The sequence below is a fragment of the Salarias fasciatus genome, chromosome 5 (assembly GCF_902148845.1).
Source record: "Salarias fasciatus chromosome 5, fSalaFa1.1, whole genome shotgun sequence".
NCBI lineage: Eukaryota > Metazoa > Chordata > Actinopteri > Blenniiformes > Blenniidae > Salarias > Salarias fasciatus.
Window position 1 is genome coordinate 34479307 of NC_043749.1, and position 70480 is coordinate 34549786.

Consider the following 70480-nt stretch of genomic DNA (forward strand, 5'->3'; position numbering starts at 1 on the left):
GGACCTCGGCACCTCCAGGAGTAGCTGATCAGCTGATCAGGCGGGGCGAGACCATTCAGGGATTTACAAACAAATAAAAGAACCTTAAAATGGGCTCTAAAATGCAGGCCCGGCCTTAACCAATCCGGCGCCCTAGGCAAGATTTTAGGTGGCGCCCCCTTTGCATTACCAGCATAACAAGACACTTGATTAGCTTTGTCTTTGACAATTTTTTTTTTTTATTTAAAGACAGAAAATTCCCAATCAGCATAGTCAACGAGATGATAAGTCATAAATAAATGTAAAATTAAATAATATATGAAATACAATATGAGTGCCTAACATGAATAGTACAGAAAATCAAACATCAAGCTTCTTTCAGCAGAAGCCGCTGTAACAGGAAAAGTGGTAGAGATTCTCAGTGCAGCCCACATGTTGGGGTAAAGTTCTGCCAGCTTCTTCTCATGAAGGTGTAGCTGAGGTGGAGGCACCAGGAGGAGTGCTTGATTCTGCTGCATTCCAGGTGGATTGTGTTGCTGAGGTGGAGGCAGCAGCAGCAGATGTGGTAGATCAGGGGTGTCAAACATACGGCCCGCGGGCCGGAACCGGCCCCCAAGAAGGTTTGATCAGGCCCGCAGGATAATTTGAAAGAGAAAAAAATGCATAAAAGACATGGATTTATTTTTTTTATTTAGCTGCAATTCATGGACTATCTGCTAGGGGGCGCACTGTTTTGATCAGACCGAACACAGCATTGAAGTGGGGAAGAGATGGAGGATATTTGAGTACATTCCTAAGGGAGGTAACGATCAGCAGATGGCAGTAGTGCAACTGCAGGGGATGCAAGCTGCCATAAAACAGCAAAGAAGAAGAAGACCGAACACAGCAGGCGGTCCCTGCTCATTTCCCCTGACTGAGAGATGTGTGTGTGACCAGACCTGATGCGGACGTGAAACGGTGCAGAGACAAGATTGCAGGACTGTGGGAGTTTAAGAAACGTTTTCAGGTATTTGGTGAACTTGAGGCAGAATTTTCAGTTTTTCGCTCACCTTTCACAGTTAAAGCTTCTGACCTGCCGGTTGACATCCAGCTAGAAACAATTGATTTGCAATGTGATGCTGATTTGAAAGACAAATTTGGCTCTGTAGGTCTGGACAAATTCTATCATTATCTACTACCAGGGTACCCCAGATTAACAGCCCTGGCTGCTAAAATTTAGTGCATGTTTGGGACAACCAACCTTTGTGAACAAATTTTCTCAGTAATGAATATCAATTAAACAAAAATGTGTTCAAGGCTCACAAACAAGCACTTGAATGACATTCTGAAAGTGACAGCTAGAAAGTGACACCTGGTGTTGATGCACTTGTACAGGCCAAAAGATGCCAAGTTTCAGGAACAAAAACCAGTCCAGACTAGAATAACTCCTTTAAAATGCTGCCTTAAATACTGTTTGCAGTGAAAGAATACAGCTCTGTGAAGATGAAACCTTCCTGTGGTGATTAAAAGATGTGCAATTTAATGTTAGTCAGCAGCTTCACTACAAAAGAGTTTGGTGGAATTCTAAGTGTTCATGCAACTCCATCAATTTTCAGTATGTATTGTATGTGTATGTTTCATGTATGAAGTTCACACATTTACAGAACAGGTGAATACTTTCTTCTTTACACATTTAATAGCACTCTCCTTAGTTTTTTAAGGTGTAGGCAGGGATTCAATTTTATATGTTTAAATTGGTTTAAATATTCCTTTCTTTATAAGTGTCATTTAATCTTAAAGTGCGTTACTATATTTTTCAAGACCAATTACTTCTTAAAGTTTTGTGCCCTTGTACAATCAGTGGGATCAGTTGCAATGCAGATATGTGAATGATAAAAGTAAATTGCACATTTGTCTGAGGAAATATGAGGTGTTTCGTGAAATGTTTTGTAAAAGGATTGTTCATTAATTTTCAAGATTTTCCAAATGTTCTTGTCCTTCTTTACACCAAAACAAAGGAAAGACATGATATTTTGGTTATTTATAGCAGAGTATGGTATAATTTTAATGGTCCGGCCCACTTGACATCTACCTAGGCCATATGTGGCCCACGATGTGAAATGAGTTTGACACCCCTATGGTAGATGGTCCAGGGGGGGATTTAGAAACTTCAACAGCACATCTGAAGAGTATGTGACTCCACTGAGTATCTAATAATAAAAACATATGATTCCAAGAATAAAATGAAATTAAATCATTAAAAAACTTGAAAGAGAAACATGGATGACGTTCACTATGGAGTGCATGTATAATATACAATGCAACTGATTCTGCTTTGCAAATTAGATGTTCAGCTTATTGTCAATACAGTGGAAAGCTGAACAGCACAGTGTAAAGCAGCAGTAAACTGCAGGAGGCTACTGATGTTTATCAAACTGAATCACAGTGCTGATATTCACAGCAGCATTCCCTCTCGTGTGATGCTGCTTAATAAACATTAATGATGAGCCTTAACAACTCGGCTCACATCTATAAGATCTGGGTGGAAAAGTGACTATTAGCAGCAGGGCCGTCAGCCAACCAGAAGGCAGTAACAACGTTAAAAAAAAAAAGACGAGAGAAAATGTAAACACCTGCTGAAACGATCTAATCTAAATTTCCTAGAGTAATGTAAGGTGGGAGAACCAGTAGTTATCTACATGATATACATTATTTTCCATAACAAGTCCCTCCACATTATTGACTGGTATCAAAACAGTTAGCTAGCGCTATTTGTGATTAGCAGCCGTGTAGCTTCATCCAGGTTACTGTAACGTTCTGCAACAGAGAATTAATTCCATGTAACATTACCTCTGTCCTTTTATCGTTTCTCCTCCTCTTGTGTTTCTTCCCGGGACACCAGAAAGTTCTGGTCGCCTTGACATCTGTCGATAATCTGATGGGGGACGTCCAGGAAGGAGAGGGGGAGGAGGGGGGCGTGGGGCGGGCAGCTGGGGGGCGTGGATAGCTCGGTAAATAAGTTACCGAGTTACGATTAAACAATTACAGCTGTAATTGTTTAATCGTCTTTGCAAAGACTACAACTGTACAACTACTACTAACTAATAAATACTACTAACAAGTAAAACTAATTAGAAAGTTGCACCTCTTCTTCTTTCCCATTTGCGCTGCAAGCGCGCCGACGCTGGCGCCCCCTGATGGACGGCGCCCTTAGCATCTGCCTATACTGCCTATGCCACGGGCCGGCTCTGCTGAAATGCACAGGTAGCCAGTGGAGGGAGGCCAGGATGTGACTGATGTGGTCCCTCTTACGTACTCCAGTTAGTAGCCGCACTGCAGCATTTTGGACCAACTGGAGACGTGCGAGGGACAACTGGCTGACTCTAACATAAAGTGCATTACAGTAATCCAGCCCAGATGTAATAAAGGCATGGATTACTGTCTCAAAGTGCTCACGTGCAAGAATACTTTTCACTCTGGCCAACTTCCTGAGGTGGAAGAAGCTGGACTGAACCACTGCGCTGATCTGTGAATCTAGTTTAAAACCACTGCCCATTTTAAAACCCAGATTTAAAACAGTCGCCTTCACATGTGGAGTCAAGAGGCCCAGATCAGCAGGTGGAGGTTCACAGGAGTCACTGGGACCAAACACAATCGCCTCTGTCTTTTTCTCATTAAACTTCAGAAAGTTTAGGGCCATCCAGGCTTTAATGTCCTCCAGGCACCGTAGTAGAGGTGTTAGTGAGAAAGCTTCTTTCTTTTTTAATGGGACATAGATCTGGCTGTTGTCCGCATAGCAATGAAAGGAGATGCCGTGCCTTCTCAGGATGGACCCTATTGGCAATAAATAGAGAGAGAAAAGCAGTGGACCCAGGATTGAGCCTTGTGGAACCCCATAAGACAGAGGAGTGGAAGAGGATTCAGAGCTGGCCAGACAGACACACATAGCTCTGTCTGTCAGGCAGGACCTGAACCACTGCAGTACAGGACCACTGAGGCCGACCAGGTGCTGCAGTCGGAATATCAAGATATTGTGGTCCACAGTATCAAATGCAGCAGTCAGGTCCAGCAGAACCAGAATCGCATAGTCACCAGAGTCATTTACAAGGAGGATGTCATTAAAAACCCTGAGTAGAGCTGACTCGGTGCTGTGCAGGGGTTTAAAGGGGAACGGTCGTTTTTACAATCTGGACCTTATTTCACATTCGTCAAAACAACATTTACTCACCCGTTTGACTTTCGTGTGATTTGCAGTTGGTTCGGAGATAATTAGATACTCCCATATCCATATAACGGCAGCGGGCGGGGCACCGACATGCAGCCATTACAGACGCTCTTTTCTCTTATGTTTGTTGTGGGGTGGTAGATACATGTAAATTTAGTAAGTCAGCATCACTTAGCGCTATTGGGAAGTCTGTAAACCGGCTAGATTGAGCAACTCTCCGGGAACTCTGAAGCGATGATGTCATCACACTGCGCCGTGGCACACATTCATTATTTGTTTACATGGAAGTAGCGTCTCTGCTCTGCAGTCAGACCACGGCATCTCGATTGGCTTATTTAGTCAGTCAGAGTTTATTTTCAGCTGGTTGTAACTTTGGTACAATGGTTCCAGTGTGCATATATCCTGGCTGTGAAAGTGAAATGACCAGCTGGACGTCACTGAGCTCACAGGCTCCCACTTCGTGACGGGATTTATTGAAGCTATGGCTAATAGCGCTCAACACGGACCCCAGCATCAAAGTTCCAACTTTACCACATTTGGATTATCGGGTGTGGAGTGCCCACTTCACATCGGAGGACTTCTTCCCAGTTCAGGAATGAAATGAAGGCCAGAAGATCCAGAGAATGAACCTCAAAAAGAATGCCATTCCAGCGGCTGCAGGAGGAGAACAGGTCGAGGTAACAAGACGCTAACGCTATTCATTTTTTTCAGAGTCAGAGGGATCATGGTCAGGGGTCAAAATCAGGGCCCTGGTGGAAACAACCTTATCAATGAAAAACTGAAGGAAGTTCTCACAGGTTTCAGAGGATGGTTCTATAGAGACAGGCTGTGGGGCATTGAGAACAGAGTCTATGGTTCTGTACAGCACATGTGGGTCATGGTGGTTCTCCAGAATAATGTTTGACAAATACTCTGTCTTAGCACCTTTAACAGTGTTCTGATATCTGTGCCAGCACTCTTCTAAAATTTGGAAAGAAATGTGCAGCTTGTCCTTCTTCCACCTGGGCTCAGCTCTGCGACACTCCCTCCGAGCTGTCCGAGTTGTCTCATTGAACCAGGGCTCAGGTTTAGCTTTGCGCTGCCTGGTTTTTAATGGAGCCACTGAGTCCAGAATTGTTTGGGAGGAGGAGTGGAACCATGAGCTGAGCTCCTCTGAACCCGTTAGTTCAGGGGGAACACTGAGCTGGTTGAATACAGCAGAGAAGAGAACAGCGGTGGAAGAGTTAAAGGTCCGACAGCTCCGAGCAGGAACGCAGCTTTTAACTGGTGCACAGAACAACCCGACTTCAAATACCACAGGCAGATGGTCAGAGAACACATTGTCGCATATCTCCAGATTTGTAGCAGAAAAACCATGGCAGAGAACAAGATCTAGTGTGTGTCCCCGTTCGTGTGTAGGACCAGACACACACTGAACCAGACTGAGAGTCAGTGAGTGTTAAAAAGTCCTTAACTAGAGGTTTATCAGGGCAGCAGACATGGATGTTGAAGTCCCCAAGAATAAGGACGCGATCATATCTGGGCATGATCCCCGCCAGGAAGTCAGTGAATTCACTGATGAAGTCCTTGTTGTATTTGGGCCGTCTGTATATGACAGCGACCGGCACCGGGTCGGAGCACCGGGTCGGCGCGACCCACCTCAAATGAAGTTAGTTCGAAGGTGGAGAAGGAGGACGAAGGAGCGCACTGTTTACAGTGAAAGTCATTCTTAAAACAGTCGCCATCCCACCTCCACGGCCCGATGTCCTGGGGGAGCTGAAGAAGGCGCAGCCGGCTGGTACAAGTTCGTTAAACGCACCGCGCTCACCCGCGCCGATCCAGATCTCCGTCAGGCCGAGGAAATCCAGAGCATGGGCGCTGAAGAAATCCCTCAGGATGAAGGTTTTGTTGTTCAGGGACCTGGCGTTCACCAGGCCGATCCTGACAGGATACAGTGCCTGTGGTCCGGTTGGAGCCCGGTGCAGCGTCCTCAGGTGCCGGAGATTCACTCCGCGCCGGCGGAGCCGGGGAGAGGAGGGGCGGCGGGGCCGGAGTCCGTCATCCAGACCGGCAACAGGGACCAAGCAGGCATCGATGGGGTCCAGGAAGTGCTGCGGCATGACAAAGGAGCGGGGTAATCTATGTCCTGTCCGGGAGATGGACAAATGCCGTGCCAGGCAGACCTTTAGCTTCACCAGCCGACCGCCACGGTAAACGCTTTCACCGAGGAGGAAGAGTCAAGACCGGGAACAGGTGAGCCGGGATGCCCGAGAGGTCTGGAGGTAAGGTTTAATGTCCACCGTAGTCGCATGCAGCGAGATCTCTCACTTTATACCGGAGATCTAGGAGAAACTGGCGATCATACACCAGCAGAGACTCGCTGTGTAAATACCCAAGCAATAAAAACACTAAAAACAAAAACAACACTGAGAGCGGCAGACGGCAAGCCACAAACACCGAAGCCATCTTGGTTGCCAGACAATCATCGCTTCTCCAACACACAACACATCCGCAGGATTATTATTGCAGCAACACATCATCAGTAGAGTAAAACTAACCTGTCTCACGACTTTCTAAACCCAGCTCACGTTCCCTATTAGTGGGTGAACAATCCAATGCTCGGTGAATTCTGCTTCACAATGGTTGGAAGAGCCGACATCGAAGCCAACATATTCCATTCAGTCCAAATGATGAACAAGCAAAAACATTTCATTGCGTGAAGTTTTAGCTAAATCCACAGGACTCATTTCTACCACAAAGTTTGTTTGTTTGTTTGTTTTGTGTCGAGCTGAATTTCATTCTCAGTGCTCAGCAGTAAACAAAAACTGCATTACAGTAAACAAAAATCATTACAATCAACACAACACAATACAATAACAAAACACATTTATATTAGCTCGAAAAGGAGTGGGATGAAGTAACACTTATGATCTCCCACCCCTCTTAAAGTCTTTAACTAAAGATATTACAACCTTCATTATCACACAGGTATGTTCACAGTACAGTTAATAACACTTCCTTTTTTATAAACAAAAATCATTCTCCTTAATGTATTTTTCAAAAGTCATTTCTTTAAGTTGCTTTTTAAATAATTTCCTATTTGGACATTCCTTGAACTGTCTTCCCAATTTGTTCCACAGTTTTACCCCTTGAACTGAAGGACAAAGTCTTTTCAGTTTATTATTCGCCCATCTAGCTTTAAAGTTATGTGTATGTCGTAAATTATGCTGTACGCCTACTGTTTTAGAAAATAAAAGTTGGATTTTTTTTGGAAGATTGTCCTTACTTGCCCTAAATACAATTTGTACAGTCAATAAATCAACAATATCTTGAAATTTTGATAATTTAGAATTTGCAAAAAGTATGTTTGTGTGTTCCCTGTAACCGACACCATGTATTATTCTTTTTGCTTTCTTCTGAACAATGACAAGAGGGTGTAATGCTATTTTATAGTTATTTCCCCACACTTCTGCACAGTAAGTAAAATATGGCAAAACTAATGAACAATAAAGTATACGCAATTAATTTTTTATTAGATCATGTTTTGCCTTATTTATTACTGAAAAACTTCTTGAAACTTTTCTTTGAACATGGCTTATATGTGATTTCCAATTAATTTTATCATCTATTAATACTCCTAAGAATTTTATTTCATTTACTTTTTCAATAATTTTATCATCCAACTTGATTTCAACATCATTTGTTCCCATGTTTCCAAACACCATTAACTTGGTTTTCCCCAAGTTTAATGACAATTTGTTTCTGTCTAACCACAATTTAATTTTATTCAACTCTGTATTCATTTCCTGCTCTAATGCCTGGAGGTCATCCCCAGTACAGAGAATAGTTGTGTCATCAGCAAACAAAACTAACTTAAGAACATCTGAAACTTTACATATATCATTTATATAAAGAATAAATAAAATGGGGCCCAATACTGCCCCCTGTGGGACACCACAAGAAACATCCAACAGAACAGAACAAAAATCTCCAAGTTGTACAAATTGTTGACGGGCAGTCAGATAGCTCTTTACCCAGTCCAACACTCTCCCTCGGATCCCATATCTCTCTAACTTATCTATTAAAATGTCATGGTTAATAGTGTCGAAAGCCTCCTGGAGGTCAAGGAATATTCCGATTGTATACATTTTTTTCTCCAACGAATTTGCTATTTTCTCAACAGAATCTAAAAGTGCTAATGCAGTTGACCTATTTGACCTGAATCCGTACTGACTTTCACTAAGTATTTTATTTTTTTCCAGAAATGTATTCAAACGAGCAACAAAAAGCTTTTCTAATATTTTGGAGAATTGAGAAAGTACTGAGACTGGTCTATAATTTGTAAAATAATGTTTGTCCCCAGCTTTATACAGTGGAATGACTTTGGCTACTTTCATTTGATTTGGAAATATACCTGTTTGAAAAGATAAATTACAGATGTAGGTAAGTGGCTTTGAAATACATTCAATAACATTTTTGACAAGAGTCAATATCATTGCAATCACGTGATGTTTTGTTTTTGCATGCAGAAACTACCTGAATTACTTCTTTTTCTTCAACACTGCTCAGGAACATTGAACTTAGATTTCGATTAATAAATTTATGATTGCCTGTGTGTCTCCCCACATCTGGAATCTTTTCAGCTCGGTCACTTCCAATATTAACCAAAAAACTTATTAAAACAATTGGCCACATCCATCATATTATCATTTTCTTTTCCTTCCACAGTGAAATGCTTGGGGTAACATACCTTTGCTTTGGATTTATGTGTTACATTGTTCAGTATTTTCCATATTTCTCTTATATTATCTTTATTGTTATCCAATAATTTACATAAATAATCTTTCTTTGCAGTTCTGATAATATTTGTTAGTTTATTTTTATATGTTTTGTATTTATTTTCAGTTGCCTTAGTTCTTGATTTGATTAATTTTTTATATAGCAAATTCTTCTTCCTACAGGCATTCTGCAGTCCCTTAGTCATCCAGGGATTACCTTTTCGTTGAAAAACTTTGTTTCTTTTCTTTAAGGGACAATTTTTATCATACAACATTTGAAATATTTTAATAAACACATCATATGCATCATGCACAATTCTTTTACAGTTTTTCACAATTGCTAGAACACTTTTCTTGAAACCTCCATCCATTTTCTCAAAACCTTAAAAAACAAATCCAAAAATCCACACTACATTCACACAACCTCAGACTTTTCTGTCAAAATCAAACTATCACCTCAAAACCAGTTCTCCTGTGTTCAAAACCACACTCTGCGTTCAGATCTCACACACAGCAAGTAATAACATGTTCACCTCAGATCATTCATTAGACTCTACATGAAATCACTGAGGACACAGCAGCAGTCCACACTCTGAAACCTGCTGGGTTATTTTCCCAACACATTTCCTGGGTAGCCCTGGATTTGGTGCAGATTGGGTCAATTCTATCCAAAATGAGGTGAATTGTGTCGACCCAGCAGAGTGAGTTGATGATTTTGTGGCTGAAGGGAAGAGAAGAATCACCATTTTGAACTCCTTGTCTTTCTTGCATCTTGAGACTTCTAACAACAAAAGCAACAGAAAACTGGAGTCCTGTGTTCTCACAGAGGATTACTGAAATGGCTCAGAAGGAAAACACATATGAGACATCCCTCTCCCTATGGATGTGTGGCTGTGGCTGAGTATTTAGTGTGGCTGTCCAGCAGCTGTGAGGTTGCTAGTTCAAATCTTTTCCTCTCCCTGTCAATGAACTGCCCTGAGCCCCAGCTGGCTTCCAGTGGAGGGTTTGACAGCCTTGCATGGCAGAGGGCACTTGTGTCTGAATTCTAAGGGATTACATTTTTACTATAAAGTAACCTTCCCAGACCCGCTGATAAATCTTGACCCAGCATCAGGGTCGACTCTTCAACCAAAACGGCTGCTGGGTAGAAATAACCCAGCTTTGGCTCGGTCCCTTTTGGACCCAGCGCTGGGTCAGCAATTCCACCCAATGTGGGTTATTTTTACAGTAACCCAGCAGTTTTAAGAGTGTGTAGTGCACAGAAAATGTTTATTTTACGTACTGTAAAATGCCTTTAGCAAAAAAAAAAAAAAAAAAAAAGCATCGAAGTCAAAGTGATATCCAAATTCACTGTCATAACAAAAAATAAATACAAAACAAACAAAACCAAAGCAGACTACTGCATGGTCACGGTCAGGGAGATTCAGTCTCCAGCATCTTGTCTCTGTGCACACTTGGTCTGATCACATCATTAGAAACATGTGTGTTCAGTTTTGAGTTGTTGTGTGTAAAAGATGACAGCTGTGTTGGAGTTGTGTTCACATTTTGCTGCCAGTGAGTACAATTTTGCCAAAATGTTGTGAAATGTGTTTAGTGACTGAGAATGTGTCTGAGGTTTTGCAAAAAAGAGCAGATGGGTTTTGCAAATTGAGCATAGGACCTGAACAGTGATGAAGTTTTTGCCAAAAGAGTGTTTGATTCGAAAAATGAGTTTAGTCCCCTGAGAGTTTGGTTCAGGCAGTGGGGTTTATTGTTTTAGCAATTGTGAAAAACTGTATTATACACCTCTTCCCAGTTATGTGTTGTTAAGTCACTTTTGAAAGCATTTATTGACTCCTCTGTTCTCATTCATTCAAAGACTGTAAATACTGGTAGATGGTCACTTATGTCACATACTAACAGTCCACTTGTTGAGTCATTAAGAATATCATTGGTCAAAATACTGTCAATTAATGTAGAACTGCGAGATGTTATTCGACTGCGTCGAATTGTAAAATAATGTTTTATCAAATTTATCAAATGAAATTGTTTTACTGAGTATTTACATCTCTTTTACAATTTTGTACAAAAATGCCAGGAGTTGCTTGATCTGGCGCAGCGAAGCTATAGGAATGTAAGGAAATGTTAATTATACGCTTTCTTTCTCATCAGCGTCTTTCTTGGTCATTTTTATTCGCTTTATGTGTGCAGCAGAAACACAACACCACACTGTCATTTCAGTATTTTATTTTATTTATCAAACATGTGTTGTCCGCAGTCTTTTGTCAAGTGAATTCTGGGAAATGCAGAACACATTTTTAAGAATATTTACACAGAAAGGAGATAGTCTCAAACTGCTACCCAGGCAGAAGCTACCATAGATGAAAAACAAAAAAAAAAAATGGAAGAAACACTGAACAGAAATGTCCCTTGACTTACATACAACAAATAACAATTGATATTTTACATTTTTAAGATTTGCTCCAACACACACTGTGCAATATAAAGCTAGACAGTGAAGAGGTGGACTCCACGGATTGCTCTGCCTGGCCTGCAGTGGTTTGTATCATCAAGAGCATAAGTTTTAAAAGAGTACCTGCCTTCATTATAACATAAAACTTTCAAACTAAAGCGAGAGCTCAGCAGAAGCCATTTCATCGCAATACTGTATGAAGTGAAATTCACGAGTGGCGCTGTCCTTTGAGTCTGTTTCAGAGGTCCAGAGAGACCCGGAAGTGCTGCGCCCGCTGGGCCAGCTCCTTGGCAAAGTCCTGCACCTCGTGGAGCGCCTGTCTGTCGGGGAAGTGCAGCGCCGCCTTCTTGGTGCCCATCGCCAGCTGCTTGAGCAGAGCGCACAGCTGATTGCTCTTACAGAGCAGGGCCCTGCTGGATCCCCGCCGCTGAGCCTCCCTGCACAGCGTGTCCACCAGCCGCTGGCCCACCATGATCACCAGCTTGCTCTGGGAGATGAACTTCTCGGGCGGCTGGCTGTCCTGCAGGCTGCACACCAAGCCGCCGATGGCCTTCTGCAGGGCGCCGAAGTACAGCCGGCAGTGCTCTGACAGCGGGGATGGCCGATTCTCCTCGGGACCACTGTTCGAGTCCAAAGAACCGCACGTGCTTTCAGCCTGGAGGACGGGACAGGACACGTCAGGTCTGGATTCTGCTTTCTCACTGACATTTTCACTTTCTTTGATTATTATTGTACGGCTTTGGCTTGAGATCATTTTTTTACTTAAAACGTTCAGCTGTAAAACAGAATGCTTGATTATTAATTCACCGTGAATCAAAACTGAAGACGCCGCACTGAAACGTATGTTATAGTTATAAATGCATAGGCTACACATATTTACACCATATTTACTAGATAAACAAACGAAGGCTGGGAATTGAGAAATGGATCCAATTTATAACCAGTTCTTATTGTTATCCATCGGAACCAAACATCTCTGAAGTTTATTAACTTATCTAAATGTTCTTGATACTCATTCAGAACAATACGCTTCATGACATGGAAGAAACATGGAGGGAAAATGGAGAAAATATGAAGGAAACGCTGAGGAAACTTGAAGGGAACATACAATCAACAATGTGGACATCATAAATATATCTCCTCTGCCAGGGAAGCTCAAGCTATGGTGTCTGCAACAGGGACTTCTCCCTCTGGTGTAAAGTGACCCCTCAGTCTACCAGGTCCCAATAACTACTGTAGAGGAAATGGAGTGAACCAGGACTTCTTATGTGAAGACATGTCTCAAGGTCCCACACTGTCTCTCTGGTAAAGGGGTTTTTGAAGTGCCTCTAACAAGTCTCACCAAAGAGCGCAGGTGTTTCAAAGTGAGACTCCAGATGACTCTATAAGACTCCAGAGACCAGATCATCAGCAATGCTGCACCTCCCCTGCTAACTGGACAGAAATGGACACCATCTGAGGTGGTGTAGCAGGCTACGTCAGCCCTGAGGCACAGTAACATTGTGGTTCTGGTCCAGGGCGAGGAGGCTTTGGTCTTGAAGCATGTAAACCAACCTGGTGTATGGCCTCAACTTCAAAGAGGAGGAACATGGTGGGAGAGGAGGTACAACATCAGGAGGAGGCCGAAAGAAGTACAAAGGCTCTTTCTCTTCCCAAGCAGGGACAATGGACGAGGTAGGAGGGCCTGGAGAGGAGGAGGCTCAGCTGGAGGAGATGGAGGCAACTTAACCTTCATCATCAGAGCCACTTAAGATGAGCTTCATCTCCAAAAACCCTCCACCAATGACAGGGTGAGGACCCAACCTGTGCTCTCTGTCCAACTCCAGTGACTCTCACATTCTGAGTGGTTCTAAGACCAGCCTTACACAAGTCGTGGAGGTAGAACCAGGTCCTCAAGAGTCTGGAAAGAGGACTGCCATCAACTCCCTGCCCCAGAGAGAAACCAATCCAACCATAACACCATCATTCATCCGAGAGGAACAGAAAAAACTCTGACTAACCCCCTACCAAAGCAGGAGCTGGACAGCTAGCTACTCCTCCAGATTGGAAGGTTCTGGTCGATATCAGCCAGCAACTGATTTTTCCACCAGAGACTGCAGCCACTACCCTTAAACCAGACTTGGTTCTCTGGTCCCCTTCACTGAGGTCCATTTACATCACAGAGCTCACAGTTCCATGGGAGGAATCAATGGAGGAGGCCCAAGAGTCTAAGAGATTCAGAGAGTCAAGGGTGCATTACTGAAGATGTACTGTGGGGATTTACATCCTTCCCATAACTGGGAATCAAGGAGAACCTCATGGGAAGAAAGTCTGTTGGCACAAAGGACGATTTTCCATCATTTCCCCTTTTAATTAATTCATTGAAACATGAAGAAACACTGAGGCAACATGGAGGAAACATTGGTGGAACAATAAGGCTACATGGAGGAGGCATGGAGAAAACATGGAAGAAACATGGAGGGAACATGGAGGGAGCACGAGGAGAAGACAAACTAAGGAAAACATTTTCACGCTCTGCCAGAGCAGAAGAGTTATGGAGGAGCCAAAGTTAGCAAATCCGTGGTACTCTGTAGAGCTGATGCAAAGCAGTGCAAGTTGTGTTTCAAATGACAATTTGAATAAATTTAACTGTTATATAATTTCATGCTCTGTCTTCTCAAGAAAGAAAAGTAAGAAATATAAGCCATTATCAGATCAATTATGTGCTCTTTTGTTTAAATTTCATTGACATTGGGGTATATTTTTGATGAAGTGCATTAATTGTTTACTAATGTCTGATTTATTGTCCTGCAAAACTGGAATGTGACATTAATCAGGAGTTGAGAAGAAACTTGATGAAGAATTGGATTAATAAGAAGACTGGTCCTCGAGAGCCCCAATCCAGCATGTCTTAGCTCATGATTCTATCCTCACCAAGCACCTAGCAACGCCCAGTAATGAGCTGTTCATTGCAAGCAGGTGTGTTGGGGCTGATGAACAAAATCCTGTTTTTTAATTTACCAAAAGGTGTTGTTTTTAATTTTTCACAAGAAGCACTAACCTGTGGTGAGCTAGAAACCGGAGTGACAGCATCTTTTGGTTTCTTCTGCTCCTCTTCCTTAGTCTGAGGAAAAGCAGTGATTGAAAGATGATTATGTTTGCTTGGATTGTCTTTCACCAAAATCAAATATGAGGTTGATATAGTCGATATATACCTGCAGCTCTACATAATCGTTGTCGTCCTCCACCAAGTCCACCTCTTCTCCGGTTTCCTGTGGGGCTTTCGGCGTCTCTGGGGTCGCTGGATCTCTCTGAGGGGCTCTGAACAGAAGCTTTCCGTTGGCGTTGACGATGGACACCAGGCGCTTGATGTCCTCTGGAATGGTCCGGGCCACCATGACGAAGCGCTCCAGCTGGTCGGGCACGTGGACCTGCCCAGGGTCCTGATAGAGCGTGTGAAGAGGCCACTGTGCCACGTTCAGATCGCTCACCGTTTGCTGCAGGATCACACCGGAGTCCTCCACGATGGACAGCTGTTTGTAGAGCCGGGTCTGCAGGTTTGAATCGGTCAGACGTCGAGTGTTTCCTTTAATGTCCAGAGCAAAGTTGAGGAAGCAGGTGACGGAGCAGGCGATGCCCTCGGCCGCTTCTCTGATCTCCTTCAGGTGTTTCTCCAGATGTTCTCTGCACCTCCAGTTGCTGCTGACGAACTCCATGAGCTGAGGCACGGCCCTGCCGACGCGCTCCTGCAGCTCCAGCAGCTTTCGGCAGGCGTCCTCCTGACTGAGGTTCACTTCTCGCGGAGGCTCCGGAGATGAGGAGCTGAAGGCCAGGGAGTCGCAGGAGCTGGTGGATGAACTGGACGCCGTGCTGATCCTCTGGCTTTCCGCTGCTGAGAGGCGGGTAGCCCGACCTCCTCCGTCCTCCTGACCCACTGAGTCTTCACCTCCTGCCAGGTCGTGGAAAGTTGTACAGGCCAAAAAGTTTCTCATCCTTTTCAAGCGCACCCTTTTCAGATTGTAGTTTTTACTGGAGTCCCCCTTCCAGTCCAGGAGGTTATGATCACAAGGGGGACAGGTCTCCTCCATGGGTGGGACAGCATACACCGACTCCTTCTTTTGTGTCTGAGTTGAGGGTCTGTTGTGAAGTGGGATCCTCGGCAGCACCTTGGGTGGACTGGAGACGTCCAGAGAACCCTGCTTTGGTGTATCATAAAGGGAAGAAGTTGGGCTTTCCTGTTTGTGGTGAGGTGTGTGTGCTGGGAGGCTGTCGTACAGCTGCTCGCAGACCGCTTTGGACCGGAGGGAATCATCAGAGCCCTGGAGGGGACCCTGCTTATCAGGGCCCACGGGAACGTCGTAGATCCACTCCGTTTTGCGAGGATTGGGAAGAGTTTGGAATCCTTCCATTACTTTGTGATGGGATTCTGTTCCCGAGGGAACTGGGATGTCATAGTTTGGATCTTGAGGAAGAGACGGTGGAACAGCATAAACCTGTGAAGAGGATCAAGACGTGGGCAGCATTAGCCTCAAAAATCAGTCGAAACAATATTGTTTTCTTTTTGGAATCCCATTAAAGCACCATTTATTATGACGTTTTGTCTGAACCAGCAGACCACTCAGATCACACCATAACTGTTACCTGTTCATCTCTCGATGGATTTTTACACACTGTAGACTTTTAGCATGCTAAAAGAGCTGAAGTTCTGAGCTAAAAAAATCTCAACTCCTTTTGCTTTCAAATTTTTATGGTTCTGAACACAAACATTCAGAGCCAACAGCTTGGTGGGTCATCATTTAGTAGGTATGCTTCAGTCAAACTAAAACCTGATGGTGCTCAAGCAGATAGACAGAATGACTCCAAACCAACTCTGTGGCTTGACTAAAACAGGAACTCAGCCTAACAGGAACGCCCCCCCCCCCCCCCATCCCCGGTCCCATAGTTAGGACAGGGCCCATCTAACATTATCTTGCCCCGGGCCCAGGCAAACCTGTCAGCTGGCCTGGGTGTCTGAACAAATGTCTTTGTGATGGTGAAATTCCGAAATTGATTTCCGTCATCACCCTAATGAGAATTTAAATATCTATGCATTGGTACTGATTTCAGGAGATTAAACGTTGACATGGACCTGGTCTTGTAGAACAGGTGTTCATATAGTTTTCTGCCTTCAGAAGTGTGGGGATAATAAATATTAAAAGGTCATTTGAAGCTTTTTGTTGTCTAAACTGAGTGAGAACATCATCCGGTGGACCATTCAGTCCCTGAAGTCCCTAACTCCGCTGCAGGACTGATTCGCTTTACCATTTCAGGAGGGTCATATCTCTTCTCCAGCTCCCCCACTGGAATCAGAGAATATTTCCGTGAGGTTTGTCTTGGAATTGTTGATCCCTGCAGAAAACAGCAAACACACTGGAAATCAGATGAATTCCCACTGAGGTTCTTCTGAATCTTCACGTTTTCACACACTCTTACAGTGAAAAGAGACTTTCGCCTGGCTTGGCTGGGGATGTCGTAGAGCTCGCCCTTTGGGCTGGACGCCATGTTGATGGTGGGAGGCTGCAGATGGGACAGACTGGGTTTTAACACTGGCCTTCACTGGAAACACTGATCAAAGCAACATGCACCTGAGTGACCTTCACATTAGAACGTTTATGAGGACTGTGTTTGCTCTGAAGCCCGTTGAGACCGCCGCAGAACCCCATTATGCCTCCACTTGGCCAATTAACGCAGCTCCCTAATAGAGACCATGCTGCCCAGTGGATATTAGATGACTCCTGCAGGAGGGAGCAGGAGAGGAAATGCTGAACACATGCGCTTAGTCCTCTCCAGCTCAGGTAGCCCGTACAGACGCTCCTGTCTTTCTGGGGCTCCTGGCTCCGTGGCTGCTGTTTGCTGTTAAAAGTGTCTGAAGTCTGTGTCTGTGTCTTTTATAGGCTCATAAATACCCCGGAGCTGCATGCCTGTCCCCATGGAGAGGCCCCTGGTCCCCATCTGTAAGCCTTTTTGCCAGCAGGAGTTTCACAGCATTGCATTTCTGCAAGCATCGACCTCTCTAATCATGAGAGTTAACACTTTACAAGAAGGCGGACTGAGTTTGACCTCAGAGCAACAGATCCCAACCAACACCTATAAAGTCGTTCTTTTCGAGCGAACCGGGAATACCTTGGTTCCTTCTGAGCTGAGCGAGACGGGACTTTTCAGAGCCGATGATGGGGCTGAAGGCACCTTGTAGATCACCTCCATTTGCTCGTAGGAGGGACTGCTGGTGGGTCGGGGCAAACTTGGAATTTGGTAAATGTTTTGCCCACTGTCTTCAGTTTTAGAATGAGCCACTTTGGGTTTTTCTGCCATGTGGAATGAAGATCCAGCCTTGGGCAGGAGCTTGAGGCGGTTCGCAGGAGCCAGGCCGTGGCGTCCGTACAGAGAACACATCCACCAGCCACTGGTACCGGCAACGTTCTGGTCCATCACGGTCAGAATGTCCCCTTTTCTGAAGGCCAGCTCGTCCACACACTCCGCCGTGTTGTCGTACAGCGCCTTGGCCAGTTTGTTCTGAAACAAAGAGACATTCAGATCAGAAGTCATCAGTCAAACCATGATACTCTGCAGAAACACATCCTCATTTCAAACTGTGCTCATTTACAGATTTCATAAGATTATTGGAACATTCCATCAATGGGACACTGTCTCAGTGTTGGAGGATATTATGAAGCAACGCTTCACAAAAACTGACTTTGTAAGGAGAATAAATAGTTTTGAGGAATATCAGTCTGGTTTCAGGACGGACCACAGTACTGACACAGGCCCAGAAAGACTGCTGGAGGACATCAGGTGTAATGAGGACAAAGTGTTCCGTCCAGCAGCTACTGGAGCCCAGTGATGGATACAGCTGATCACCACAAACACACCTCAACACACAGTTTCACTGTAACTGGCTCATCCTCAAAACACACACACACACACACACACACACACATAAACACATAGTCCTCTAGTTTAGTCGCAGACAATGGTGAGGATAAAGACAGTAAAGATAAAGGTGAAAGTGATGATGACGATGATGAAGATAAAGGTGATGATGATGATGATGATGATAAAGACGGTGATGATGATGATGGTGAGAATGAGAAGATGAAGGTGATGATGGGGATTATGATGAAGGTGATGATGAAGATGAAGGTGACGATGAAGGCGCTGCTGATGATGATGATGATGACGATGATGATGATGATGGTGATGAAGATGACAATGGTGAAGCTGATGATGAGGATGATGATGATGATGATGAAAATGAGGATGTGATGATGGAGATGAAGATGATGACGATGATGATGATGAGGATGATGATGGAAATGAAGGTGATGATGATGATGATGAAGATGATGATGGAGATGAAGGTGATGATGATGATGCTGAAGATGATGATGATGATGATGAAGCTGGTGATGGAGATGAAGGTGAAGGATGCTGCTCATGCAGCTGGAGTCTGTGGGTCAGGGCGCCTCTGCTCTCTCTTCCTGCTCGCTCTCCCCTCAGAGCGACAGAGTGAGCGGGGTGGTGTGAAGCGTCCTCCTGCCGGCTCCAGCATGGTGTGTGTTAGTGTGTGAAATCCCTCTGCTGCTGGTGAACGGCCTGGCGTCGCTGCACGGCGCCGCCGCCCCGCCTGCTTTCTCCTGGCATGCTGTGTGTGAGGACGGTTCAGACCTGCACCGGAGGTTTTGATCAGGAGGACCGATGTGAGTCAGGATACCTCAGAACCACAACCACAGGGCCGGCCTGAAAGCCCTCAGTGTGAGTCTGAGTGAGGAGCAGAGCGGTGCAGGAAGCTGAGTCACCGACAGCCTCGATCTCACAATCACCACCGAAACTCACCCGGCTGCAGCGAGCTCCTCCCCCACAGCGGAAAACAGAGACACCTCGCATTTTAACTGCTAAATTAAAGGGTTTTCTGTCGTATTGCACTATTTTTCTGTTACATTTGTTTTATTTTGCACTGTGAGAGAAGCAGCAGCTCTCCAATTTCATCATACATAATGACAATAAAGCTTATTCTGTTCTATTCTGTTCTATTCTATTCTATTCTATTCTATTGTGTTACTGTAGGGCCCCATTCTGATGCTGAACATCTTTCTGCAGTGTCTACATTTTGCTTTGAATGCTTAACGTTTCACATGTTTTTAACAGTTATTAATCTGTAATCTGCACATTTCTGATCCAAAATACCACAAGTTTCCGTTTAGCTTGATGGAGGTCAAACAGCATGTAGTGGTTAGAACTGCTAACCACTACATACTGTTTGGTGTGTGTGAGTGTGTGAAAGAGAGGAACTTCTGCTTTTGTTTGAAGGCTGTGAAGAGCAGTGAAGCTCAGAGGAACTGGTTTGGACTTTATAGTTATTTCAGTCCATGAGAGCATCGGTTCTCTCTGTGATAAGACCTGATTCGGTCTGATGAGTCTGAAATCAGTCAGCTTCATCCTGATGACTTCCTGTTTGCTGCAGTGACATTAAATACTGGCAAAAACATGGGAACGTTCAAAATGCTGCAATGTTGTTTAATTTGCATGAAATATTTTGATTGAAAAAGAGAATTCAGTCTCATATGACACAAGTAGGATCAAAGCAAAATGAGGAACTGGAAAAAGAATAGAAAGAAGCCAGAAAGATTCACTGTCCATACACTGCGTGTGTGTGTGTGGGTGTGTGTGTGTGTGTGGGTGTAGGTGTGTGTGTGTTTCCGTGCCATCCTGCTGTTGAACATAAAATTAAGAAAACCATTTCAATAGCAGCGTAGAAACAAATAAACAAGCATCTCCAATCACACACCCTCAGCTGAGTGTGTGTGTGTGTGTGTGTGTGTGTGTGTGTGTGTGTGTGTGTGTGTGTGTGTGTGTGTGTGTGTGTGTGTGTGTGTCCTCTCTCTGAGGGTGAATCCTCTGTAACAAAGAGCTCATTCACCATCACAGACCAATACGCTCCACACCTGTTAGGATGCAGGCCTGTGGCAGACACACACACACACACACACACACACACACACACACACACACACACACACACAGCCTGTCTAATCCTCTGGGTCATACTACAAACATTCTGGTGAAATATGTGGGGTCAGATGACAGCCCCCCCCCCCGTAGTTTGTAGTTTACTCAGTGCTTTCTCCTGGCGGCGGGTCACATGACAGCTGGTCTGTTTCAGGATCCCCTCCTCATGTCTGTGTCGTTGCTGCTCAACGGCAAATGTGTGAAACAGACATTTTTTTGTAAATTCAGTGTGTGGTGCTGATCAGGATTCAGGTCCCTGCCCCCCCCCCCCCCCCCCCCCCCCCGCCCGGCCTCGTGCTGGAGCGCCTGTGTTGATGTCTGATTACAGTACCGAGCCGTGCTCAGCTGTGGCTCTGCTGGATTCCTGCACACGCCTGCTCGTGCAGACCGGCCTGTCGGACAGCTGCTCCGCTGCGCTTTTAGCTGCACAGCTGCGTCAGCCTCTCCTACCTGAACCCCGTCCTGTTTACACACCCGACCTGAGGCCGGGGCCCGGGACAGGGAGCAGGACGGGGCCCAGGACGGGGCCCAGGACGGGGCCCCGTCAGGCCCTCAACCGGCCTCTGCAGCCCTTCTTCCCGTCAACTCAGGAGAAAATAGTGTAAATCTGCTGGACTCTGTCCGTCCTTCATGGCAGAGATCCACTCAGCATCTGCAGGAAAAGGAAGTTCTCCACGTCTGCAGACGATGGAGTGGAGGGTGGTGAGAAATGTTCGGAGCCGTTCAGAGTCCAGACTCTCTGAAACCAGTTTCAAAGTTGGTCTTCTCACACTCAAGCAGAAAACTATGAACCACAGCCGCAGTCACGAGAAGCTTCAGAAAAGTTTCAGAAAAGGGATTTTTTTTCCTGTTCACACACGTGAGGGCTTTCATTATAGGGTAAAGAGCCTAAACATCCATCCATTCATCCGTCCATCTATTAATCCACCATCCATCATCCATCCATCGAGTCTCTCGCTCTAACACCTTGAGTACTCCACGTCAGTCTCACATCTAAAAGCCGTCTCCTTGACCAATGTTTGGATTCTCGGTAGAAGAATCACACTGAGGAGCTGAATCTACCAACAGGCTCAAACCAGGGGCCGTGGCATTGTGCCAAACCACTGTTCCAACATTTAATCAAATTAGAAGATCCGGATACGAGAACTGATATGATCCTTTCAGTTTACTGTTCCACCAGAACAGAGAAGCGGGATTCCATGAACCACTGCGCAGTCCTGCTCAGTGATCTTTGTTCCAGCTCACCAGCTCGTCCTTTGGCCTCAGTGCTCATCAACAAACGCGTCTGCAGAGCTGCAGTAAAGTTTGGAGAAAGAATTTGTGTTCCCAGACGGGCGAGCAGGAAGTGATCCTGTAAATATGAAACAGTGATCAGACATTCCCACGGAGCCAGGGAGGGAGGACGAGGCGAGGAGCCGGAGGAGCTGAGAGCGGCGCTCAGACTCCGAGGGACCGGCTCCGAGCGCCTCTGGTATTTCCTGTACGGGAGCGCATGAGAACTGTGTCAAGATCTCAAACTCAAACTCACAGATGAGGAAAGCAGACTCCGCGCTTGGGTCTCAACACACCAGCGCTATCTCGAGACCCATCACACCGTCCGTCACAGAATCCTGAGAAGTTTGTTTTTACGAAGGTAAAGAGAAGTGACAGGTAATTCAATGGGAAAAGCAAAATCTGTCATTTTATTTCTAAAAAAATGACAGCTGTCAATAACTCTTAGTCTCCTGTGTGTTTTAAATGAGAAAAAGCAAACCAGTTAAAGCTAGTCAAAAACCCTAAAAATGGCAGATATTCTTAAAATATTGATGCTGAAAATTATTAGAAAGAGTTGAAACAAGCAAAAGAAAACAGGAAAACAACAGAAACATGAAACACTTAATGGAGACACATGGACAGACATGAAGACACATGGACAGACATGAAGAGACTGGAGAGACGTGGAGACAGGATGATGGGTTTGGGTTGAGGAGTCAACAGGACTCTGACAGGAACTCGTCTCAGCAGCTGCTCTCTGCTTTATATAAACTCACTTCCTCTCAGTCATCGGTCGTTTGTCACTCAACATTTCAACATGTTCATCCTCTCATTTCTTCACTTCATCGTGTTCGTCGCCGACACGACGTCTCAGTGAAGGAACGTCAGAACGTTCAGGCTTTCTCCAGCTAAAACGAGTCGAAGGAAGCTGGAATACCTCAAAACCTAAACCCGATCAGAAACAATGAAACACTTAAAGTAAAATGCTAAACGGCTGAAACCTTCCTCCAGCTGTTTTAAATGATCTCAAACCGTCACACGAATCAGCTCATGTTTTTGCATTAAATACAGAGAGCTGTATATTTTATTTATTTGTAGTAAATGGTTTTTAATTAGGTTTAAATTGGGACTGAGGCTCGTGTATTTGTGTGTGCTGGAGTTCGTTTCTCGAGTCTGTTGAGGTTTGGTCAGTGAGCATGATGACTTTTAGCTTCCTTCTGCTCTCAGATGATAAAAACAGAAACATCCCAGAATAGCATGCTGACAGAAAAAAACCCAAAGCGAGATATCGTCACTGAAACCAGAGCAAGCGAACGGATGTGAGACCTCCTGGACCCACTTTGTCATCGACGGCACGGAAAACGACAAGAAGAAGAGCTGGATTTCCTTTTTCCACCTGACAGTTTGTCTCACTATTCTTCAGATCTTCACACCTGTTTTGATTATTCTGACTTTCTCTAGTTTATCAACACTTCATCCAAAAACTGAAGATTCAGACCAGAAAGCCCCAAACTTTAGAGCTAAAGAGACAGTTTGATCACTTTAACTTCACCTGGAGCCACAAAAAAAAAGTTGGACATTAAGACACAAGTTTTAAAATTTACATTTATGAAAAAAAAAATAAAGTTTTAGTCATTTAGGTTGTTTTATCATTTTTTTATCGGGTTTTTCTCCATTTTTTTAATGATTTATCAACAGAATGATCTCACTTTTTTGTGGTTTTTAAAAATTTCAGGAGCTTAAAATAAAAAATACAAATAAAAGCCCTGGGCGGTTTACCAGGTCTGGACTTATTCCAAAGCTCTGAAATATGTGTCGCACATTAGAAGTGAGAACGTAGAGCAAAGCAACGCAAGCGAAAATGTAAACACTCATGAGGCTGGTGTCAAATTACAATCCCCTGACGTTGCGTGGAAGGAGCCCTTCTTTCACGTTGGCCAATCAGACCCTTGGAGGAAATCCCACTGAACAAACCAGGCAAGCAAAAGAAGAAGCAGAAATGTCTTGAACTGGAAGTGAAAATCTAATGCTTTATTATGTTTTTAAGAAAAGAGCTTCAGCTCAGTTTCTAAGAATCCACAGACAGATCTGCCGCGGTTTTGTATCAATATATCAAATAAGAAAACATATTTTGAAGAATTAATTAGCTTCACTGTGGTTTCACCTGATGACTGACTGGACTGAAAACTAGTTAAAGTTTGAAAACTCTGGATTTTAATATGAAAAATTGGTTGGAGGTGTTTGATCTGGAAACGGTTGTCTTTAAGTCTCTAACGGCTCTAAATGAAATGAAAAGATGGCGCGCTAACGTTAGCCGACATGAGTTAATGTTAGCTAGAGTTAGCTAACTCCAGCTCTGGTCTCAGAGTGCCTTAACCATCAGCTGTAAGATATATACTGTATTATAAATATCATATCCAGGGAACGTTCGTAGCTCACAAAGAGTAAATACTACTTCATGACAATTTCTACAAGTTTCTAAGTGTTCCTGACAGCAGAGAAAAGCTTCAATGAACTGAAAATTAAGGGAAAACGTTAATTTTAGCGTAATTGTCCCTGAAATGTGAGCCTTCACGCCCCGTTGAACACTTTCTGAACGCTGTCATGCCAGTCTCGTCCGTCAGGGTTTGAAGCCGTTGTTCCTCGCAGTTCTCTGAAGGTTACAGTTTAACTTTTAGCAGCGTGTTTCTTCCAGACGCTTCCTGAAGCCTTCAGAGCTCGGTGAAGCAGATCTTTTAGCAGTCTTCTTCTGAGACCGGGCGGGATGAGATCTCTGGAACGCTGCGGGACCCCGAGCAAATCTGCCATTTCTACACCAGTTAGAGACTTTATGGCTTCAGAATGTTGCATCAACGTTCGATAAAGTGTGGTCCAGACCTTCCTGGAGGTCCCTGCCCTGCAGCGCCAGAGCCCCGGAGGAGACCAGAGTCCACAGAGTCCTGACTGAACCTAAAGCTGCTGCCTCAGACCAAGCTGAAGGTAAACCCAGATCCGAAGCGTCAGAAAGAGACAAAGAGATTCAGGACCACTTCCTGGACCGAGTCCTGCAGGATCCACATCACAGGTCCATCAAGGACTTCTAGGTATTAATATGGTCAGAGTCTGTCTGAGGTTGGAGGTCTGAGGGCCAGATAGGAGATTGTGGTCTCTCTGGCTCCAGAGGGGGGGCAGTAGGGGGGAGCTGAGCCCTCAGGTTCTGGTGAGACCCCAGCAGATGGCTCTATGGGGGGACCCCTCCACACATCACCTTCAAAGCTACAACTGGATCTGGACTCACCATGATGGCTGCAGTCTGGGTCCACTGGGAGGCAAGCGGTGGTCTGTGGGGGTCTGTGGGGGTCAATAGGGTCCCTGGCGGTCCGTGGTGGTCTGTGTCCGTCCGGCAGACCCTCAGAGACACGTCTCCAGCTGCCGGCTGCTCAGTCCTCCGCCGTGGCTCCTCATATTGTCTGAACTGTCACCCGGAGCCGGGCTGTTTTACACCCTGGGCGGAGAAACAGACCCAGAGCCGCTGGTCTCTGCCCCCATTGGCTGGAGAGACCTCCCCCTTCCTCAACCTCCCCCCTTCCTCCACCTCAGCAGCTGTCCTTCCTCTCCACCTCGCTTCTCTCCCAGAAAGCAGAAGTCCGGCGCTGCTCTGGTTCTGTTCTGGAGCTCACTGGACGGAATCTTTCCTTCGCCTTCGCTCTCTGACGGTAGTTTGATGGAGGCGGACAGGAGACGCTCTGCGGGGTGGACAGAGGAGGACGTCTGGGAGGACGGAGTGGGGGAGGTCTGGAGGGGGTTTGGGGAATGCAGGGGGTGGAGGGGGGTGGAGGGGGCAGTTTGACCTCCAGTCCAGGGCAGCAGCTCTGAAGTTTCATTCCAACTTCTGTTTCCTGACTTTCTCTTCTGTCTTTCTCAGAGCGGCTCAGATGAAGAGACGAGGGGCTGAAGGGCAGCAGAACGTCTTCACTTCCTGTTCCAACCCGCTTTATTTGTTTTCTCTTATCTGACATTGTGATGTAAATTAAACTGAAGGTCATTTTCTCTTTTTTCCTGAAATGAACCCCTCACGTGCTCAGTGGCGCCTCCAGCTGTCAGCCAGAGGAACTGTCCCTCCATCACAGCATAAAAACCCAAGCTCTGAATGTCTGAGAATGATCCTGATTATTACCCAGCAGCCCCTGGTTCATCAACATGGAATGGAGAACAGTTATAATGGAGCGATCACTTCCTGATGTAGAAACTCACTTCAGACCAAACGAGGACTTTTCACATAAAACCTGCTGTTCTTGATGAAACCTGCAGGTGAATCGTGGAGTCAGAATATCTGTGGCTCTGAGAAGAAACCAAAACCTGATTCTTTTCATTTTCTTTATTAAAAAATGAACAACATCAAAAAGACGGGCTGGACAGAGACGAGAGGTCAAGGGTCAGTTCTGGTGAGTTCAGGGGGGTCGCAGGCCGGCGGAGGTCCCGGTGGGTCCGGGTCAGTCGGTGGTGGTCCGGCGGTACCAGAAGCGCGCCCTGAAGTCGTCGCTGCAGGTCATGAAGCCGGGGTTGGTGGGCGAGTGCACGATGCAGCGCACGATGTTGTTGTGTCCCAGAGACAGCAGGTTCTTCCTCTCGGCCGTGCGCGAGTCCCAGCAGCACAGCGAGATGGTGCGCTCGTCCGGCAGCAGCACGTAGTCCTCCGTGTGGTTGAACACGCCCTGCGTCCGGTGCATCTGCCTGCCGCTCAGACCCGCACCTGAGGAGGACCGGGACGGGACCGGGATGGGACCGGGACAGGACCGGGATGGGACCGGGACAGGAGGACACAAACACACAGCTCAGACTGGTTCCCTTTGAAACACTCAAACACAGGAAGGTTTCAGGACTCTAATGAAAACTGGTTTGAACCTGCTGAAGCAGCTCGGCTCATGTCTTGATATGAAGCTGATCTTAGAGTCTTCTCTGGTCCAGACAGTACACTGAGAGCAGAGGACTTCAAACTGTGAGACGATCGATCAGACTCCAGAAGAAGGACGGGAAATATCAAGAACTTCCTGTTTGTTTTTTACTGAAATGTGCTGCAAGCTCTAAATAACTGATCTCCTGAAGAACAGAGTGAGTTTCATCAAAATAAGACATTTAAAGGGTTAAAAACGGTCAAATCACACTAGTGTTCAGCATTTATCAGGAGAACTGAGAGTATAAGAGTTTAAAATAAACCAATTAAAAATGCACTAAATACCTATAAATCTGTTCAAAGTTCAGTTTAAAACTAATCAAATGAAAAAAATAAAAACTTTTAAAATAAAGACACATTTCAAAGTATTATTTAAAAGTTTGATCCTTCGGTGTGATTGTTCCACGTTTAGCCATGCTGTAAACATATCCTGTAATAAACACTCCTGTCGTCAGTATTAAGGTGCATTAAGGAGTTTTACAACCTTAAAAATACTTATTTTCCCCCATAAATATGTTACACATTTTTAATGATGTGTACAATGTGCCCTGACATATTCATTACCAGAACCTCTAACAGCGCTAAACTGTCACTTGAAAGTCACAGTGCCGGTCCGGCTCCAGCATTTTTTTTGGGGAGAATTTGAAAGGAATGACGTAATGCGCGCTCCGGCTGGTTAGGTTTCGTTTTGTCCGCCATTACTCCACCAGATGCTTAGTGAGCAACAACTGAGCAGGATCTTCCAGAAAGTAAGAACAGACTGGCTTCTAGCACTGCCACAGCTCCACACAGACTCCACCAGGCAGAAGACACTTAAATCTTACTCGAGCGCTTCTAAAAGAGCGAGGAAGGAGTTCCTCTCTTCCGTGCACGCGAGCCACAGGGAAGAGTTTTTCACTAAGCTGCATTACGCCCAAGGCCTGCAGGGGGGCGCTGTTTCACATAAAACGTGCAAACTCCTTAAAGCTGCTGTAGGCAGGATTTTGCTAGTCAATGCTAATTTTTCTGTGTTTTCTTTGGATTAAATGTTAGAGTATCCATTGATAATCCTTTAGGAGTGTAGCATAATTGCACTACCGCGAGGGCGCAGCGTTTCCATCTGTCTCTGTTCTGAGCTGAAAAGGAATCTCAACAGCTCCAGGTATCTTTGACCAATCAGAAGAGCCCCTGAGGCTCTAACCGTGATTGGTCGAGGCGCGTTCGTCGCACGTTCTTGTGGGAGGGGCTTAACGTGCGTAAGGGCGTGATGTCAGAGAAAACAGGACAGGATTGGCTGTGCTGGGTTTCAAATCGCCATCTTAGATGGGTCAAATCGCCATCTTGCTTAGGTAACCCTAAGCAAGATGGCGGAGATGCGGAATCCTGCCTACAGCACCTTTAAGGCACCTTTAAAGCAAAAACGTATTTTGTGACGTCTGTTTAAAATATAGCGACATTATTTGAAGCCATTGATTTGAGGCTGATTAGCTCTTAATCAATTAATAAAAACCGAATTCAACTGAACTAAATAAATGTGAACGTATTTAGAGGCCTCTCTGGGTGGAACCAAAGCTGAGGGCTCAAATAACAAAACAACAAAAATAGAGATGGAAAAATAGCATTAACAGTACAAGAAATAAATATCTGGCATTGATGTTTGATCTCATTTCAGAAACTGAATCTGTCTTGAAAGGCCTGAAGTGAGAAGAGATTTAGAGAAGACGTCACTCCGGTTCCGTCCTCGTCTTCTGACTCAACGTTCTTCTGTTTTTAATCCAGATCGACTCAGAGCGAGAGGAATGACTTCAGAACCGGAGAAATGTCCCGTGAGGAGGAAGTGCTGCGATTCACACGAACCAGAACCCTCCTGGTATCAACGCAGATGAAAACACTCAGTTCCACCAGCTTTACCCCGTCGGTGCACGTTCTTCCTCTTTAAAACTTCATCACTTCATCTCACTTGTCCAGTCACTACAGTTTTATAATAAATACAGTAAAGTACTGGTGTGAGGTTTTAACACACAGATGTCCAACATGCTGCGCTGTCCCTGAACGCCTCACATGTCTGTAATCTCACCAGACCTCAGATTATTTATAGAAAACATTTGCCTGAATCCTGGGGATTATTTAATAATGTGGATAAACAGCAGGACCAGGCTACTACTACTACTACTACTACTTCACTACCTGCGAGTCAAAATGGTCTGAAGATCAAGAAATAAAGTCTTGAAATATTCATTCTCTGTGTAATGGATCTGTATCGTGTTTGGGTTTCACTTTCTGAAATGAGTGAAATAGAATACTGAGCTGGAAATGACCTGCAGGAGGCGCCGTCAGCTTTTCTCCTCCAGATAAAGAAATAAAGACCTCACTGACTGCAGGGACACTGAAGCACTGCTCTTCTAGTCTGGCTTGGACTCACTTTATGAGCAGAGCTTCAGGTGTGAGAGCGCCCTCCGCTGGAGAAAACTGAGGCTTCCACCTCAACTCTTCAGCTGAAAATAACCTCCAACAGGAAGTGAGGGGACTTCTGACCGCTGCTGCTGCTCACCTGTGTACTTGACCAACGTGCGGCCGGTGGAGATCTCCCACAGCTTGACCACCGAGTCCTTCCCGCTGGACAGGATGTACTTGGAGTTCTTGGAGAAGACGGCGGAGCAGACCTCGGCGCCATCGTGGGCCTTCTCGAAGGAGGCCACGCAGCGGTTGGACACGCCGTCCCACAGCTTGATGCTGCCGTCCTTGCTGCAGGTGACGTAGCTGTTGGCCGTGGGGTTGTAGCTGACGCCGCTGATGGTGTCGGTGTGCTGGTCCAGCGGGTTGCAGGACACGAAGCACTGGAAGGTGTTGACGTCGTAGAGGCGCAGGGTGGGGTGCTGCGTGCCCACCAGCAGGAAGTCTCCCGACGGGTGGAAGGAGATGGAGCGGAGCATCTCCGCTTCCTGCAGAGCACAGGTCTCCACTTATTACTGAAGAGTTACAGTCAGGATCCCTTTAAGACCGCGATGAAGCTCCGAGTCTGATCACGTTTGGTAACATGTGGCGTTAAATGAGCTGACGGAGACGTCTGAGACTCAGAGGCCGACCTGTATGTATTTGAAGGCTCTCTTTGCAGACGGTTTGGAGTAGTCGAACAGCTTGAGGGTGTAGTCTCTGGAGCCGGAGGCCAGGATCTGCTCGGTGGGATGGAAGGCCAGGCACGTCACTTCGTCCACGTGGTCGTACAGCGTCCGGATGACGGGGTGGTTCTCCATGTTCTGCTGCGCCGTCTCGTTCATCATCACCTGGGAGACAGAGAGACGGACGTGAGAACGCCGACCCGCCGCCGGACGGCCGGGCCAGAGCGCCACCTCACCTCGATGGGCATGGCGCTCTTTGCCAGCATGCGCTCCGTGTCCAGGATCTTGATGGAGGCGTCGGCGGAGCCGGTGGCGATCAGCTGCCCGTCGCGGCTGTACGTGGCCACCCGGCACGGGCCTTTGTGGGACGTGACGTAGCAGGTCTCGTACTCCGACGCCTCAGGGGACATGGTCTGAACGTCGGCGTCGAACTCCAGGTCGATGCCGACGCCGGGCGCCACCGTGTCGGAGCGGCCGATGGCGTACTGAACCGCACTGTCGTCATTCTCCATCCCTGTGGGGGGCGACAGCGGCGGCAGCAACACTCTGTTTATGATCACTGAGTAAACCCTGGACCACTAAACACATTTTAAAGCAATGAAAGGCAGCAGCGCTTTATGAGTATTACTGCCATAATAATGGTAAATTTGAAATAAATTTTGCAGCTTTAAAGGTGTAATACAGGATTTTGATTTCCGGGTGGATCATCTAAAAAATTGGTGGGTCTGTTTGTCAGTCATCCTGACGAGCTGGTTTTGTAAGGCGGTTCTACGTGCTTGCGCCCAATCAGCTTCTCCCTTTTGCGCATTCAGAGTGTTTATGTAGCCGGTGAGCTTCTGAGCTCGTACTTACCGATGGCGAGTCTGACATAATGAAACTGTAACTGTTTCGGAAAACAAGCTTTATGTATGAGCGAGGCCGATCACAGAAACTGTAAACAGAGCCGTGCACGTCCGGAGAAGAGGAGATCGCGCTCGCACGCTTCCGCGTTTCCTGGGAGAAGCAGGAGAGCCGGGCGGATGGTCTGGCGCATGGCGTTGTTCAAAAAGTGAGTAACAGACGTTTGGCTTCGTCTTTTCGAGAAAATCCTGTATTAGACCTTTAATTTCAGTGTAGATTGTGAAATACACAGATTGACAGAAACAGTCAATAAAACTGCTGTGGAGGTCAGAGAAGCAGACTTCTTCACAGTTTCAAATCAAACCTTCAAACCTTGACCCCGCAGCTCCCCAGGCACACACACCGCTCCTGGTAAAGTTAATTCAATATGTTGTGTTGAATACAGAAGCTATATCGGTGATCTCATCTCTGGGCTGCTTAAAAAGTCCCACAAGGAGCCCATCAATGCATGATCTGGTGCATCAGGTCTGCAGCACCAGGGGCTGCGGAGGACCAGGGGCTCTGCAGGACCGGGCTTGGTGGCAGCTGTGAGAGGCAGTGACCAGGGGGGCGGGCAGGGGGACGGGCAGGGGGGCGGGCAGGGGCCTCACCTATCTTCGCCAGCTGCATGAGCTGCTCGGAGGGCGACACCACGCTCTGGGGCTTCACCTCGCTGATGAGGCTGTTGGCGATGCTGGTGTAGCCGTCGTACAGCAGCTGGCTGATGATCAGCTTGTACAGGTGCTGCCGGTCCTTCAGGGTCGGTTTGGGCCGGAACATGCTGGCTGTCTGTCACCTCGACCGGGCCGCAACAATCCGTTTCCAGCTGCGTGTAAACAAAGACACCGTCAGGTCCTGCGACTCCAGCAGCTCACACACATGCTAACGGAAGGCTAACACCATGCTAACGGCTACCGACCAAATGAATGGAGCTGCTGCTTAGCACAGCGCGAGCTTCCTCACCGCGGCGCGAACAGGAGATAAGACAGTCAGCAGAGCGGAACCTACTTCCGCTGAGTATTTATGCACTGAGACAAACTGTTTATGTCCTACTGACATGTAAAAAACGGAAAAACTAACCCGCTTCAAAGTTCCAATGGCGTTCCTGCGCCTGCACACACGTTACGTTTTACGTAATGACGTCATACGTGACGATTCAGAACGCTGTATAGATTTAATCTGGCAGAGCCAGACCTGTGTGTAGTAGACCAATAAAGATAGACCACAGGGACACAAGCGGATTAAATATATACCAGTAAGTAGAGTCTTGACACCTGTAAACAGAATTTGTGTGACTGTTTTCACATACGAATATGAGTAGCATTCCAACTTCCAGCTCTGCTGTGATGCAACTTTGGGAATAACAAAATTCACAAGTTTACCAACAGTTTACACAGATCACAATGCAATAAACAGACTAACACTGACGTTTACAAAATAATATCACTTTAAGGTTGGCAAGGTTTTGCTGAAAGCAGAGGGTGCGTCTGTTACCAGGTTTTAACAGAATATCCGACATGTTTCATGATCGATTGTTTAAACAAAGTTTACCATAAATAAACCATTAAAGTGAGAGTAAAGGCTTGTCCACGTTTCACTTTTCTGTCTCCTAATAATTCCTTTAAAGATCAATGACTTTTGTTTGAACAATTTTTCAGATAGTCTTGAATCTCATTTTTAACTATTGACAAAGTGTAGTTTTTTTTTTATAATACACAGTATTTGCATGTTTCAGTAATTTTCATGGCTTTAAAGGAGCAGCATGCACAATCATGCCTGTGGTGTGGTGGAGTTTATTTATAACTATTATTATTAGCACAGGGCTTGTAGTTTGTAGTAGTGCTCTGCTTTGCTTTGGCAGTCCTGCCTCCAGCTGCAGCCACCACGAAGCTCTGACATGCAACAAGCAGGGAACAGTCCATAAGCCATCCAGGTCAAGACCCTCACAGCGCCTCCTCGCGGCACGCCATGGGAACTGGTTTCAGGCTAGACTGTGAGGGATCATGGGAGCAGGCTGAGGCCCCAGAGGTGTAGTGTGAGTGTGGGTCCACTCTGATACTCACCAACTCAATCGCTTGCTGCCTTGCAGGCTGTAAAGGCGAGGAGAAGGAAGACTGAGATCCTAGACCTGTGACTGCAGGTCAGTCCTGCACGGAGTCAGTCCTGCATGCAGGTGCTTCAGGATATCACTTGTCTGATATCTCACCTGAGATGAAAACATCATCCGACAGCACTCTGATTTTTTAAACCACAAACTTCCAGAAGACACTTCACAAACGCACGTCTGAAAATGTGCTTCCAATCCGCACGGCTGGGAGACGCCTATGAAAACACCAGCAAACATGCGTGGTAGGAGGTGTCTCGTTGCCATGACGACCCCAAGCATGCTCTCGTTGGACTCGTCTTCAGTTGCCTTGGAGACCAGCTGGAGTTTGTACCAGAAAAATGATATGAAAACTATTCTTTTCCCCAGGCAGATGTCGTCTGATAATTGCACGGTCAATAACACACAGTGACATGATGTTCTCAGAGGCAGCGCGGGACATTCATCAGCGGAGTTATTCATTTATCTCCACAGAAGCATTAAAAAAAAACATGTAGGCTCCGAAGGATTTCTTCTCAGTGATACTGATGTGAAAGAAGCGCTTTATAAACACAGCTGCTGTTCTCCACTGAAATACATTCACTCATTATTACACTAAACAATGTACTACCTGTCCTCTAGCAAACAGGAAAACACATTCCAATGGAGGAAAACATGCAAGAAATCAGGTATTGTCAGATGTGAACTGATGTATTGCGTTTTATTTCTGTGGTTTGTACTAGTTATGGCAATAGATAAAACGAGTATAATGTTCCATGTGTGCAGCATGAAAAGAGAAGATGAAGATAATGAAGGAAGCCTTGAACTCCGTGCAGGACTTCGATTCAGGAGACTGGGGTCAGACTGAGCTGCACAGCACTAAAAATATATATTTTTTTCAAGCTAAATCAGGCTTTTTATTGAAATACAGTCAGTTTTTTTAAATTTGGAAAATTCTGATTGTGTGCGAAATGTGTGAAACGTGTGCTCAGTCGAGTTGAGATCAGGCGATTGACTGGACCGTTCCGGAACATTCCTCTTCTCAGCTTCAGAGAGCTCCTGGGCTGCGCTGCCTGGATGTTTGGGTCATTGTGAGTCTGGATTAAGAGTGTGTCTCCTGGTTGATCCAGAACCGTACTGGCTTTTTCAGAGTCAGCTGGCACTGGAGCTCCTCTCTGATCCGCTGCCACGTCGCAGCACTCTGGCCTCTCCTGGCTGTGTGGTCGGCGTCCCATCAGGACCCGGTGTGGGACACATTGTTCTTGGATGTTTTTTGTTCTGTTTTCTCAGTCATGGCTTCATTCACCTGCACGGGCAGCTCCTTTGACCACATGTTGTCTTATATCCAGACACAAGCACCACTCCACACAACTCCAGGCCTTTTGCCAGTGTCATTGATAATGACCACACCTGCCCATCACATAGCCTCTGAGTTACTTCGGTCCATTTTAAAAAAAGAGGGTGGCACATTTTGAGCAGCAGAAACTCCAAAATCCTTCATCTAATCTGAATGTGGAACTCCTCAAATGAAAGTAGAGAGTCTGCTCTTCATGTCCATTGTATAACTACAACTGGAATATGTTTCAGTAAACAGGTTAAAAAAAAACTCATGTCAGTGTCCAGTTACTCATGGATGTCTCTGTAGATGACTGGAGCTGTGGTTGTTGCTGGGAGGTGTTTGTGGGAGTATTGTCTCAGTGCCCACTTCTGCACCTGGACGGAGCCACAGCCTGTTCTTCTCCTGGACGTGAGGATCAGAGTGATCTTTATCCGACAGGAGGGGAGATTTTAGCCAAACGTCAAACGTTTCAAGACCATAAACATAAACCAGCGACTCACGCAAAGCAACATACCTGCAGTGTTTGATGTTTTGAGTGAATCATGCTCCAGCAGAGTACCGTGACCTCCTGATAGGGCGGCTAACCCCATCAGGAGGCTCTCTGATCCCTGCGCCAGACTGTCCACACGACCTGCTAGCTAAAGCAGAGATGCTAAAGTGTGTTAGCACCCTCAGATTCAGGTGGTTCGCTTTATGCAGCTAAAATAGGTAAAAATACCAGCTGAGAACACAAAACTCCTCAGTAAACAGATCGATGCTCTCCGCTTCCCCACATCCAGCTCTACTCAAACTTCGCTGAACCAACGTGAGCATGGAGGTGAGCCTTCTATAAACATGCGCTGCCTGAACTGCTGCACCCCTGGAAACTGGCTGGAGGTGGGAGATTTCACCCCGGCAGCCTCTCACTCCTCGTCCATTCACTCCCTGCTGGAGTGGATGAGAGCGGCGCATGTGTGGCACTAACGCCGGCTGTGCCCCCGTCTGTGTGGGTGTGCGAAACACACTGTGTGGGAGGAAGTGTGTAAGTGGTGGAGGTGGTGTGTGTGTGTGTGTGTGTGTGTGTGTGTGTGTGTGTGTGAATGAAGCAGAAATCAGGAACTGCCTCAAAAAGCTGTTGATGGTGAATTCAAATGAGCGGCTGGGACGAGATGCGAGCCTGCTGCCGGTTTCACTTTGCCGCTCAGCCTCCGTCTGCCCTCAGGGCCGCCGATGGTGCAGCGTAATCTTTGTTTTCAACTTGGCCTCCGGTCGTCTTTGTTTGACAGCTACGCAGCCTCCCATCCAGCCCCCTCCTCTCCTCGCTCTCCTCCTCCTCCTCTCTGCCTCGCCGCTCTCACAGTGCATCTTCACCCTCTCGATTTGCATTTCTTCCTGCTTCCTCGTGACAAGAAGCGCTTCACGTCAAAGCGCTCAGACCGGAGAGGAGGCAGCGAGCTGAGGATGGAGCCGCTCGGCGTGCACACCTGCCTCGGACGGAAGCTTCACACCAAGACCAATGGTAAGTCACACTTTCGCTGGCTCTCAACTGTTGCGCCTGAGTTCTGACCTACTTCTCACCTGCATGAGCAAATCTGACTCCTTTCCAACTTTTCCTGTCAATTACATTGGAAACAGCGGTTCAAGAAATTGTACAATCACCAGAAATCGTCTAAAAAGTAGTTCCGGGGACTTACATTTTGGAGATTCTGTCCTCACTTGAGACTGGACGCCCGCTGAAAAATGTGTTTCTGCATCGAGGCTGCAGCTTGTGCAGGAACCTGACGTATTTAAACAGCTGCGCAAGAGAAAGAGCGAACGGGCGAGTAAGGTGAGTCCTCATCAGTCAACTCACTCGAACAATGTTCTCAATTCGCTCCGAAAAAAGTCTCAAGTGTGGGTTTTCACAAGCAACCGACTGAACAGTGTGTCCCACGCCAACTGAAACAATGCAGAATCAGACGAGCAAACGTGCAGAGGAAACATCGCAGCAACAGGATATGAAACTTGCCTGCCCCAAATTGTGGCTCTTCATCTTCTTGTGTAGGTGTTGTCATGCTCTGATTAGATTATTGTATGAATGTGACAGTCTGCGCGCAGACAAAGCCGCCGCACGCCGCCGGTACTCGGCGTAATCGCTGCAGACCGGAGACTGAGGCAACAACTACTGTCAGCAACCACCTTTCATTTCAGTGGGAGATAAAAGCCCCCGATGTGACTGTACACCGGTCTGATCCCGCTCCCTCACCCCCCCTCTCCAGCACTCTCCAGCACCGCTGTCTGATTCTCTCCACTGTACGTACACGTTTATTTTTGGATCATCAGAGTTGGATTCCTGCACCGCCTGCCTTTCAGTTCAGGCATGCTTCTACTTCCCGCTCTGTAACCATGGGTATTGTTGCTCCTCACAACAGTGATATCACTTAGACCTGTGTTTTTTTCATCTCAAGAAAAGATTAACTGCCTTGTTAGCCATCTGTGCTGAAGGGTACAGCATATTTATAACAGCTTTAACATAACAGCCTCCAGCAGATCATTATCATTTACTGGATATCTTTCCTCGAGTGAGACATAGAAAGCTCAAATTGGACCTGAAGTCTTTCATCTGAACCAAAGCAAAGGTCTAATGCGAACTGTTGCTATCTTTCAGGTAATTAGAGACTTGGCACTGGTACATCACGACGGGAGCAGCGTTACCATGGAGACTGGCAAGCCGGGATTGGCGAGCGCTCCCATGCACATCAGCTCAGTCGCAGCACAGGCGGAGAGCAGGATGGACGTGCAGGCCCCTCTGACGGCGGTTTACATCCACACGCTGCCGGCTCTGCCGGCTCAGCCTTACCGCCAGCCTCCGGCGGCCGTCCGCGAGCCGGCCACGCTCCATCTGGCCGCTCCTCCGCTCTACTCCAAGGAGGCGATCCCGTTCCTGACGCTCCACTTCGCCGGCGAGCTGCAGCCTCAGCCCGGGCTGAGCACCGCCGCCGCCGCTCCCTCGGCCAGGCTGAAGTCTGTGGGGAAACACGTGTGTCCTCACTGCGGACGGGACTGCATGAAGCCCAGCGTGCTGGAGAAGCACCTCCGCTGCCACACCGGCGAGCGGCCGTACCCCTGCACCACCTGTGGAGTTTCCTTTAAGACTCAGAGCAACCTTTACAAACACCGGCGCACTCAGGCTCACGCACGCCTCTCGTCTGAGTCCGAACAGAGCAGCGTGGGCAGCCTGGACAGCAGCTCCAGAGAGGCTGGAGCCTCCAGCTGGTCTCTGGACGAGCATGGTGAAGAGTCAGGCTGCATGGACCGGGATCCAGGGTTACCTGCGACGGACAACATGAGTACAAAGAGTATCACAAAGATTTACCCACAAGCCTCTGTGAGTGAACAAAGTCGTCCAAACCTCAGCGGTCACAACAAAGAACAGAATGAACTCAAAAACACACTGAAGGCAGATGAAATGCACAGTGTGGGCAGTGGTAAACCCGCTCTGAGCGTGGGCCGACACCTCACCCTGCAGAGACAGGAGGCCACACTGTTCTCCAAGCAGTGGGAAAGCTCCTTATCCAGAGGGAAGTCCCAGAGCCATGAGAGCACCGACTCCGGCTTCAGCGAGAGCAGCGATCACTACCTGAGTCCCAGCAGCGTCTTACCTGAACAGAGCCAGGATTCCCTCTCTGAACCCACCAAGGAGACCCCCGAAGCGACCACCTGTGCTGAAACAGGCTCCGGTGGGCCAGAGCCCAAAGACGCTGTGAGGAAGCAGGAGCAGAAAACTCTGGAGGAGCGCATCTCCAAGCTGATTTCAGAAAACACAGCTGTGGTGGAAGACAAACAGCTGGAGAACGTCAGACCTCGAAAGACTGTTCTGTCAAAGCAGGGCAGCATCGACCTGCCCATGCCGTACACCTATAAGGACTCCTTTCACTTCGAGATGAGGAGCAGTCAGACGTCCGGCTCAAACTTCAACAGGAAGCCAGCTCTGTACAGTTCCGTGCCCACCCAGCGCTCCTCCACCGTGGAGCATGCCCCCCTGACCCGCAGCAACTCCCTGCCCTTCAGCGTTACCCTCCTGCAGCCCGAGAGCAGCAGCCCGGCCCCGTCCCGTAACAGCGATTTTGTAACGCTCGTCCGGAGGGGAAGCTCGGGTCAGATCAACCCAGCGGCTTTCACAGTGAGGCCCATGAACCAGCACTCGTCCGCCCACCGCCCACTGGTCCGGCAGACAGCCGTAGATTGCAACCACGCAGCAGACGGTCTCCTCCCGAATTCATCTGTGGAGGAGGCGAGCGGCAGCTTCAGCGGTGACATGGACAGTGCTGACATTTGTGGAGAGCCAAGCAACCGAAAGTTCCGGAGGAAGAAAGCACAGAAGTTTGCTTATAACAAGTGGTACATGTATGGGGGGGGGACGTTTAAAAAGCTCTACAGTCCCGAGAAAAGTAGTGAAAACAGCGGAATCAAAGGCAGGAAATGCTCTACGAACCCAGAGCACGATGGTCTGAAGAGGCTGACCACAGGACAGAAGGAAACAGTGACAGTATGTGGTTCTGCTGGGAACTTCTCTCACAGCGGCTCTCCTCCGGGCCACCTGGACCCCCCCGCTGCTGCTTTACCCCCCGTCTCTGCTCTGGACCTGAATCGACAAACGAGGACTGTCATGGCTCCCCTGAGGAGGAACCTGTCTCTGTCAGTTCTTCCTTCACTGTCCACCGGACCAGCTGTCAGCCTCAGAGCAGACGGTGGGACCAGGACAGAGGCAGGTGACGGGACTGATGAGGGGAAGCACAGCGGCTCAGCCTCACAGCTTCCTGGTCCTCACATTCCCTCCAACAGGAAGAAGCAGAGGACCGACTGTAAAATCACCTGCGCTCTGGAGCTGGACGCCAGTCCAGTCTCAGGGACTTACCCCGCCCCCTCCGTCCCTGCCGTTACGCCGCAGCAGGGCACGAACGTCACTTACATCAACCTCAACGGGACTCCCAGCCACAGCCGACTGGAAGCAGCCCCCTTCCCTCTCGGCAGGGTGTCCGGGACGAGCGCCTCGCCGGCCGTGTCCGTCACGTCTCCAGCGAAGAGCAGCTTCCTGCCCAAGTACCAGCTCAAGCTGCCGAGCGCCGCGGAGGCCGCGTCCACCCCTCCCCCTCCTCCTCAGGATAAATGCACCGCAGATTTCACCTCCACAGCGTCTGCTGCTCAGAGCGAGGCAGCTCCAGTCACCACATGTGCGCCGAGCGGCGGCGAGTCTGCTGCTGCCTCGCCGGTGACGACGACGCACCATCAGCTCCTCCTGCCGCGCAGAGTCACCGCCCTCTGCCACAATCTGACATCGAGTCTCGCCGTGACTCACAGGCAGTTCGCTTCAGCCACGAAAACCACCAGCTGCCTCCAGGACCATCAGGCGGGGCTGTGCAGAGCAGGCCCGGGGCTCCCCTTAACGTCTGCCGCTGCGACAGCTTTCTCACATCTGCCGTACCTCAGCCCAAACCCCGCTTCACCACAGCTCCCGGCGGCGTCCCACGGTCTGAGTTCTGCCGGTCCGGACGCTGCGGTGGCGCCGTGCCACGCCGTGCCCCTGGACCAGGTGCAGCCCGCTCCCCAGAGCGTGTTTCACGTCCAGACGGCAGACCTCCAGATCTGCCTGCAGATCATTTCTGATGAGCAGCTGGCCCTCATCGAGCCGCAGATCGAACGCCCGTCAGGTCCGGGCCTTTCACAGGAACTCGCAGACAGTGTTCAGAATAGAGTCCAGAGTTCCGCCGCTGCCGACAGCACCGTCGACACAAGGCCCGGACAGAAGCAGATGGACCAAAGTGAGCGTTTGCTGAGAAAAACTCCTCCGCTGTCTGCTCGTTTTGGGAAGCCGAGCCTCCATCTGGCTGAAGGCAGCGTCTCCAGCCAGGCTCCGGTCCCGGCAGCGCCGTCCATTTCCCCCGAAGCTCTCCGCCCGCTGCTACACCCACACGGCTACGCTCTGGTAAACATGGAGCCTCGGGGCTCAGCGGGCGGTCTCATGTCCGCTCACGCTTCGTCCGGAGGTGTGAAGTCGGAGAGGAGCCAGACTTCAGAGGAGGCACAGGCTTCTCTTTCTGTCAGCTGCCGCTCTGATGAGCGAGTTCAGCACGAGGCCGGTGGATCGGCCTCCTGCCAGCACAGGCTACACGTGAGCTCTCCGTCTCAGAAAAACCTAGAAACTGAACGGCTGGACGAAGGATTCCAACAGAGACCTGAGAACGAGGGAGACTCACTGAAAGCAGCAGGTGAAGCATGGGGGAGCGGCCGGATGGAGGGAGGACAGAGGATGTGTCAGGGACCAGGAGGAGCTCAGCTCTCCTCCTGCAGCCATCAGCTGGAAGCTGCTTTCTCCGAAGCTCCATTCAAACAGGAAGACGTGGGGCGTGGCAGAGCAGCACCTTTAAATGAATCGCAGGAGCTAATGTGCTTGGTTCCCTCACAAAAAGGCCAATTCACCTTTGAACCCTCAAACACGGAGAGGCCCAGAGACGTTCTGGACATCCATGCAACTACACACAACACCAACACAGGTATGTGTTTATCAGGTTTTATATCTGCAAAATACCGAACAAACATTTATACATGATGAAGAGTCTGAAAAGAGAACAGTCCAACGACTGGAACATGACTGAACATGACAAACATGAAGCACATGAGGAACATGAGGCACGTATACCTGTTTATTCACATACCTACCGTATGTCTCGTATTAGACCATGTGATAGTTCCAGGTTGGAGCCCCAACAGAACCCTGTACGAAGACAAATCTTTGAAATTAAGATTTTACAGTTTAATGCTGAGTATAACAAAGTACAGTCAAGGTCTCTTTACTGCAGGGCTGTTTCTATCTGCTCTCAATTATACAATTGTGGAACAAGGATTGTGTTTCAGTTGTATTTCAATATTTCATGGGGTTTTTTTTTTTGGTACTAGTATTTTTCAAAGAGAATAATTTACTAGAACTTTGAGCAGTTAGTTTTATGGTGTGTTGGCTAAACACAACCATGAGATGAAAGTAAAGGTTAGGCCATATTTCACTTTTCTGCCTCCTGGTAATCCTCTTTAAGTTCAATAATGTCTGTTTTAACCATTTCTCAGATTGTTTTGGATCAAAAACATGAATCTCAGAACCTCTAAACCCTAACAGAGTGTTGACTCACCTGTTGAGACAGAGCAGAGACAGAGAGGAGCACCGCTCACTCCAACTGAGAAGCCCCTTCTACCACAGGGTGGCAGCACACACACACACACACACACACACACACACACACACACACACACACACACACACACACACACACACACACACACCTTCACAGAGAGAACAGAGACCATGATCCTGCTGCAGCGTAATACTTGTTTCGCACAGATCTGTGGAGTTCTACAGGATTTATTTACAGTCCAATTCCTACAAATTCAGTCCCAAAGTGAAGCAGGCACCAGGAGGGTTCACAGGCCGTCCACATCCACAGCTGAAACAGAATCCAGTGAAGTAGCTCTGAGGAGCACGTCAGACAGGGAACATTTATGTGACATTAAAGGTGTGAACATCCAGGACCACATTGAAAATTCATCTGAAAGGCCGTTCCAGAGAGAGAGAGAGAGAGAGAGAGAGAGAGCTTTAAAGTGAGCATGTGCAGGTCTCAGAGTTACTTGTTCCTGCTGACTGCTCCTCACTTCAAAGCCCTTTTATGAGAAACTTCAGCCGGTTTAAAATGTGTTGGACATGCAGCACTTCCACCTTTACCAGATATTTACGACCCCTCGAAGCTGGTGCTGCAACCCTGAAAGGAGAAAATCATGAAAACGTAGAATGAAGGAAACGGCAAACCGCAAACCCTTGATTTGGTGCCGATGAGAAGAAGATCATATCTTCATTCTTCACAATCAAACTTCTGTTCACACAACCTGAAAAAGTCAGAAGGAAAAAAAAATCTATAGCAAAACATTGTTAAACTTTTTCATGCAACCAATGAGTTTTTGGTTTTGTTCCCTGAAAAAAATCAACAGAATTATTTTAATGTGTTTAAACAGCTCCTGGAGAAAACCATTTAATAAAACAAATTCAAATGTAATCAAATGAAATGTATTTTTTCCTGTCTTCAGTCTCCTCTGTGTAACCACAGTTCTCTGTAAAAGTGTTCAGAAATGAGCGCGTTGTTCCTGGCACTGTATTAATGAAGCTGGATTGAAGTGCAGATAGTCAACTTCACCAAAACAATATCAAATGCAGTTCTTGTAAAAACTTGATGAGCTGTGCTCTCCTGTTAACGGCTCAACATGTTTTGCAGCTCCAGATAAATTTACTTTGGCACAAAAGTGGCAGAAGCCATCAGCCTGGTCATAAAGTTTAGAGCCTGTGAAACTAATGCCGTAACCTGTTCACAATGTTCTGGCTGACAGGCCGACGCGTCTGCTTCAGGCTTTATTGGTCCACATTCAACTCAAACCTGCGGCGAATGCGGCGGTGCAGGTGGAGAGCCATCCACTTCCTCTGCTGGAGCTCAGGCTCTGCAGACGGGCGAATTCATTTGTTATCGTAAAGAAATTCTCTGTCAGATGACACACAGACTTGTGATTATTGTTTTAAGACAGCTAAGTCCGATTCAGATCCTGCAGTATTGACACTGAGGAAAAAAGCCGCTCGGCTCATTTGTTTTTCTTCCCTGAGGTCTCCTGGAGGGAGCCACTCCCCGGCTGAGAGAAAACATGGACCAGGCTCTGAAGCACCACCAGGCAGACAACCTCCACCCAGGCCAGGAGGGGGGGCAGGACGCTGGGCCGGGGGGAGCGGAGACGAGTGGGGGGACGATCACAGACAATCCACCAGGACTAAGACAGCGAGCAGAGTCGGACTGCAGGGAGGAGGCGATGGTGAGAGTCTGAGAATGATCAGGAACCTTCTCTGGTTGATGCTGCTTAATTCAACCTCCTGGAAGAAGACATGGGAAGAGAACTTCAGGCTGCAGGTGGTTCTGGACTGACTCCACCCAGATCCAGCTGCAGGTGAAGCTGTGGACTGGAGGTTACATAAAGGGCTTCCACTCTCAGTCAGAGGTGTAACCAGTAAACAAAGATCGATAGAATAGAATAGAAAGGCTTCTCTAATCTCTGGGCAAATAACATAGCTCCATATCGAAAACACACAGAATTCGAAGAGTAGAAGTTAAAATATTAACACGACAAAATAAATCAATAAGTACTAATAAATGTTAACATGCAGAGCTAAGCTAAGTGAAGCTGTAACTGGTGTGAGTATAGAAGAAAGACGTGTAGAAGACCTTCAGTACAGACTGATAGAAGACCTCCCTCGAGTCAGCCGAAGATTCTCAAGCTTTTTCACACTCTCAGTCCATCAATGGCTTGGGGTTAGCTAACCGTTGTCACCAGGGATATATCTGTAACTTCTAAACTCCATCAATGGATTCCACAATGTTTGCGTTTGAACAGGAATAAATGAGGTTTGTGGTATTTGAGGAATGCAGGACGCTAATGAGATGCATCAGTGGAGCTCTGAACACATCCTGCATGCTAGGAAGATGGGAATAATCCCTCTCACATTCTTCTTTTATTAACAGGGCGAAGACAGAGAAGTCATTACAAACTCCTGGCTTTCTGAGCAGCATCTTTTGCGTCTTTCCCACACTGGCTCAGGAATGTCTGAATACCCTCCACAGAGCCCCAAGCAAGCCCCGAGCAGCGACACCACCCCCCCTCCAGTGCAAGAGACCCCCGACGGTCTCACACAGCAGGTCTGTGAACGCACCGCCAAACACCACCCGTCCTGTCAGTCCAGCTCCAACGCAGAGAGTCTGTCATCAGGAGAGCAGAGTGTGTTTTCAGGGCTGGAACCCGCAGAGACTCCTGGACACCAGCTCGTTTATGGAGACGCTCCTGTGGGGAAGTACAGCTGTGGTCAGCAGCTGCTGTCAGGAAGTCGCCTCAACACAAGCCATCCAGCTGATGCAGGGAGGGACATCAGGTCGCCGCCAAAGACGCTCGCGAGTCCGGAACACGTGAGCCAGGAGTGCGGCGCTGCGTCCGAGCTGCTCCAGCTCTGCCAGCCCGTGGAGGCCCTGAGGCCGCTGCTGAGCTGCCAGGACTTCGGCCAGGACTTCAGCCGGGACAGCAGCAGCAGCGACGACGAGGGGAAGCTCATCATCGAGCTTTAAACCGGCACAAGCACCTTTTCTCAGGGGGCAGAAACAGACCGGCACTGGAGCTGCCGGTGTGCTCACACACTGTCCAGATCCAAATCCAACCACTTTCATGAACTATTTCCAGTTTCCCCAAAGAAAATCATATAATTACGACACTTTTTGCTTCAGAAGGCAATCCTGATAATCTATAAGCTTACACTCGCCAGACTACAAACTCATCAGTGCTAAGCTAAAAACATGCTAGCTCTTCGCTGTAGGAGTCTTTCATTCGCTGCACTCAAAAATCAGGGTGGACATTGTCTGAAAAACCCATAAAGACGGACTGAACTGTGATCACTTCTCATCTCATCTCATGTCAAGCATCTCATTTAGGGCTGCGTATCCAAAATTCAGGATTCATTTGACCTTTTTCCCTCTCAAAACAAAGATTCCTCTCCCTGGTATCTGTCCAGTTCTGCGAGGGCGAGCGGAGGCCAGCACAGCTTTACAAGGCATAGAACTGAAGAAGACTTTTACTGTGATTTTCCATAGAAAGCATCTGATGTTTGAAACGTATTTCTGAGAATTTCACAACACAAAAAGAGCCATGAGGTCTTTCTGAAGATGCAATGTTCACGTCGGATTTGCTCCTATTTTTCTCGAACTTTTTCAGGTTTTGTAAGAAGCTATTTGATCGAATGTAAACTCTTTCTTAATGTTTTTGTACCTTATTGAACATTGAATACATATGGAATTGCCAAAAAAAAAAGTGCTCTCAAATGTCATGAGATGAAAATGGGTCTACTGTAGTCCCCGGCCATAAGACAGTTCACAACATGACGAAACTTAAAAAAGAACAAGTTTTATTGTTATTATATAACAGTAGAACTAAATGCCATTGCTTTGCTATAATCAAAATACATGTCAAGGTTGCAGAATATTTATTTAGGGTGACTGACTTCAACTTGTTAAAATGTTCTTGATGTAATTAGAAGTTGAATCTCCTGCTCAGTTCTGACTGGGCCTTAAAGCCATAACGCCTCAGACATGAGTAGTTTTAACTCACATCCCAGACAAATACTGATGGTTATACTCATTCTAACCGGTGGATTCACCTGTTCAGCTGCTGCGTGGAACAGGATGAAACCCCGAGTCATTGAGCTGACGTGAGTATGGACAGTCATCAGTCATTATCGATGAGTGACACTCGCCGTGCGTTGACGACATGTTGGTAAACCTGTTCTGCCTCCGACGAGTCCCAGGCCTTCTGTCAGAGGTTAGCGTGTCAGCTGAAGAGGCCACATGTCAGAGATGTAGCTGAAAACATGTTGAACCTGCAGCCGATCAATCTCCTGATAAAGTATTGATCCCTGGCAGGTGGGCCGATGGAAGACCTCCAACCCTCTGTATGAGCACTGCCAAGTAGGACGTCAGCTATTCTGCCTGGCAGGGTCTAAATCATTTGGACAAATGGTTAAATGTCCACTTTCACAAACCATCACATGTCAGGCACTCGGCTGCCAAAACTCTGGGTCGCAGAAATACATTTTTTAAAAAATCCTCAACATGAAAACATGAGTAAAATCAACAAAACAAAGAGATGTCGATCTGCTAAACCACCACAGTTCATCAGAAAATCCAACACAAAACGATCAACCACACTGCTGCTGCGATAACATGAGCTCAAACATCGGCTGTTCTTCACTTAGTGAAGCTTTAAAGAAATACTCCAAAGATTTTGGACCCACGCCCTATCCCTATCATTTACAAAGTGAGACAAGCTCATAAATACCTTTTTTGTGTCCTAGTCCAGTGGCTGGCTCCCAGCTGTTAGCATCGTAGTTAGCTTAGCTCAGCTGCTGGAGGTGAAGAGGAGACGACGCCGGACTGACGAAAGTGGACAAAATCCTCCTTCCAGTGGTCCAGGGGACGGCGTATTAGCATGTGAAGTAAATCTGAATGGTTATAAAACATTTTAAAAGGCGTGTTTTCCTTTTCAATCCGTTAAAATAACGTTTTGATACACAGACCTGCGCATGCGCAGTGCTCCGCGGAAGGATATACCGGAGCACAGCAGTAGAAGCATAGACTCAGCCGCTGTGCGCCGGTATATCCTTCCGCAGAGCGCTTTGCTTGTGCAGATCTGTTTGTATCAAAACGTTATTTTAACTGATTGAAAAGAAAACACGTCTTTTAAAATGTTTTATAACCATTCGGACTTACTCCACGTGCTAATACGCCGTCCCCTGGACCACTGGAAGGAGGATTTTGTCCACTTTCGTCAGTCCGGATCTGTCTCCTCTTCACCTCCCGCAGCTGAGCTAAACTACCTTCGATGCTAACAGCTGGGAGCCAGCGGCTGGACGCACAGACACAAAAAAGGTATTTATGAGCTTGTCTCACTTTGTCAATGATAGGGATGGGGCGTGGGTCCAAAATCTTCGGAGTATTCTTTTAAAGGCTTCAGGTTTCTGGAAGGTGTTAGTCTGAATACATGCTGCAGGGTCGCTGAATGCTAAATGCTAGATGCTAACGTCCGGAGCACTGCAGGGAACAATGAGCCGCTAACTTCAGGGGAATTTATAATCTGACGGCGGTGTTGAAGATTGTAATGACAGTAAAGCCTCCAGATGGCTCTTATTAATACAGGCAAAATCTTTAAATTAAAAAACTAGAAATTGTGCTTAATTTGGACCGATGAATGAGTCTGAACTCTCTTTAGTTGGATAGAAAAAAGTGTTTGCACCGCCTCCGGTTTCCAAAGCGAAGCTAACCTGGACTAGCCTCGCTTTGGTTAGCGACAAACACACTGTCCTGACTGTGACAGCTGAACTGCTGTCTCTTTCCGTCCTCCTCCTCACGCATGATTTCAGACGGTTTGTATCTGCCGTCCCACGGCGGCGGACAGGTAAAGAGCGCCGCTCCGTTCCAGACAGCAGCGTTCGTGTGGTCTCCCCTCAGGAGGCGCTGGCTGCTTTCAGGTTGGCGTATCGGAGCCGTTCCTCCGGCCGGCGGTGGAGGTGGAGGAGCTGACGGTTGAGTGTGTGCAGCAGCATCTGTTCAGGCGTGTTCTCCGTCTCTGTTTGGCACCGCGGACTGTTGGCACCATCGGCTGAGAGATGATTCACTGCTGTATTCTAAGCACTTGTTTTCATTTTCTAATTTTATATTCCTGTTCCTGGTTGCATAAGCGAGCATGATAAAAGAGTTTGTCTCTGAGTCAGTGTGGCGTTCTCTTTTCTTTCTTTTTCTCATCTCACTCGCATCAGACTTTTGGATTATTCTTTGTTTAGGTGTGTGTAACTCTAACAGTTGATACAGAAAGTCTAAATTCAGCATGAAATGTTGAAGATTTGGATCCATGCCGCAGCATCCTGAGAGCAGCAGTCCAGCTGTCCAAACAGGCTTCATGAAGAGGAAGGGAATAAGATGAATGACAACCTCCATTTCTCCACATCCAGGCCGAACTGCAGCCTTGATAAGCAAGTAAAAACAACAACAAATTAAATCATTCTATCAGTTTAACTTTTTGAAAACCATCGTAAAGTTCTTTGTTCATTTATTTGCAAACAAGTAAACAATAAAAAAGATAATTCAAAACGTTCACTTTGAGATAAAGATGCAAACTCAAAATAGAAAGATATCAGACCTGCCGTGAGACAGGTTAGTTTGACCCTCCTGATGATGTGTTGTTGCAATAGTAATCCTGTGACTGGAGCCAAAAGTATTGGAAGAAATGTACACTTCCTCTGAACTCTTAAAGCGATACTTCAACATTTTGGCAAATTGGCCCATTTAGCACAATTCCTTAGTCATTTCGAACAGCATACTTACTGTTTTTGTGAGGGCGAGCTGTTGTTTATCCAGAGGTGAGTCGGGGAAGGTTTTCGGGACGGACACAATGGAAGTGAATGGTATTTTTGTTCCCCCTCGTCAAACTCATCAAATACACAATCCAACAACCCCAAAACACTTTGGTGGACACGTTATAATCCACACATTCACTACGCTGTGGAATATTAATGCAAAATTACGAGACTGAGTTGTTTATGCGAAGATTGCTGAGACGGAACTACTTACTAAACATGGCGTCTGGGCGTAGTGATCTCAAAAGAAAAAGTCGTTCCCAGTATTTGCTTCAGTGTCGTAACGCTACAATATTATTTGTTGGTGTTCCACAGCGTAGTGAATGTGTGGATTATAACGTGTCCACCAAAGTGTTTTTGGGGTTGTTGGATTGTGTATTTGATCAGTTTGACGAGGGGGAACAAAAATACCATCCACTTCCATTGTGTCCGTCCCGAAATCCTTCCCCGACTCACCTCTGAATAAACAACAGCTCGCCCTCACAAAAAAAGTAAGTATGCTGTTCGAAATGACTAAGGAATTGTGCTAAATGGACCAATTTGCCAAAATGCTGAAGTATCGCTTTAACTCACCACCCTGATTATTATTAATTATATGTATGAAAATTATACGTTTGAAGATACAACAAAATAATGTAACAGAAGAGCCTTGAATGCTTTTATTGTGAAATGAGTGACAGCAGAACCACAACTGAAACAGGGTCAAATAAAGAATGAATTCAACTTTTCTAATAAAGGAGAGTAAAGTAGGATGCATCTGATCCTGAAGGCTGAAGTGGACACATACAGTCTGCCAGCATCTCTCTCAAACAAAAACTTACAAATGAATTTCAATTAATCTCAATTTGTTTTGGAAATGGACATTTAAAACAGACTCATTTCTAAAGGTTCACATTGGGCTGCATTTCTAATCAGGAACGAGCAATGAAGAGAGATTTCAGTTTGTGACGTGAGCGATCATCAGAAAAACCCTGCTGCTGCTCCTGTCAGGACGCCTGGTGCTGCTCCTCCGTGTCCGGCGTCTCTCGCCTTGTTTCGGGGTGTTTGGTGCTCCTGCCACTCTCCACATCCTCCCTGTTCTCCAAACGTCCACAGCAACGTCCCACTTCAGCAGGACGGCCTGAAATTCCTGCCTTAATGACTAGATGTGTTTTACATGTAAACCTTAACTCTTCTCATGTGAACAGGAAGGAGAAAGATTAAACTCCGAATTAAAAACCATCATGTAGCCGTGGCCTGGTTTAAAGACTGTGGCTCTAATCCTCATGGCTCTAATGTTTAAAGAGTCCAGCCTGATGCTGATTTTAGGAACCTGACTCAGCTCTCATCCTGTGACTGCTGGTTCTGAAGGCAGAGCTGCAGGAAACACTCTTCATGCTCACTCAGCTGTGACTAATGTGAGTCACTGTGAGAAGCTGACAGATCTCAGCTCATCAAAACATCTCAGGACATTGTTCTGTAATGAGTCAGCAGGACCGCGCTCCTGATGGATTCTTTGACACTCTGTAACCGCTGATCGGTGTGATGGAGCTGCGTGCTACAGCCTAATAAGGAAGGCGTGACGGGAAGGCGTGTTCCTGTCTGAGGGAGTCCAAGTGGGACAATACAATCCAGTCTCACAGCAATTTGTGCTATGAGTCACGTAAACTAATCTATTGAATCTTGTCCAGAAGCAGTGCTTTGAACAGTTTTTTCGTGTCCCACGCCTCTCTTTTTAAACTAATGAGAGTGGCCAGGTGTTTCAATGAGAGTCACGTGGCCACGCCCCCCTCACGATTAAACGAGGCATATACTACTGTTTCATCCAGACACTCAGATAACAGCCAGTTTTACTGTTATTGCCCTGTCCACACTGAAGGTAACTTTAAAGATGTGAGCTGCACTGCTGAACAGGAACACTCTGGAAACCTCGCCATCGTATCCATTCCAATATAAAAGGAGAGAAAAAAATTCAGCAACTTTCTGTATGAGTGAAATACATATTGGCGATCTGGGTGGTTACATTCTGGGTTGAAATGTGTTCAGTAGTGAGTAAAGCGACATCAAAGCGAGTTTGACTGAGGACGCTCCTCTTCGTGGACATGCAGCGCAGCGCAGCGCAGCGCAGCGCAGCGCCGCCACGACTGGTCTGACCCGCTAATCCCCGCGGTCCAGCCAGCTGCTGAGCCCGGCTGGTCTCCTGAGTGAAGCCAGAGGATCCAACTCACCACAGCAGTGATCGGTCCACAGCTCTGCTCCTCTCTTACCCGAGTGGCCAAGACACGAGGTCAGAGGTCAGATGACACGACAACAAAGTCGATCATCGATTTTCAACCTGGTGCTAAATGCACTTGTGTACCCCCCTCTGCTTGAACATGGTTTGTATTATAGACAAACTGTGGCTTGCACAGAAGTCCAACAACAGAACACCACTCGGGTGGTGCCCACGTGGGCGTGGAAGTCCACCAGTAGAACCATGGAGTCCCCAGTCGGAGCACTGTCCAGCCCCCCTCCCAGGGACTTCAAGAAGGCCGGGTACTCTGCACTGCTGTTCGGTCTGAAGGCTGAGACAACACCTGTCCCCGACCCGAAGGCAAAGAAATGCGACCCTCTCGTTCACTGGGGTGAACTCCAACACATGGCGGCTAAGCTGTGGGACTATAAGCAAACCCACACCAGCCCGCCGCCTCTCACTGCGGGCAACGCCAGAGAAGTGGAGAGTCCAGCCCTTCTCAAAGGATTGGGTTCCAGAGCCCCGGCTGTGTGGAGGTGAGCCCGACCAGTAGCTCTCAATGTCCCTCACAAGCTCAGGGTCCCCCCACAACGAGGTAGTCCCCCCTGAACTTTTACGTTATTGTGTTGGTGGAGCGTGAGCGCCCACATCATCCCAGGAGCTATGTTGTCGGGGCCTTCATCCTCCTGCTACCGTCTCCAATGGCAAACAGGTCCTGGGTGACAAGCTAGACTAAAGGCGATTCAAAACGAAGAAAAATAGAACAAGGCCTGCATCATCATCTATGGTGCATCCGGGGGCCCGTCCTGGAGCCCGGCCCGGGCTTGGGGATCGAATGCGAGCGCCTGCTGGCCAGACCTTTGCCAGCGGGGCCCGGCCGGGCTCAGCCAGAACCGATGACGTGGGCCCGACCTCCGGCGCACTCACCACCTGCCGAGCGACCCGTAGGGGCGGGCGCAGTGTGGAGTGGGTGGCAGCCGACTGCAGGGTGCCCGGCGACCCGATCCCCAGACAGACGAGCTCTTGAAACTAGTCGTCCCAGAACTGCTTTATTTACATGGTATTATTACTTCTAAAGCCACATAACAAGCAAAGAATCAGAAGAACCGTGAAACTTATAGTCTAGAAAATATGGCAATACTGCACTCAGGATCTTTCGATCCTTTGAATTATTCATAGTGTAAAAACTCATCAGAAGTGACTGTGAGTAATCAGAGTACACACCTGAAAGAAGTGTTCAAGAGAATTAAAATGTGATTTTCCAGTTGGATTTCAAGAATGTCTACCGCTCTGTTCTTTCCCAGGTTGCCACAGAGGGGAATGTGGCGGCTGAGTCCGGGGACTGGAGGTCGTGGGAGAGTCCAGACATGGTCCATTCCTTCAGGTGCAGACTAAAGACCCGGGCATCGCCTGCAAAACGTCCATGTTTATTTTACAGCTCAACCGTTTGCCTTTGAGATGACATTAATGCACCATGGAAGAGAAATAAACCCTCCTCTTCCTCCGTTTTCTTTACATTGCTGGATGATGGTTGATGGAAAAACAACAGCTGGATGTTCGTAAGTGAAGCAGAACCGCAGTTGGCTGTTCAAACAGGTGATTATTGTGTCAAATAAAGAAGAGAAGCAACACGGGATCATTGCGATTGGTTGAGGTGTGGAACATACCGTCCTCTGTTTTCTCAATACACGTCCACACATTGTGTAACATTACAGTGTGCAGACGAAACTGGAGGCTACGGTATGGTATAGATGCTGACATGTGTCGTCTTACATGGAGTTAATTAATTAGGTTTGTCAAACTTTGCCTGAGTTGATCCAGAGGAGATCAGTAAAACAACAACATTTATAATTCAATATCTTTTTATAAAAACACAAAAAAGTTTAAATTTACAAAGAAAAGAGGAGAAGTTTCAATATTCTTTAATAAGCTTACTGATGGAAAATACAATCAGACATTAAAATATCATGACAATGAAAATAAATGACTCTGCTCTGCTTTTTCAGTCCAAACCTATTGATATCTCTATCTAGAAGGCTTTTGTTTCTTCAGATGAACACCATCCTGACAATTTCCACTGTACACAGTAGAATTGAACTACCACCTCACTTGTCTTCCCATACATGTGGACAAGTTTTCACTCAAAAACAAAAGAATAGGGAAAAAAACTGAAAAGAATCACCTCATGGGAAAAAAAATCATTAAATTAAAATAGAAACTATGAACATGTTGAATATTCACCACAGAGCAGCCCACAGCAAGTTACTCAGAGACTGCAGGAGTTATTTCTACTGAAGCTATAAGGTCAAAATGTGATTTTCTTTCTGGGTTTGTCACTTTATAAGTTCAGCTCATAGACTGGACTCCAGTCTCTGGGGGGCCAGTTGGGGTGCACGGGCCATATGTTTGGCACCACTACCATGGATCAATGGATTGACATTTAAATCAGAATAAATCTGTGAATAGAGTGAAGAGTGATGGAGGAAGTGCCAGTGGTCCACAGCTGGACAGCTCAGATGTTCTACCAGGGGTCAGGTTCTCTGGACCCAAACCCAGACTGCAGGAGGGTCCGATCCAGAGACTGCACGAGGCTGAGCAGAAAACCTGACCTGTCTGCTCCCGGGTCAGGGTCAGGGACCAGAGTGTCTGCTCTCTGTTGACTGAACATGCTGCAGGTCCAGGCTGTTTTCTCACCGTTCTCTGTTTGGTATCTGAAGGCCAAAAGGCATAATGTTCAAGCTGATCATATTCTGTGTTGTTGTGAGAGGTTACTGTGTCAAAATGTCGCTGCTCGTCCCTGGATGGATGGATAGATTTTTTTTTTCCAGTAATCTGTGTCCTCTGGGCTGAAATGAATTCGCAGCTCCATCCCTCACCGCTCCTCGTGGAGAGGGCGGGTTTGGGTTTTATTGTGAAAAGCAGGCTGGAATTGCCTGCAGGACATCTCTGCTGAGTCTGAGCTCATTATAAACCTGAGCGCTGCAGCGGGAGGTCACACTCCTGAGGACGGCTGGACCTGCTAATCCCCGCGTCCCTCCTGGTTCTCTTCGCGTTTCATGCTCACATCTGAAGCCTCGCGCGTGATGATGGCCCAGGCATCCCCCCTCGATGCGGGAGTTTTGTTCCTGATCGTTGTGGCAGCATGTTTCACCAGCGGTGAGTCCGGATCCTTTTCCTTGATTGACCTGTTTAGTAAAGACGGATTCTACTGTCTGTTAAAGTGACGGACAGGATGGTGTGAAACCGGACCGGCGCGTGCCGATCCAGTGCGTAAATACGCACGGAGAGCGCCAAGACTGGCTCAAAAATCCCTCCTGTTTGCTGAGTACGAGAACAGAACATTAACATTTACATTTATTGTTGAGTGAGGACATTTTATTGTGTCTTACTGGACTCTTGCTGTATTAATTAGCTGTAAACATTTGGTCCTCAGCCGTTTTATCAAGGATCAAGTGTTCTGTTCTGCAGCACTCTGTCATTTTGGATGGACTTTAGTTCTGAATTCTATGTGCATATTCTGAATGTTTGTTCTCATTAATGATGGACAGATATCCTGATGTCCTCTGGACTCAGTCCTGCCCAAAACCCCCTCTTATAAGGAACAACCTCAAGAAATAAAGACTGGAGAGACAGGGTTTTGTTTGTTTTGTCATTGTAATCATTTGGCATCTCCACAAGAAGAGGATTTCCGTTTTTCTCTCGCAACTCAGAGATAACAGTAAGAATTCTGACATAAATTGAAGTAAATTTTGGGATTACATTCAGAATTTTGAAGACAAAAATCTCAGAATGAAGAGAAAAAAGTTGAATTGGTCCCCACATTTGTACCTTAACAGGAATTTTTAAAATAAAATTTCCTTGGATTCTAAGGATTATATCTATATTTTTTGTGGACACAGACCTTTGAGTCGATGTTGAAACAACTGTACAAGATCCTACAACACTGTAATTAAGACATTCAGACTTCACAGGGTACATTTTTTTGTAAACCCACTTGGATAAAGAGGTGTTTAGTTCTTTTGTTTGTTTGCCTGTTTTTAATAGCATGACCAAATCTGATGGTATTTTCTTAAATAGCACCAAACATGCTTCCTCAGTTTGGCCACATGGTGGCAGTGTTTTTGTCTTTCGTCTGTCATGTTTTTCAGAGAACTTTGAACATTAACATTCCTGACTAACAAGTCAACAATGACTGCATTACACTAAGCTGACTGTGGTGATGATCCAGCTGTCTCATGAAGCCGAGGCACCACAGCTGGAGCCGTGCTTCAGCTCGTCAGATGTTCAAACCCTCCGTAGTGAGCAGGTGAAGCAGACAGCAGCGCCGTTCCCTCAGAACACACTGGTGAACACACACACGTTCTGCTGTTCCCTCAGGTTCCCCGTCCAGCGGAGACCCGAGTCAGACTCGGGAGGTGTTGGAGCTGAAGGTGAGCGGTCCGAGCAGCGGCGGCGGCGTCCAGGCTGAAGCCCGGCCCCCCGCTGAGAGCCACCCGCCGAGCTCCAGGAGGCGAGCCAAGAGGTGCACGTGCTACACTTACAAGGACAAGGAGTGTGTTTATTACTGCCACCTGGACATCATCTGGATCAACACGCCAGAGTAAGAGCCTCAGTCTGCACGGCCGACTCCAGTCCCTCTGCTTCAGCGCAGTTTCCTCCCCAGATCGCTCTTTAATTCAGCCACAGAATGGAAAACTCAGCTTGTACCCGGGTTTAAAAGCAGTGTGAAGCACTGACCTGCCGGCTCTTCGGAGGCCTGAGCCTGGTGTGTGTGCAGATGAACGGGTCTCTGTGTGACGGACGGATTCAGATGGATGCTCTTTGTTTGCGTTGGTCGCTGAGCGCTGCTCTCTGCCGTTCAGAGGTGGAGCGAATGGATCAGACCTCGGGTTGAACTTGTTTGATCAGATCTGACGGAGCCGTCCGAGTGTTTTCTCGTCTCGGTACGTCTTGTTACTTGGAGAGTTCATGTAATCCGGAGGGTCTAGACTGAGCTCTCAGGTATTTTAATTCCTCTGGATTTGAGTCAGGCTGCAGGAGGAGGGTGGATCCTCTCTCCGGTCCATCTCACATGCTTTGATTATTAAAAAAAGTAAATCCTGAGAGAGCTGACTGGATGTAAAGTTACATCACTCCTGCATGCAGTGTTTCAAACTGCGGCTCTAATTCTAGCTGTTCCGCCAGGCTTGTTTCACTCGCTCGTTGCACAGATTTCCTAACCTGAGATTCACAATCTGCAGGTGTGGGATCTGAGAGGAACCGCTGGACGTGTCCCGGCCGAGGCCCTCCCAGACTTTTTGATCTCTGGCATGCACGCTCTGTCAGAGCGACGCTGTGTGTGGATCTCCAGCCAGATTTATCTGCCCTCTGTTGACTCTAAACGATGGGCCCCAGGGGACCCTGGCTGCATGCGACTGGAGGAGCCGGGAAACACACCTTCAGGCTGCTTACAAAGAATGTGTGTGTGTGTGTGTGTGTGTGTGTGTGTGTGTGTGTGTGTGTGTGTGTGTGTGTGTGTGTGTGTGTGTGTGTGTGTGTGTGTGTGTGTTTAGACTGAGGCGTGGCCTCCACCTTGATCAGTTCAGAAGCTCTGAGGAGCTCTTGGTCCTCCTTAAGAAGGAGAGTGAAAGTGTTGTGAGACGAAACAGAAGTTGAGCTTTTCACACTTTGCAGGAGGAGCTTCATCCGCTGGATTCCTCTCCTCTGGGGCGGCGTGTCGTGTCAGTGTTTTTGATAAATGGCCACCAGAACTTTTCTCTTCCACAAATGTGTGACAGACGCTGAAGGCTGACGGGCTGCAGCGTCGGTTCTGCTTCGTGTGGAATCGGCCTCCGGCTGCTCGTAGCTTCATATGCCGGTCTGACAGCCGCTGTGGATCCAGCCTCTGACCCTCCTGCAGGGCTGTCTGACTTCAGGGGAAGCCACACTCGATCAGATTGGTTTTATCTGCTGCTGTGTTGGGATGAGAGTCCAGCATCGATCACATCACTCAGACCTGCCGACTGGAATGTCTGCTTGTTGGAGTCCGTCAGTAAAGAGGACTGAAGCCCAGTCACGTCATATACAGGTTTTCGTCCATGGCGATGTGAGTCAAGGGCCGTGGAGGGTCAGGTGGCTGGAACCCCATGACGCCACATTCACTCATTCACTCTTTTTATCCTCAGCTTTTGAGCTAAATCGAGGATGGAGGTGCAGTGGTGCATGTCCTGTGGATGAGTCTGTCCTGGATTCATGACTGTCAGATTCAGACTCTTTCTTCCAGATCAATAGAAGGAGACTGGAAAAGAAAAACCGTCTGTGTTTGTCGTCTTCCTGTAGGCCGGATTGAATTCCTCAATAATCGTTCCTCCACAGCGTCTCCTCTATTAAAAAGTAGAATTTTTTTCAGATTTGTTATCAAAATGCAGATTTCTTCTCTGTAACTCCCTTCATCATCGGCTCCAGTGAACCAGCTTGTTTCAGTGCTTCTCCGCCATCGACCACGAGCTGCTCGCTCTGAGTTAACGTTCAGTTCAGAATGGATTCCGGATCTCAGCTCTGTGAATAAAGACGGCTGAAACCCCCGAAGCTTCTTGAATTTCTGCTGCTCCAAGCTAATGTGGCTAGCACGTGATCTACAAAGGAGGAGAACGTGTTCGGTGACTGGAAACACACACACACACACACACACACACACACACACACGCACACACACACACACACACACACACACAGCGGCCACGTCCGCCCAGACCTCCATGTGATCGTGATCGTGGAGCATGGAGTGGAATTCTGACGTACTGCAGTCATTTGTCTCTTTATTGACATTAGCTTTGCAGAAATCTGCTTCCCCTGCTGTTCCTATCATGGCATCAACACTTCCTGAAAGGTCACGTCCAGATGGACCTTGACCTCTGACCTTGTGGCAGAAAACATCCTTCTGTAATGAAATCAGCTCTCAGTGAAGCAGAGGCCATCTTTGATCTCTGATGCGCCAGTTGTAGCTTCAGTGAAGGTTAAAGGTCGCCTGATGCCTCTTCGACCTGGTGGAGGTTGTGCAGACACACACACCATAAATCTCCTCCTCCTCCTCCTCCTCCTCCTCCTCCTCCTCCTCGGTGATAGAGATCACACTCCAGCCTTTGAAAGACTCGCTGAAATATGTGGATGGAAAACGTTAACCACATGCTGCTGTGGAGCCTGACACACTGCTGCATATGTACATATATATCATAACACTCCTCCAGTACCGGCGTCCGCCTCACCTGTGTGTGTGTGTGTGTGTGTGTGTGTGTGTGTGTGTGTGTGTGTGTGTTCCAGGCACACGGTTCCATATGGTATGTCGTCGTACCAGAGGCCCGTGCGGAGGAGGCGCTGGGCGGGGCCGGGGCGGGGGAGGCGGGGGGAGGCGGAGCCCCCCCGCTGTGTGTGTTGGCTGCAGACGGACTCGTCCTGCAGCAGCTTCTGCATGCACCGGTAAGGAGGAGCCAAACCGGAGGTCCCGGTGCGTCACACCGATGGAACGGCTTCATGCAGACTTTCATTCTAAATATTAGGAGGAGTGTTTTCTTTAATAACTTGTGTGTAACAGCGCAGAATGCTTAATGAGCTCAGGACCAGAGTGGCTGAAATTTTTAGGTAACGGACCGCCTCTGACCGAAAATGTTATTCATCAGCCCTGTTTTTTGTAATGGCTTCTAATCGATTAAACTGATCAGTGCTTTTTGTTTCATTAATGGCAGTAACAACACCCTCCTCTGTCACATGTAGCATTAGCATTAGCATTAGCATTAGCGTCGCAGATCTCCACAGACTTAAAGAGCCGAAAGAAGCAGTTGCATCTGAAGTTAGAGGAAGAAACAACATGATGTGAATGTATTTTTGGACATTTCACCGTTTCGTGTCATGAAAAGTTGAAGTTTTCCTGCTGTTTGGTTTCGTATCGTCGGACGGAGGCCGCCTGCCGTCGGCCCGGCCTCTCCAGACCAGCAGCAGGACTGAGCTGTGTTTTCCTCTCTGCTCCCCAGGAGCCGGCGGCGGCCGCTCTGAGGCCGGCGTCCGGTCCTCGTCGCTGCGCTGGTGTCTGGCGTTCAGACGGATGGACGCCGTGGAGGCGGCCCCTCCCCTCCCCTCCTCTCGGCCTGCGTGCGCCGGACAGGCGCCCGCCATGTTTCCGTCAGCTGAGGAGGTCGGAGCGCTCGGCGGGGGCGTGTTGGCTCGCCGCCGGCTGCGTTTCCAGACTTTCAGTTTGCCCCGCTGAACCGTGCTCCTGACTCTTCTTCACTTCTGGTTCGGAGGAAAACGAACTGGAAAGTCCTAGAATTTGTCTCATAAGCTGAACTTTAGCTGGAAGTCTGGTGTTTAGGAAACGTTTCACCACAATGAGGCTCATAACTTTCAGAACATACCTGGATGTACATTGAATAAGTTTAATATTTTGTATTTAATATTCTCTCTTTGCCGTTGCTAGCGAGTGCTGGGCCCTGTGGAGAATCTTCACCTAACAATACACCTATTTATCTCTATATTTTTATTGCTGCTCGGGAGAACCCTAACCTCTGTCGTCACAAAGAGAAACGGACACGAGAGCAGTTTGTAGTGAATTAAAGGGAAGACAAAAGGAAGAGGGAAGCTTCTTTGCTTTATGTTTGAATTGTTGTCTTTTTAAGTGAAACCAATGTAAACGGAACATAGTCTTCATGTTTATTTATACATATTCACTTTTATGTTGAAGTTCTCTGTAAATACAGATTGTTATTTTAAAGAGCTCATTTAGGGTCAAATTTGATGACTTTATTTCACATCACTGACTGGAAGTAAAGAGCTCTTCATGATGGGAACATCTTCATCTGCAGATCTTTTTTTTACACAACAGAAAACTTAAACATTCAAATTAAAAGCAAATCCATACATTTAAGAGTTTAAAAAAAACAACAAAAAGAAGAGCGTTGAGGTGAAAAGCATGCTGGGAAAAGATTGAGGAGACAACACTGTGAGAACCAATGACGCTCTGCCTTCTTCTAGAGCACCAAGTGTGTGTAATTTAGCACCAGTGTCGTTTGACTGCTGCGGAATCAAACCACCAGTCAGAGGAATGTTCACAGCAGGCTTTTTCCACTGAAATCCTCCCGTGTGGTTTGTAAACACATTAGAGCAGAATGAGACGGTTTAAATAGGCATGATTAACTGGAAGCAGGCTTTTATTTTCTTAATTCCACGCGTCGGGCTGGATCAGCGCTCGAACAGCCCAGTATTTATGTGTGAAGATCAATTTATGACATTTTTATGAAATGTTGCCAAAACAACAGCGTGCATATTTGGAGATGAACACACAGGATTGAACAAACAAAAGCATCACACTGAAGCCGCTGATAAGCTTTAAAGGAAGATTTGTGATGGTTGCTGTCACAATGGTTTATTCCTTATGAATTAGAAAGTAGAGGCGACGGTTGCTTTGGACTGCAGGCAGACAGGACTGCTGGAGCTGGGTGATGAGTTCAGAGGACGGTTTTCTGTGCCACGGCCTGCAGATTGCTGAAGATGAGTCATGTAATCACAACCATTCCCTCAACTTTACTGCCAATAATTATGTCCTATTTAACATAATCATGATCTTCAACAGGCTGCCTCAAGTCTCATTCCTGCCCAGTATGATGGATTTCGATCTTTATCGCTGTGATCTCATCAAACTCAAGATATTCTACACAGATCTTATTTTGAAGGCTCCTGCTGTGTGCTGCTGAGGGTGGTCGTATCCCCGTGTCTGTCTTCACTGTGGTGTTGTTGAAGACGTCACCGGGGCGTCCTCGGCCTTTCTTCCTGAGAATAAAGCCGTTGGAAGCTCTGACACGAGTCGCCTCCTTTATTTATCGCTCTGACTTTCTGGGAGTTCTGCCAGCAAACTGCCTTCAACAGTGTTCCCCATAAATTCTTCTCCACTTTTCTCCCACAAACTGACAGATATGTCTGTTAATACATGAGAAAAGAGCACATCTGCCCTTTAATGCCACGCTAAGCAGTCTCAGTTTTCCTGGAATACATTATAAATCAATCTCAGTATTCCTGACGCGCTGTCTCTTTTATTTTGACAGTTTGTATGAATCCTGCATTGAAGGCACGATGAAAGTTCTACTGCTTGATCTGAAACAACGTTCATGTGCACACACACACGGTCTTAATTGAAACAGAGTGTCTCTTTGACTTATTTTGTAAATACTGTCAGATCTGGAGGAGCTTCATGTGATAGAACAGTGAGCTGAGAGCCTGGATGAAGCCAGAAGTGTGTCTGATATTCCTGTTTTCAACGCTTCCAGATGAGACTGATCGCCACAGATGCCCTGCTGCTCTGCTCAGGCTGTGTGTTTGTTCCAGCTGGATATTTGTTGCAGAAAAAAATCTCTTCAGGCCTGCAGAACTAGTCCCTCAAAAAGCCTTTCATTACAAATCTTATAAAACAATACAAGATTCAGCAAATTACAGGAGCAGGCATGCTGGTGAGATTTTCACCTCCACGAGCCTCAGGTTGTGAACAGAAGAAGGCAGATGCTTCTTCTGCCTATGATCCCAGAAGTTAACAGGGCTGCATCAATCTGAGCTCAGATCCTGATTTTAAAAGCTCTTAATGTGAAAGGAGATGTCTCGAAGTGCTTCCTGTCTGAGCTCAGTGGCCCTCACACTGTGCACGTGGATAATGAAGTAATCTGCTAATGAAGTGATCTGCGCTGCGTCAGTGGATACAGGTCATGCTGAGTGTTACAGTCAGGCGTGAGTGTGTGTCAGGGCAACAATTCGTCTGCAGGTCCTCCGGTTTGAAATTCAAACAGGTAGAAAGAAAAGAAGAAAAAAAGCACATGTGAAACTAACAGTCTGCCAGTGAAAGGTTTATTTTAAGAAGAATTAATCGGATGTTCATTTAATTGACTTTTACGATTTTCTCTGTCATTTATTACTGTTAAAGTTAATGGTTAAAACAATCAAAAGCTTTCCTAACTGAAATGATCAGTTCAATTCTCGGTTCAGGGTTATGACCCTACATGGAAGTGAGGGCTTGTTTTGGTTGGGATGCTGCTGAGACCTTCGGTTCAGGCCGTTTTCTTCCGTCCCAGATAAAAGATAACGATCATGATGGAATGGTGGCCATATCTTTACTGCTGGCTCTAAATCTTTCGTCACACTGGAGACTGGGTCAAGTGTTGTCTTCATGGTGCAGTCTGCTCAGAGCAGGATCTCAGCTGTTTCTAGCACTGCTCTCCTGGACAGAGATCTCAGATGTTGTTCCTGGTGTTTCCTGGAGCCATGCCTCCACCACTACTGGCTCCACTGCTGCAATCTTCAAGTGGTTGTGCGATAAGAGCCCAGATCATTTACAGAAAATCATGAGGGGATAGAAGAAGGACATTCAGTAAGAAGAGAGCAGAGCTTCCTGCGGCGCAGATTTGAGACGCCAGTCCCAGCTCAATGACGGTACTTCACATACATGCAACTTGAGCGTTCAGACCGCGGTCGCCTTGGACAATATCAGATACATGTCTGATTTGGTACCACATATGACCGAGGCCTGGGTCTGCTGTGGAAAAATCTGAACTGTAACGCTTAAACGGTCACACAGCAGATGAGCTATGGGTCAACGTGAGCAAAAACCTGAACTGAGTGGCGTCTGTCTGCAGTGAGAACAGACTCTAAATTACCCTAAACTCTAAATTAAAAACCTATTCAAGCTCTGAGAAGAGGAAGACCTTTGTGCACCTGAGCCCTGTGGCCCTGGATTGGATGAGCCTGGCTCAGCCATCGATCCTGGATGACGGGATCCTGCCGTGGTGTATCAGACTCCAGGTGCTGAGCGGAGGGACCAGCAGGGACTTTCCAGAGTTGCAGTGACTCATCGATACATCTGTTCTTCGTGGCTTAATTCACCGTTCGGCCCGGTAGGAGTAAACATGTCAGTTGAAACAGTCTCACTCTGCTTCACACCACAGTCATGACACACATTGAGCCAGAGGCGCTTCGTTTTCACCTCAATAAAATGTTGCTGTGTGAGGCTGAGTAAACACTCCTGAGCTTACTGGATTAAACACATTCAAATGTCTCAAAACACACAACTTTTATGGTTGATCTGGAACAGGAAACCTAAAGACCGGAGACTGGAGGAAGCTGTTGTAAGTTTTTAATTTGCTTTTAGTCAAATCTAAAGGAAAAATATCCCCCACTCCTCTTCACTGTCACAATCAGCTTCTGGATTGTTTTTGTACGCTTAAAAGGGGGATGAAGACTTGTTGGAGTTGGTCTGGATCAAAGATTTTCAATATTATTTAATGTTTCTCTAAAATTAAAAGAATAAATGAATACTGTATCAGCAGGTTTTTGCCACCTCTCACTGACTAACATTTGCCTGGAGCCAGAAAACATTATGAGAAAATTAAGATTAAAAAGAAGGAAAAAAGGATATAACAAAAAGGATAGCTGTATATTAAAGGACAGAATGTTACCAAAATATTGTAGATCATTTCAAAATAATGACGTTTAAGAGGTTAAGACGCCACTTAACAACTGTGCAAAAGTGTATTACTGGTAGTTTTAGCTGTCAGATCAATTAGCTTTTTTTTTTAACAGTGTAGTCACTTTCATTAATTTCCACCATCTCACCTGTTAAGCCATTTCAGCAGATTTACATAATTAACCTATTTTAAAGGTTTTATCTGTTTTTGATTAGGAGATTCTTGTTTTAGAAAATGTCAGTCAGAGCCTTTCAGTTCTCAGCTACATGTGTGACATTTTTAAAGGGGCTGTATCATGCAAAATTCACTTTTTGTATGTTTTAACCTTGTTATATAGTTATGTACTCACCGAAAACTCCCCCAAAGCGTTTTTTTCCTTCGTGCCTGCGTGTTTAAGCTTTCCTGGTGTTTCTGCTGCTCAGAGAGGCAGCCCCTCCCGCACCGTGAAAACGCTCTGTTTTCCCACCTTCACGTCACACTGTGAAGATGGCTCCCCTGAGCCCCCCTCCCGCAGGCCCTCAGCAGTCAGCATTGCTGCTTTTTGTAACTCCGATGTCGAGGATAAACTTTGACCATCGTCTGAAAGCAACAGTCAAGCAAGAGCAAGAGTCTGAAGGGTCTGAAGGGTCTGCGCTTGGTGAGTTTCTAACAGGAAAAGATGTTTTTGCGTGTGGAGAAGCTAGAGCTAAAGAGCTAAAGCTAGCCAGCGTATTTGTTTTGAAGCGTCGATTGGTTGAAGTAGCTGTCAATCAAAATCCACAGGGGGGGAGGCAGGATGTTCAGTGAAACAGAGCGTTTTCTCTTCCGGGTTTCAGAATTAGCCCCAGAAAATCTTTTATTTCACACAAAATGACTTTTCCTTAGCACCAAAAATAAACTATTACCATGTTAATGCCATTTCTAGGGTTTGGACTAGCTAAAAAAGCATGATACAGCCCCTTTAACAAATCAAATTGTTCAGAAATCTGTGGAAAATTCAGTGAATAATTCTACTTTAAAGGTGCTGTAGGCAGGATTCCGCATCTCCTCCATCTTGCTTAGGCTTACCTCAGCAAGATGGCGATTTGACCCATCTAAGATGGCGATTTGAAACCCAGCACAGCCAATCCTGTCCTGTTTTCTTACGCAAGTTAAGCCCCTCCCACAAGAACGTGCGACGAACGCCCCTCGACCAATCACGGTTAGAGCCTCAGGGGCTCTTCTGATTGGTCAAAGATACCTGGAGCTGTCGAGATTCCTTTTCAGTTCAGAACAGAGACAGATGGAAACGCTGCGCCCTCGCGGTAGAGCAGTTATGCTACACTCCTAAAGGATTATCAATGGATACTCTAACATTTAATCCAAAGAAAACACAGAAAAATTAGCATTGACAAGCAAAATCCTGCCGACAAAAGAAAACCTCTTATCTCGTGTTCGTGTATGTCAAACATACACTGCTGACTGTCCAACCGCCTCCACAAAATGGCGGCGTTTTAGGCACGTCTCTCCACGGCCAGCGAGGCGTCTACAGAGACAACACATGAAAACACACTGTTGAAATTATCCTGTTGAAATACATGAACGAGTGTCTGAATGTTGTTCAATGAGAAATCCTTTAATTCTTGCAACATTTTCCAGATGGCAGTGTACTGACTGTTGTCTTAATGTAGGCGTTGAATTTCAGGTCTGAGTCCATCGTCACGTCCAGATTTCGTCCTCAGTTTGCCATCCCGAGTGACTTGGAATCAACCATGGCGATTCCAGCAAAGGACCTCCAAGCGGGTGATTTTCTATTCTCCTCATTATTTTGAAGGCTTGAGGCTGGTGATCAGTTCAGGCTGAAGCGAGACACTGAATGTGTTTCACTCTTGTTCTTAAGGCTGAAGTTTATCTCCAGATGTGTATCAAAAGATGACACGCTTCCATCTATTGTCGTGTGACAAAGTGCTTGAACCTCTGGGAATTTAGAAAACATGAGACACTCTCTCCGTCGAACACATCTGGATCACATCGTGGAGTCAGCCGAAAGACACACTGACCTTTCAGCACATTGACACGCTCATCCCGGACAGGTCAAAGGTCACCTCCTGTCCTACAGAGATCAGGAAACAATGCGGTAACACTTTACTTTAAACACCCGGTATAACACATTATATAGACACTCATAAACGATCACAATGCTTTATAACCCACTATACAGCATTGGGTTGGGGTTAGGGTTAGGGTTAGGGTTCGGTCCTGGCATTGTGATCATCTATGAATGTTTATAACTATAGCGACACGTGTTATTATGGCATTATAATGCTTTATAAATGTACTTATAATATGTTATATGGGGGGGTTCAAATAAAGTGTTACCAACAACGCTGAGATGACCTGACATGGTCATTTTCAGTAGCACAGTCTCTCAACTGCAGTGTGTGTGTGTGTGTGTGTGTGTGTGTGTGTGTGTGTGTGTGCTCTGTGATGAACTGGTGACCGGTCCGGGGTCTCCACGCCCTTTGCTCTCGGGACCCTTCCCTCCGCTGAGCTGCAGCAGGGGATGAAAGCAGTTTGGGGTTTTTCCATAAATGGACCAATCAGACGGAGGAGAGCTTCGTGGCGCTCCGGCTGAAGTTCGGGGCTCGGAGGGGACGAGCATCATTTAAATATGACACGGGTTCAGAATGTTTGACACATAAAGATCGTGCTTGTGTTTGACCCTCGTCCTCTTGATGGAGCTGTCTTCATGAGGGACGGGAATCCAGGAGGTCAGGCAGAGGTCATGAGAACACGTCACTTTCATGTTCCTGGTTCCAGCTGCGCCAGCGTTCTCCTCGTGTGGAACTGAACTGTTGATAGTGCAGCTGAACTGGGAGCGGCGGGTCGGGGGCGTGGCGAGGCGGCTGCTGGACCTGCTCCCGGTTCAGGATCCTTCGTGACTCCATGATTCACGGTTCTCTGCGTCCTCAATGTGTCGCTCTGAGATTTACACTGCTAAACTTCTGTCTCCCAGAAGTACGTTTCACATACCGTTCAGACGTTACAGCAGCCGGGGAGGCGGTGGGGTCAAAGGTCACACTCAGGCGGGGGACGAGGGAGGACGGAGGGACGGCAGAGGAGGGCTGGGTCTGTCAGTGAAACTGAACACCGTGGTGACGGAGGAGTGAGCCCAGGGGAGGAGGTGAGTAATGAAACGACGTGGGCCCAGGACCGAGCCCTGGGGGACCCCCAGAGAAACCCCCAGAGAAACCCCCAGAGGAACCCCCAGAGAAACCCCCAGAGAAACAGCCAGACTTCTGGCTCCTGAACAGGCCGGAGTCCTGAACCATCAGGATCCCGGCCCGGCGGTCCAGCAGTCCTGATGGGAGGTGGTGCTGAGTGCTGCGGAGGGGAGTGAAGGAGTCCGGAGCGGCTTCCAGTCCTTCAAACCAGGATCCCATCCTTTCTCCGGTGCTGTTGTCGTCTGGTGTTGGTTTTGCTCTGGTCCTACCTTCATAATCACCTGATGGGTTCTCATGGGTTCTCCAGGACGTGGTGCTCCGGTGGAAACACACACTAGAAGAACCTTTTATTTCCAAGTCTTTCTGCTGTAAATGTGTCAGAAAAGTCCAGTACTGGTGGTTAGAAGCAGATGATTTGCGGTTCATCCGACCCCTGCTGGTGGTCGGGAGGTTTCAGTCAGCAGGAGAACGTCTGGTTCTCGTTCTGATGCTTCACAGAGAAATGGAACGTGTGAAGCTTTCTGCCACTTTTATGATCAAGAAACTTTTTTTTTCACCGGATGAGAAAAATTTGAGGATTCTTGTAATTGTTCCTAATTGTTTTTCAGGACTTCTTAGTAGCAAAAGTCCTTGTGTTCCACTTTCTGCTTAATGTCATTGTCCGTCTACATCTTTATTCTAGTTTGAATCGATGTATTTTCACAAACAGATGGAAAACACAACTGGAAAACACAACACTAACATTACCTGTATGAACAGAGGCCAAATTCAAACTATAAAAAAAAATGAGAGCTTAAACATTTTCAATTTCATGGAGTTAAATGAGTTCAATACATCACAGAATGCTTTTTAATTACGTAAGTCAGTGTGGGGTTATTTGTTTATTTGTTTGTTAGTTTGCTCTGTCTTTGAGCCTGATTCCATTGATTTAGGGGGAAAAGTCTTTGCATGTGTTGAATCTGTTGCTTATTTCCAGTCAGATCGGGGAGAACTCGGCCGAGCGTAGCCGCTAAACAGAAGAGCGGCTTCTCTCTCCACTCAGTGCCTGAAAGGTGGAGTTTTGTGGCGTCTGCTGACCACATGGATCAACCCCTCAGAAAACACTCATCTGAGTGGCCTCGCCGCTGTGCAGGATCAGGTCTGGTCATGTGGTCAGTCGTCCATGCTAGCAGCCGCAGTGTTGGACGCTCCCAGCAGGAGCTGTGAAGCTGACAGACCTCCAGAGGGGGACGCTCATGACTGAGACCTCCTCCACTCTTCTTTCTCTTTATACAATTAGATTCACCTCCCTCCATTTCAAAGTTCCTTTATCAGCACTAATCCATGTTTCTGATATTTTAAATATTGTGGAATTGGATAATAGACTTCTCCCGGTGAAATGAAGTACTGATAGTGACCCGTTGGTTTTTATGTTCTGGTTTTATTGTTAGAGCTGGACTGTTGGAAAGCATAATGTAGTCACGTCCTTTAGAGGAGAGCTGTTCGTCCGGTGGGGAAACATCTGAGCTGCTCCTGGAAGAGCCTGGGAGGAAGACCAGCTCTGCCGCCGTCGCCATGCTCTGATGGGTGAAGATGACTCGTTCTGTGGGTTTTTTGTCCTAACAGTGTGGACAGTCTCAGATTCTAAACTTCTGTTTTCTTTTGGAACCAAAAGGATGTGAAGGCAGACAGGGGGACGGCGGTTTGATTCCAGAGGATAAACACTGTGGTTTTATTGTTGCTGCTCTGGAGGAAGCTTCTGAAGCTCAGTGCTGAGGTGGAGACGCACGAGAAGAGATCCAGACTTGTTCTGTCGTCCTGTGGGAGAATTCTCACACGAGAATCAGCTGAAGCTTCTCCGACTCCGAGCTGCAGCAGGAGAGCTGATCACTACTGTCAGAAAACACCGTCAGTCTGACTCTGACTGTACGAGCTGATGAAAAGATGATGAGGAATCGGCCTCAGACTCAGCGGCAGTCTTTATAGATAGAGACCAGGCTCCTGTCCTCTTTCACCTGAAACCCTGAGGGACCTGGGAAAACCTCAGGCCTGGTCTTTACATCACAGTGTGAAGGACAGAATGAGTGTTTTCCTGACTTTAAGCTGAAACATCCAGGAAAATGAATTGTAGTTTTGTTCTCTGTGAAAATGACGTGTTGTGTTTGCTGCTATTTACATGAAGCTGAATCGAATTAAAAGTGAAAGAAGGCAGGCAGCTGTCAGGGACAGACATGGGGTTAAGGACGAGTCCAGCACTCTCCGGTGTGTTTATTTTACAGCTTCAGTCACACAAAGAAGCTCAGTGTGGGTGAAGTGTTTGATTATCAAGCCTTTAAAGACAAACTAGTGAAATTCCTTCTTGTCCAGGAGATACACCGGCGGTTTATTATTGCTTCCATCTGGGAAGTCGGGGTTGCTGTTAGAGAGGAGACGCCGCTGCAGTCGGTTCAACAGAGGAAGGAGGAGGACGCTGAAGTCAACGCACTTCCACTCTGCTGAGGCCGGCAGCGAACTGAGGACCTGACGGAGGACTGCGCTCCCACTGCGGCCGTCCTACTCTCAGTCAGAAGATTATTTGGAAGCAGAACACCTGCCTGGTGTAGCAGCGCCGATCATAAACAACCAAACAGCAACGCAGCGGCTGCGAAAAGACCCTCAGCTGTGAGAAGAGAAGTCTGGCGGACGGACTGCGGAGGTGAAACACGTCACAAATCAGTGAGCTCAGTGGGGATCAGCTGTCTCGGCCGGAGGGAGAACATCTGATGCTCTCAGGCCGACTCCACCTGTCCCGGCCTGCTCACAGTCAGACTGTTCTTTACTTCAGCAGCATCAGCACTCTGTGCTTAAAGTTAAATCTGAATTTGTAGAAAACAGATTTCAGTTTTCAAGTTCAAAAGTTCAGCTCAACAACCTTCCAGGAATTAGATACCGAAGCTTTGACTGTTTGGAGATACAGACTCTGGAACTTTTACATTATGAAGTTTCTAAAGTCTGCATCAGAAAACTCAGAGTTCAGTCAGTGAATGTAACAATCATGAAAATCCCACCACTCTGAGTTCTGAGCCAATCCGTCTCCTCCGCAGGAAGCACCTCGGTGATGGGAGTTCTCTCAGCGTCACCTTCCTGCCTCAGAGGGAGCAGACCCAGCAGCCGGCGAGCTGCAGTCCGTCTGGCTTCTCTTCTTTTCATTAAGCTTAACGATTTCCAACTGTTCACATCCTCATCATCAGTCCCATGATGCTCGTCAGAAGTTTGTATTGACGAAATTACAGCGATCAAAGACATGTTTCTGTTTAAATAACGGTCCAAACACTGAATATTAATAACTTCCAGGCGCTCCTGTCTGTTGCCATCGATCGCTGCGCCAGAAGAGTTTCTTTGAATTCTATTTTCAGCTGCTGGTCCCGTTCTGATGTGACGCCCTCTTGAATGTTGCCGTCCCGGAGCGTCCGCTGGCATTACTGCAGTCTGGACTCCAACGGCTGCCAGTGGGTTTTAGAACCCGGGTTCCAGCTGTTCCAGTTCTACGATCTGAGGAGGCTGAGCAGAACGATTCAGTCTGCAGATAGCACTGCAGCTGTCAAACATCTGTCCAGAGGAGTCCAGAAAACACACACACACACACACACACACACACACACACACGCTGCTTGGCGTGGAAGCAGTTGAGGAGACACTGTCAGCAGTGAAGACACTTCTGAAAGAAAATCAGCTGTTATGAATCATCTCAGGATAAATTCAGAACAATAATAGTAAGTTTACCCTCCTGCCTGTATTTTGAACAAAGTGTCTCTTTTCTCCCATTCTCAGCAGCAGTATCATCAGTGAATGTAATGAAATATTAAAGTTAAATATTAAATGTAAATACTGATAATATGTGCTGCTGGGACAGAACAATAAAAACAACCATCTGACTGAGGCTTCATCCACAGAACCCTTCCGTCGCTACAGCTGCAGCCATGCTGGATTTCCCAGGATGACCTTCAGAAGCTTTTCTTTTCTTTTTTTTTAAATGAACAGAATCCTTTGCTCTTGGTGCGTCTCTGTCCACTCTGTCATTGATCAGTCATGTTTGAAGCAAACGATGGACGAACACTTTGTGAACTGACGTGTTTCAAGCTCAGCTCCGTCCTCAGGGATCTCAACTCACCCATCCATCAGTTTTAACCTGTAAAGGTCAGGAAACTGTGCAGAAGAAAGAAGTTACCGTACTCCTTAAAGAAGGACGGTGATCAGGCCTATTGATCAGAAAGGAACTGCTGTAACGCTCACTGTCTCAGAGTCTCAACAGCTGGATGAGTGTAAAGGAGGAAGAGTTATTAGACTCGCAGCTCATTGGATTGTTGTAAAAGACATATTCGAGGATTCTCCGCTGATTTCGTACAACATGGCCGATTTGCCATTTTTGGAGCGCTGCCATGCGCGGCTCCCTCCATGAGGACTGTGGGAGCGCGCACGTCAGCCATGTCAGTTTGTTCACATCCGCGCAGCTGGAGCATCGTCTTTCATAGGATTAAAACACATCTGTAATCATGTCGGACTCTTCTTCCAATCATACATCAGAATACGATCCATAAAGTAGCGTCTTACGTGTTTATGCAACAGAAACACATTTGACTGGGATAATCAGCAGGTTACCTGTCCA

General features: G+C 47.0%; 3 protein-coding genes across 9 annotated transcripts; 1 reads left to right on the plus strand and 2 right to left on the minus strand.

Moving 5' to 3' along the window:
• Nucleotides 1-11194: 11194 nt before the first annotated feature.
• cass4 (Cas scaffold protein family member 4) lies at nucleotides 11195-25097 on the minus strand. The gene is made up of 7 exons (XM_030091872.1): nucleotides 24948-25097; nucleotides 17534-17923; nucleotides 16844-16927; nucleotides 16673-16759; nucleotides 14587-15864; nucleotides 14433-14495; nucleotides 11195-12047 (listed from the first exon to the last, which is right to left on the minus strand). The coding sequence occupies exons 1-7, from the start codon at nucleotides 24948-24950 to the stop codon at nucleotides 11631-11633; spliced, it is 2322 nt and encodes a 773-aa protein (XP_029947732.1). The 5' UTR covers nucleotides 24951-25097; the 3' UTR covers nucleotides 11195-11630.
• A 931-nt stretch (nucleotides 25098-26028) lies between these two features.
• cstf1 (cleavage stimulation factor, 3' pre-RNA, subunit 1) lies at nucleotides 26029-35925 on the minus strand. 3 transcript variants are annotated; one of them, XM_030091612.1, is made up of 6 exons: nucleotides 35676-35925; nucleotides 31192-31406; nucleotides 29938-30215; nucleotides 29669-29866; nucleotides 29134-29524; nucleotides 26029-26402 (listed from the first exon to the last, which is right to left on the minus strand). In XM_030091612.1, exons 2-6 carry the CDS (start codon nucleotides 31358-31360, stop codon nucleotides 26143-26145), a joined length of 1296 nt encoding a protein of 431 aa, XP_029947472.1. In that variant the 5' UTR covers nucleotides 31361-31406; nucleotides 35676-35925; the 3' UTR covers nucleotides 26029-26142. The 3 variants fall into 3 exon arrangements, with proteins under 3 accessions (XP_029947472.1, XP_029947471.1, XP_029947473.1); XM_030091611.1 differs by lacking the exon at nucleotides 35676-35925 and adding an exon at nucleotides 31661-34620; XM_030091613.1 differs by lacking the exon at nucleotides 35676-35925 and adding an exon at nucleotides 31500-34620.
• Nucleotides 35251-44952, plus strand: znf831 (zinc finger protein 831). Of its 5 annotated transcripts, none has more exons than XM_030091605.1 (5): nucleotides 35400-35500; nucleotides 35617-36273; nucleotides 36629-40514; nucleotides 42656-42858; nucleotides 43563-44952. In XM_030091605.1, the coding sequence occupies exons 2-5, from the start codon at nucleotides 36055-36057 to the stop codon at nucleotides 44154-44156; spliced, it is 4902 nt and encodes a 1633-aa protein (XP_029947465.1). In that variant the 5' UTR covers nucleotides 35400-35500; nucleotides 35617-36054; the 3' UTR covers nucleotides 44157-44952. The 5 variants fall into 5 exon arrangements, with proteins under 5 accessions (XP_029947467.1, XP_029947465.1, XP_029947468.1 ...); XM_030091608.1 differs by having other exon boundaries at nucleotides 35617-36021; XM_030091609.1 differs by having other exon boundaries at nucleotides 35617-35809.
• Nucleotides 44953-70480: the final 25528 nt, after the last annotated feature.

Excerpts from the sequence above, each read along its gene's own strand:
- cass4 (XM_030091872.1), bottom strand. Across the intron at positions 16,928-17,533 it reads TCAGCTCAGAAGGAACCAAG|CCTCCCACCATCAACATGGC; the intron begins GTATTCCCGGTT and ends TCCCATCTGCAG. Across the intron at positions 15,865-16,672 it reads GATATGACCCTCCTGAAATG|GTTTATGCTGTTCCACCGTC; the intron begins GTAAAGCGAATC and ends TCCTCTTCACAG.
- cstf1 (XM_030091612.1), bottom strand. The coding sequence starts at position 31,360 with ATGTTCCGGCCCAAACCGACCCTGAAGGACCGGCAGCACCTGTACAAG. Across the intron at positions 30,216-31,191 it reads CATGCAGCTGGCGAAGATAG|GGATGGAGAATGACGACAGT; the intron begins GTGAGGCCCCTG and ends CGCCCCCCACAG. Across the intron at positions 29,525-29,668 it reads GAGCCTTCAAATACATACAG|GAAGCGGAGATGCTCCGCTC; the intron begins GTCGGCCTCTGA and ends TGTGCTCTGCAG.
- znf831 (XM_030091605.1), top strand. The coding sequence starts at position 36,055 with ATGAATGTGACAGTCTGCGCGCAGACAAAGCCGCCGCACGCCGCCGGT. Across the intron at positions 40,515-42,655 it reads TACACACAACACCAACACAG|GTCTCCTGGAGGGAGCCACT; the intron begins GTATGTGTTTAT and ends TTCTTCCCTGAG. Across the intron at positions 42,859-43,562 it reads ACTGCAGGGAGGAGGCGATG|GGCGAAGACAGAGAAGTCAT; the intron begins GTGAGAGTCTGA and ends TTTTATTAACAG.